We start from the raw sequence: 52,850 nt of genomic DNA, 5'->3' as shown, positions 1-52,850 counted from the left end.
CTGTTGCTCTTTTCGTTCTAGCTAAACCTCAGAGCTACACAATGATAAAGCCTCTTGCAGAGAAAAAAAAAACAACAACAACTGAATGGAGATTTTTCTCAAAAAGCTTGTCCAGAGCCCTCATGAAATATTTCTATCCCTCTGTCCACCTCTCACCCAAATATAGACATTTGCACATATTTTCCCAGGGAGAACACATATATGTATAAAGGACGAAGAATGCAGCAGAACAAACAGGAACTAAAACGTATGTGATCAGCAGATTTTCTCTGTCCATTTGTTAAGTCTCAAAACAGCGGATTGAGCCCCAGACCATTGGTGTTAGAGAAATCAGAGAACCCGTCTGTCCAGTGCTTTACTGAGTGGTGCTGGCGTTCACGGTTGTAAGCAGTTCTGCATTCAGAGCTGCACTTTGGGTATCCTTCCGTTGATGAAAGGATCCCATGTCAGCACAGCTTTTTACTCTATCACATCAAGAGAAAAAAACTTTCAGGAAGCAAATGAAAAGCAAGACACACTGGCTTCTAAAGAATTCCGTATTTATTTGACATAGTTTTACCATACACATCTCATGCCAACACAAGGAGGCACATACAAACCAACGCACCAGTTCCAGAGTCACATGGCAATAAATAAGGGTAGGTGGGTGGATCCTTTTTTTTTTTTCTTTTTCTCTTTTTTTTTTCCCAGGAAATGGAGACTTCATTTCTTTGTAACTGTACAAAATTTACACTGCGAAGGGTGAGGGCAACAATCCAGAGCTTAGGGGATCGGGGGGGATCTGGGGCTTTGAGGTCTGACTGCAAGTTCAGAGCAGCCTCTGGGATCCTGCAGCCCTGAACCTGTGTGTTTGGTTAACACAGTCCTCGAGTGGAGAACGTACAAATGATGCTTGTCTCTAGGTGGGCAGCCGGCGAGCGTGGGGGTGCCCTGCTCTGTCCACCTGTGCTCTGCCTCCCGAAGCAAAGGAATGCTTGGCGCACCTCCCAGACCTGCAGCTGACTCCTCCCCAGAGCTAGCAGCGTGAAACTGTGCTTTCAGTGTGGTCCTACCAAGCAGTGTGTGGATGGGATGACTTTGCTGCACTCTCTCTTTTTGGCTCCGCGAGTCCCCGTGTTAGAGCAGTTGGAGCAACCACGGCAAAAAGGGCCAATTGACCAGTCCAAGAAAGAGAGAGGCAGTGATGTGCTTTTTATTTAGCTTTCAGCATGCCCAGAGCCCTTCAGCAGCAGGCAATAAAACAAAACTCATTTCCGCTTAATTGAATTTGTCTTCATCTCACGGTTTCCAATTTTTAAAGTGCAATGTTTAAAAATGAGCCTCCTCGGTCCTTGCAAGACCCTGCTGGCTGAGGAGGTATGGTCATTATTTCCATGGTTAGAACCAAGTTGTCAGGGTGGCGAGCGGAAGGGGGGCGCGTGGGGGTGACGGTGCCGCCCGTGCCCTGTCGCACAGCACACAGCTTTTGCTAAGCTGAAGCCTCCAAGCCCTCCTGCCAGGAGGTGGTTATTTCAGAAGAACCAGCTCGAGCTTCAGAGACGAAAATGTCTTTTGTTTGTCAGATTTCTTAGCGTGAACTTCACCGTGAACTTCATTGTAAAGATCGAATGGCCCCCAGTGATCTTATCAGATTTCATGTTTTATATTGGCCAAAAAAAAAAACCAAAAACACCTTATTAAAAGACACTGCCAAATACTCTTCTTATGTCTTAATTTTGTCCTCTTTGTCTGGTGTTTCACTGTACTCGTTTGCAGGAATAAGATTATCAATACAGTAGTTGATTTTCATTTTATATTTAAACTGTCAGACAAAGCAAGAAAGAGAACGCACAAGGACAGACAGGAATTGGCCTCAGCATTCGCAGCAAGTGTCTGAAAGGGCCAGGATCCAGCCTCCCCATGGTGCAATTTACCCAGTGGGTCAGCTTTGACCTTGCATTTGGTATTTCCTCCATGGTCTTAGGACTTTTCAGCAAATACAGATTCTTCCATAGCCCTGCAGATCCCATGTTTGCTTATATCAGTTACCACTGGCCACTTAGTTTCTTTTTTTTTTTTTTTTTAATATTAATTTGCTCCTGGATTCGGAAGCCTGCCACCCTCGGGTCTCTCAGCCAGGCACTGCGGCTAACGGTTGCTAGTTAATTGCTTTCCTAGTGCCAAAGACAGGTCCCAATATTGCCAATGCCTCTAGAAGGTCTCATCTCATCTTTGAAATTCATCCCTGTCCTTTCGCAAGGGGGAAAAGAGCTCCCAGGTTACACCTTATACCTTAGTAACAGACTGCTGAGCAATAGAGGAGCCCCTGGACCTCCAGCTGGGGAAGGTGGTGGTCTGTTCCTCCCCATCCCCGAGCCTCAGAAGAGCCAAGGAACCATTTTGGCTTGTGGCTCATTGATGGCATTGTCCATCTGTAATTCTACCCCACCTGCAAGGAGATCACTTAAAATCTGAGACCAATTATGACTGTGCTTCCAAATGTGGCCCCAGGGATGGCTGCTTTCTGGAGAGGTGGCCCTGGGGAAATTAAATTGAACTCTCCAGGCTTTTTCTTTTTTTCTTTTTTTTTTTTTTTTTTTTTGCTTTTTGGGGCCACACTCATGGCGTATGGAGGTTCCCAGACTAGGGGTCTAATTGAAGCTATAGAGCCACAGCAACACCAGATCCAAGCCACATCTGCGACCTACACCATGCCTGATGGCAACGCCGGATCCTTTAACCCACTGAGCAAGGCCAGGGATCAAACCCGCAACCTCATGGCTCCTAGTTGGATTCATTTCCGCTGGGCCACGACGGGAACTCCTCTCCCGGCCTTCTGACCCGTGCTCGCTCGAGAGCTCTCCCAGCTGGCCAACCCCACCCACCGAAACCAAAGACCTGACAGTCATCTGCCCACTCCCTGGGCTCCGAGAGAGCCTCCTGCTGTTGTAGGAACGAGGAAAGCTGCCTGTTCTTGCCTCCCGCCCCACCCCCACCCCCACATCTCCCAGGGAATAGGGAGTGACCTTGATGAACCCATCCACAGAAACAAAAACGGGTCAATCTCACCTGATCGGAAAAAGTCGTGCTACACAGAAGGGGCCACTCCCTTTAAAGAGCCTGCTCTCCCCAAACTGTGCTCACCCCAACACAAAGCGCTCTGGAGGTGCCGTGAAATAACGACGCCAAATCATCGGTTTGGGAGGGACGGTTTTTAACAGCCTTTCTCCTGTGCTTTGTGAGCAGCCTGCCAAGAAGAGTGCACTTAAATTGTCCTCCAAAAGACATTAGCCTTTTTCCTTTTCTTCACATGGCTTGTTCACCTGCTACCTTGCCTTTCTGTCTCCACCCCGACCCCAAATACTCACATGATTGGGGAATTCATAATAGCACAGAATCAGATGGAACACACCGTCATTCCTCACCCAGAGCCTACATTTACAGGCTCCTCAAGCAAAAAGTCAGGACAATCAAGCACATCAAAAAAGAAGGGTACACTACAAAACTGACCAGGGAATGGAGGCCAGAAGGCTGAGCCAGAAATTTACTGACAGCGTACTTTCAAGAAGCTTAACTGACCTGAGTTCAGTCCTGGAAAGGGGTTTATAGAAGATGCGGCATCCCAAAAGGAAGTGTTTATTTCTTCCTTTCATCTGCCTACCATAGCCCTAAATCTTTGTGGTCCTCCAACCCACTCACAGAAGGAAGGGTCCTTGGGGTCCTTGGCCCCATCACTTGCTGCAAAAGAAAGGCAAGGCCTTCTTACCCTTTTCCCACTCTGCTGATCTTGTTTAAGAGAATGGGAGGCTCACAGAAGCAAACCACCATCTCCCCAGGGGACCAAAATCAATTCCTCCTGGCCACATGCCAGGGTGCACATGGAAAGCTTCCTGACCGACAGATGTGTGGCATAAGGGGGGAGCTGCAGCACCATTTACAATGGTATTTCCTGTAGAAGTGCAGTCCGTGGCAGAGACAGCAGCTCAGAAAGCAGGGGCTGGCCTTGCCCTTGCCTCAGTCTCAGTGATGTACCACTGCGAACCCACAAGCTGAGTCTCTGCACAGCCACTGGCCATAGGACTCTGCCTTTCCGGGCTCAGGACTAGAGCAGCACAGGGATATGTTAAGTCTGGCCAGCAACGCAGAGGGATGCAGCCCAAGACCACTTGCAACCCTTTGGACAATGTGAGGGCTGCTCCCTACATGCTTCCTCCCAACCAAGACAGGCCAAAAAGCATTGCTGATACTTGAAAGAGACGAAAGGTGTCCTTCCATCACCTCAGCTAGCACAGAAGAGAGCTCTCATGTTCAAAGGGCTGCCAAGGGTTGGCTGCAGGTAGCGGGGCAGGAGGGACAGTGGGTTGACCCAGCTCATCAAAACCAACTCCCTCACAACAGAAAATCATTTCACCCTACTGGATGAGAACGCTGGGAGCCTGGCATCTGCTGATTTGGCTAAACAGACCGCAGGTTTGGAATCCAAATGTCTACAAATGCTTTCCCTGATTGTCGTTCTGTCCTCTCCATATTTTAGCTTTGATCATTTTGGAACCCACAGCCTGTCTTGTGGATAAATAACACAAGCAAATTAAAAAGGCACATTGTGCACCAGGGAGCTTGTCAGGCAGTCGCTGTGACGGTCCAGGGCCACTCGGCTCCAGCCTCAGAGTCACCTGCAATGAAAACCACTTCTTGCCATCAGGGATTCAGTGCTATGGGTGGGATTTCATAACAACCCAAACTGACAAAGAGTCTCTGGCGTGTACTTCTGGGTAGGGAAGAGGTCATATGTTTCACAGCAAAAAGAAAAAAGAAAAAAAGCAACAGAGAGAAGGGAGAATGTTTTTGATATCAAACGGTGGCCATCAAAGTTTTTCACTGACTTTTAATGAGTGACTTTTCACTCTGAAAGTGGGAGTTCAATAAGGGTGGTCCTGAAATCACTTTTATCAATACTCAAGGGCCATGAGGCCTCTACCTTGGAAATCTCGGTTCTGGTGAGACCAGTGGTTCGGGAGGCATCTCGTGAGACCCTCCAGTCAGAGCCGAGTTCCCAAAGGCCAAGGTGGCCGGCCACAGTCGCCCATCAACCAAGCACTGAGCAGCCAAAGCCTGTAAGCAGGACGGGGAGGAGCCAGCAAGCCAGCACCCTAGCGCTCTGGGCTCTGCGCCCCTGTGCTGTGTTCTGAGAGGAGGCTGCTCTCCCACCGCGTCCCAGGAAAACAAGCCCTAGTGGGGTCCCACAACCTCCCCGGGGATCGGCAGAGGACTTCCATTGAAAATAATGGAAATTCACATTGGCGCACTTTTGATCCTTAAAGGCAAGTCTCTTTTGATCCTTGAAGATACTCTCTCAAGCCAGAAGGACAGGTAGGGTGGGGAGGAGAGGCGCTTAAAAAGGAGGATGATCCATTTCGTCGAGCCAAGAGGCTGGGCTGGTTGGAAAGTCGGGGTAGCCTACACTGCTTCCTGTGGAGATGTCAGAGGTGGGTCCCCCAGCCATGGCTCTCAGCGTCTGGCTTCCTCCCTGCCCTGCGTGCGCAACGATGCCCAAGTTACTGTCCACCGTGTAATCCAGCCCATTGAGCAAAGGGGCGTGGGATGGCAGGGACGATATGGAGGATGGAGACTGGGGGATCCCATAAGGGCTCCCATCCCTCAAGTCCTGATAGGATTGTCCTGTCCCGTCCATGGAGAAGCTCCCATTCATTAACTGTCCGCCTGTAACGTCCCCCACGTTGCCATAAATCCTATTGGTGTGGCCAAGTTCTGAGAGAATCTGATCCTCTGTGGACAAAAGAACGGAGATAGATCGTCAGCCGCCGGGACTCGGGTGGTCCCCTGGTCTTCACAACCTAGGCATACATACGATCAAGAAAGAAGCCCAAGCATGAGCTGGGCACCAACGTGTCAGCCTGGCATTCAGAGACGGACCCACGTCAAGGGGAAACTGGACAAGCACCTGACGAGACTGAATGCCCAGGTCCCAGGAGGCTGGACGAGTGTTTGGTGAGCCTTCCAGTCCCATGTGGCTGCTACACTGAGGAACACGAGTGCCTGAGGTTCCGTGGGTCATGCGTTATCCGCATCACAAATGGAAGAAACTCTGTGCTGACAAGAGTTAAGCTGAAAGCTTTCAAGCTGAGAAAAGCGCTGGGTTCAGTCGGTTGGGAAACAAGCCGACCCATATGGTCAGGGGCGCTGCGGGCCCCCCTAAGATGTGTACCAAAGCCATCTGGTCTACCTGGGAAAGTGGTTCAATACAAAAGGACCTGGTTTCTCTATTACTAAGCTCTTCACTGGGGACAAAACACTGACTTAATTGAGGCAAACGGACCTTCTTGTTTCTCAAAGAATTTCATTAAGGGGATCTAACTCTCCCCCTGGACGGATTCTTCTCTCCAATGGAGGTGAGACGTTTTTAGTCTTAAGAAAAGGGAGAGTATATCATTATAATCTTGTAGAAACCAATGACCTGGAGAAACCAATGATGTGTCAACCTGGGAGTCCACCTGCCCCCAAGAGAAAGGAGCTGGAAAGCCAGACTCAACGGTCCTGTGTGTTCCAACCTTGACTAGCAGCTTAGGGGGAGGTTAAGTAGCTTTCCACACCTCCTCCCCCACCAAGAGGCCTGGAAGGTGAGCAGAAGGCCCTTGAACCCTCCCCAGAGCCACCCCCCCAGCACATATGCAAACCCTGTGCTCCTGGAAGTCAGCTCATGCCATCAGCTACGCCGCAAACCTCCTTTCTACTCCCACCTGGGCCTTTGCTTCAATTCCTACCAAGGCCGCCCCGAGTGGATGGACTGCAACGCCCATCCCTTCAGCACCCCCCCCACTCCACCCATGAAAATGAAGAGAGGGAGGGGTGCCATGCCCTTTAAAGGGGGCAGGAGATGAAAGCTCAGCTGCACCGTAAAATGACCATGAATTGACCTTCTGCCTACACCAGCTGTCCCACATGACCAGGGCTCCCTATGGGAGTCACAGGCTCCCAAAGGGGACGGTCGTGTCTCCCAAGTGTAAGAATGCACTGGGCTTGCCCCAAACACACCCATGGTCAGTTGTGCTCATGGATCCCCACGACAACGCTGTGAGATGGGAAGGGAGGCGGCTATTCCTCATTTACGGAGGAGGACATCGAGGCTCAGGAGAAGGGAATCGAATGACAGAGCCGCCACGGGAACCCAGATATCTGACACCTATGCTCAGGACTCTTCCCTCCCTCACCCCACCACACAAGACCTTCCACATTTGAGGGCTCAGTCCATGAGAACGGCTGTGGCTACATGCAAACAACCTAAGCATCCAGAACACGCAGCCACGTGCAATTTTGCTGATGCACAAATCGCCATAGCGCATGCGGCAAAGCGTATGTGCAGGGGGACAGGATGAGATGAGTGATGGGGACAGGATGAAGTGAGTGGTGGGGACAGGATGAGGTGGGCGGTGGTGACAGGATGAGGTGGGCAGTGGGGACAGGATGAGGTGGGTGGTAGGGAAAGGGATTTCAGAAGGTCAGTCCCCGCCTCATGTGCATGCACAATACTGACTCCTCAGGCAGAGGGCCTGTCCAGGACATCCTCCCACCCCTAGGAGAGCCAGAGCTCACTCTAGAGGATCATGGGAGGGAGCCACTTCCCTTAATGGGGGTGGGGGTGGGGGAGCCAGGAGAGGGCTCAGGGCACAGGCTGGCACACTGCTCTCCTTCCCGGCCACGTGGGCAAGGAGGGGAGGTGTGGGCCCCACGGGCCGGAGAACCCAGCATCCATGCATCGGCAGCAGAGCTCTGGTCTCCGCCGCCTTGTCGCCTCCGGAAGGGCCACCCTCGCTGCCGCCCACCCTTCTCTGCACATGGCAGCGAGGAGCTGGGGAGGCCTGGAGCAAGATCCTGCCTGAGTGTGGGGACCACTGTAGCCCAGGGGCCTGTCCGCCAGCCTCAGCCACGCCCCTCCAGCGGTGCTCACCTCGGAAGCTCAGCTCACTGTCACTGACGCCGCAGTCCTCCGCGGAGCTCTCCTTCTCCTGCTTGCTGCTTCCCCGGCTCCTCTTGACGCTCTTGTAGAACTGCCCCCAGCGGTGCCGGCCCGCGTCCTTTTTCAGCCGCTTCTCCTTGGCCCTCCTGTTCTGAAACCAAACCTGCCACACAAGCACAAGGGACCCGTTCGAGGGCGCCCACCACGAACCCAAAGCCCCCTGGGGTCCCCAAGACAAGAGCCAAAGGCGGAAGCCACAGCAGAGCTCAGGGCCAAGTGTGGGCCGTGAGCCCCAGTCCCCCTGCTGTGCCTTAGACATCTGTCTCCGGATGGACATGGGTGTATATGCACGACCGGGTCACTTTGTTGAACAGCAGAAATGAGGACAGCCTTGTCAATTCATTATACGTCAATAAAACGATTGCCTTTGGAGATCCTGCTGTGTAGCCCTGGAAACTATGGCTGGTCACTTCTGATGGAGCAGGATAATGTGAGAAAAAAGAATGGATACATGGGAGTTCCCATCATGGCGCAGTGGTTAACAAATCCGACTAGGAACCATGAGGGTGCGGGTTCGATCCCTGCCCTTGCTCAGTGGGTTAAGGATCCGGCGCTGCTGTGAGCTGTGGTGTATGTTGCAGATGCGGCTCGGATCCCGCATTGCTGTGGCTGTGGTGTAGACCAGTGGCTACAGCTCTGATTAGACCCCTAGCCTGGGAACCTCCATATGCTGCAGGAGCGGCCCTAGAAAAGGCAAAAAGACAAAAAAAAAAAAAAAAAAATTAAAAAAAAAAACTTAAAAAAAAAAGGAAAGGAAGGAACCAAAAAGAAAGCTGTCTCTGATTCCACAAACTTCCTGGCCCTGAGCCCAACTTCCCAAGGGGATCAGGGACACTGCTGACGCGCTGATGTCATCACTGCCACCCCTGAAGCCTCTCTCTCCTGGAGGGCACAGGTGCAGGGACCGGCAGGACCCCTCCATCCCTGCCCCAGCCAGGGTAGCGCGGAGCCCCGGGTCTCCTCGGGCAAAGGAGCCCTGGGGGCCAGGGGGGCTGGCACCTCACCTGCACGACCCTCATGTCCAGGCCTGTCTCCGAGGACAGCTGCTCCCTCACGTGCCGGGCGGGCTTGGGGGAGTTCTTGTAGGCATTCTTTAACGTCTCTAGCTGCTTCGCTGTGATGGTGGTCCGGGGCCGCTTAGCTCCCGCCTCTGAGTCATCTGCAGTGAAAACCAGGAACCAGTAAGAACCGGGTCCAGCCCATTTGAAGCAGCCAGGTCCCATCCCACCTTCCTCTTCTCCTCACATCATCTTTTATTATTATTATTAAAGTATAGTGGATTGACAGTTTTGTGCCCATTTCTGCTGCACCGCAAAGTGACCCCGTCATGCTTATATAACCTCATGGAATCTTGCCTCCTCTGGGCAAGAGGGGGAGAATGGGGGCCATCCAAGGGGAGTGGTCCCGATGCCCAGGTCACTGAAAAGTGAGGACAAGGTCCTCCTTCCCTCAGCTCCCTGCCTGTCCTGGTCCCCTTTATTCTCAGTCGCAGTCAGGCGCAGGGAGACTCTGGGTGTAACTGGATGGGTCCTCCTCCAGCACTTAGACGCACTCTGCTCTCTGCCCAGCACCCCCGGGCAACTGCGGATCCACCCTCTGGATTCTCTGGGTCCCCCACGTGTGTCCTTTGAAGGGGGTCTGCTCCACACCTATTCTGCTCCCTTTTTTCCATCTAAGAATACCCTCTCTTAGAAACGACAATAGCTACCGTTTATTGAGCATGTACTATGTGCGTGGTGTTGACCTAAGAGCTTTATGGGTGTACAGTCCTCATGACAATTCTCAAAGGTGTCTCTTGGAGTCAGAAGACCTGGGTTCACCATCCTCATCAGCCAGCAGCATGGGCACACTCCCTCACCTCTCTGAGGCCTCGGTGGGTGGCACATCATAGGAATTCAGTCGCTGTGCACCCAGGCTCGCGCTACCATCAATCACGCCCACAGAAGAGGGGGACGAGGCCCCATCCTCTGTCCTTCTCAGGCTATTTTCTTCCCTAGAAGAGCCACAGTCATTCTCACAGTGCGGCCACCCAAGTCTCTCCCTGGGGTCCTGGGAAAGAGGAAGGAATCCAGAGCCACCGAGGCAGATGCTAAAGAAAAACCTCCATAGTTCTTTAAGTTCTGTTGTAAGGAATCTTTCCCTTCAGCCAGTATGTGGAGAGATGACAACACGACGCCATGTGTAATATGAAATAGTGCACTTTAAAAATATCTGTATATTGGAGCTCCCATCATGGCGCAGTGGTTAACGGATTTGACTAGGAACCGTGAGGTCGAGGGTTCGATCCCTGGCCTTGCTCAGTGGGTTAAGCATCCGCTGTTGCTGTGAGCTGTGGTGTAGGTTGCAGACACAGTTTGGGTCCCTCATTGCTGTGGCTGTGGCATAGGCTGGTGGCTACAGCTCCTATTCAACCCCCAGCCTGGGAACCTCCATATGCCGTGGGTGCAGCCCTAAAAAGACAAAAAAAATTTTTAGTAAAAAAATTAAAATATCTGTATAGTCTCTATATGCAAAATTTGGAATAATGAAACCACCCTCAATTTTTTTAATTCATCAAGAATTGCTTAATTTCAAAATAGCTTGGCCTAGTGAATTAGCAATTGTTCTCCCCATGGCCAGATGGCAGTGCCACTGGGACAAACCCCCATCACCCTGGGTTGGTGGCCCCTTGGTTCCACACTGCTGGCTACGTGCACAGAACTTTCTTCTTGTGATTATGGGGACTATTATGCTGTTATTTTAACATTCACTGTTATTATAATTTAAAATCTTTTTTATATCCTATAACAATGTCATCCAAGTATTCATTAAGTAGCGGTAGCAGTGCTCGTGCTGAAAAATGTACCCAAAAATCAATAACTTTGGTACGGAAGTTAAATGTGATAAAATGCTATAAGGGAGGCCAAGCGAGACCATGATACCCTAGGCTGTTAATTTAGTAGAGAGCATCTGGGAGGGATTGGAGAGAGTGCTGAGAAAATAAAAAGTAGCATTAAGGCAGAGATACACTTCGCTGGTTATGGATTTATGTGCTCCCAGAATACACCCCCTCCCACGTTTTACATTAATTCCTATGGGAAACTTAGTCTTAAAAGACGTTAGTTTTGAATTATGCAGGGTCTCTTAGCACTGGTACCTGGCATAAAAGGCAACCTCATTATATTGAAAATGCAAATATCCAATGAGACGTCACACATGAACAAAATCATTCCCACCAAGGTACAAATAGCTGATGCTCCATCCTTTGTGGAGCGCAAGGGCGGGAACCCAAAGCCTGAATAACAGCTTAGACGAGCAAGGAGGACGTAAACATGAAAAGAGAAAGTCACATGTCCCCCAGCAGATCAAGGTCCCCTGCTGCACTAAGGGTCACCTACATTCCACAGCGGGAGAGAGGCCCCTGCCTTGCAGGTGGCTGGGGGCAGGAAGAACACACCAGAAACACTCTGTAACCCTCAGCTGCTGGAAAACCTACAGCAGATCTCACCTCCCTGTTTGCATTTCTCCTCCACGCTGGTCTTGCCCTCACGTCGCGTCCCATTCCACAGCCTGTCTAAACTTCAGGAGACAGGCCTCTGTGGTATGTCCTCGTCTCCCCCACATCGAGCTAAGAAGCCAAGGCTCAACCAGGTATACAACTTGCCGGGGGACATCCCGAGTTCGTCTATGACCAAGCAGAGATGCCCACCAGACTCTGAGGCCAAATCCAGTGTCTTTTCACTGTTCTACAGAGATCTGCTGTGGGGCAAACCGTCCACTGGGTCATTCTTTTTTTTGGCCACCCTGTGGCATATGGAGTTCCTAAGCCAGGGATCAGACCCAAGCCATAGCTGCGAACTAAGCTGCTGCTGCAGCATCACGGGATCCTTAACCCACTGTGTTGGGCCGGGGATCGAACTTGAGTTCCAGCGCTCCCAAGATGCTGCTGATCCCCCTGGATCCTTCTTGCTGGTGGTCTCCCCTTTCTCTTGAACCATCCACAGCAGCAGAGGACGCCAGGCTGCAGGCGCTCAGGGTCTAAACGGAGCATCCGACAGCAAGAAGCCTACACCCTTCGTGTCTCTGGTGAAGGGCAGCAAAGGTTCAAAGGCAGCTGGAGCACTCTGGGTCCATGTGCAATGATGGTGTATCCCTGACAAGATGCCCTGATCTTCTGTGACATCATAACTGACTCCAAAGCAACAGCACCGAGTGAGTTTTAAGGGACCCGAGCAGATTCATGCACTAAGGCAAAGAGCTGGGAATAGACTTGCAGAGGCCCCAGAGTGAGGAGGAGAGACAGAAGGGCTGTCCAGCAAGAAGGCCAGAGTTACAGGGCAGAAAGGAAGGCCCTGCAGTGTCATTCCTTCCACCTCCATCAAAGCCCAGCTTGGCTCCAACGGCCTCACAAAACAGTCTCCTCACCACCACAAACCCTTTATTTTATTTTATTTTATTTTTTGTCTTTTTTTTTTCCCCCTCCCTTTTCTAGGGCCGCTTCCCGCAGCATATGGAGGTTCCCAGGCTAGGGGTCTAATCGGAGCTGTAGCCACTGGCCTACGCCAGAGCCACAGCAACGCAGGATCCGAGCCGCATCTGCAACATACACCACAGCTCACGGCAACGCCAGATCCTTAACGCACTGAGCAAGGCCAGGGATCAAACCCACAACCTCACGGTTCCAAGTCGGATTTGTTTCTGCTGCATCACGATGGACACTCCCAAACCCTTTATTTTAACTGCACTTATTAAGGGAAAAGCTGATTTCTCCTTGTATCGATCACACCTATACAATGTTTACATGGGGACCCGGGAAAGATCTGGAAGGAGATACATGAAATTGCTGCCGGTTTTTTTTTTTTTTTTTTCATCAGGCCCAGAGCTGTCAACAAGAGCTTTCTCCGGTAACACCCTGAGTTGATAAAAATTCTAATCTAAGGCAAACGACCTTGATGTGTCATGAGCTTGTGCATCTGAGAGTCCCAGGTTGAGTTTGGCCAAATGGCACATGTGGAGCTGAGGTTGGGGGCACAGCCATAAGTCAGGAGCCTGAGGTGGGGCTGCAGGAGGCGGGGAGGAAGGCTAGGCCTTTCTGAGGCGAGCTCTGGAGAATGCAGAGTGGGGGTTGGGATGGGGCTGAGCCCTTTCCAGGCCCTAGAAAGGCTAGTGAAAGATCCAGGGCTGGGCAAGAACATGGCCTTGGAAGGCAGAAGCAGCTGTGGCCCAGGCTGCCCCTATGAAGGGAGGCCTTCCAGGGGTGGCCGCTACCTCCTGGGGCCTGGCATCAGCTTCAGCCTGTCTGTGAGCTTCCGCACAGACCACTGCCATGGCCTTGAGGCAACCGGGGAAGGTGGTGGGGTGGGTGGGAACAGGTGGCTAAGATGATTGAGTCTCCTTGAATGTGGGACCTGGCTGAGCATCTGCTCCCCTGGGAAGGGCTTTGGGAGACACAGGAGGCGTCCCCCCAAGTCCTTGCCCTGGAGAAGCCTGTAGGCTGAGAGGGGAGACAGAACACAATTAACTGAAATATGCGCTGACCTGTTCCAAGGGTGTCTTGGGCCAATGTGGGGGCTCTTGCTGACTGAAGCCTATGAGCTGTGGGGGTGCTAAGGTACATGTGCACCCCCATATGTAAACTAAGGAGCAGCCCCAGTGTCCACTATAGATGGAGCATCCTCCCCGCCCCGCCCCAGAGAACGAGCCTCCAAGATGCTGAGCACAAGGTCCCTGGCTGCTCCTGAGCCAACACACTGGCACGGGAGACAGGCCCGCTCTCTGCAGCTGTAACCTGACTGATGGAAGCTTCAGTGGAGCTGCAAGTGCTAAGACTGAGAGGGCGGCAGTCTAAGATCCTCTGGGAAGAGGTGGGGTGTGAGCCGGGCTCTGAGGGGCGAGCAGCCCGGACCTGGGGCAGGGCCGCACCGGGGTCGGGGAGGGTCTGTGCCATGGGCTGGGGCGGGCTGATTACCGTTCTGCTTGGCCGTCTCGTAGTCCTCCTTGCACACCAGCCGCCCGTCCTCCATGAGGTAGAACTCGTCCCCCGTGGCCAGCTGCCGGTTGCAGATGATGCAGGCGAAGCAGGGCAGGTGGTAGACGAAGTCCTGTGCCTTGCGGACCACCTGGGTCGGAGGGATGCCCTGCTGGCAGGCTGTGCATTTTGTGCCGAAGCGCCTGTCAGGGCAGCGAGGAAGGATGAGAGCATCGGGAGGGGGGATCGGGCTCCCCCCCGCCCCGCCACCTGCCTTCATTGGCCCCTCCGCCACCCTATCACCCTGAGGTTCTGCGGGCCTCCACCCCTGGGCCACCCAGAGCTTACATCTGGTCCCCTCGGCCTCCAACCAGCCTCACGGCTTTGTGCCCTGGGGTCCGAATTGCCCCATGCCCACCCCTTCACTTCCCGGGGCTGGAGGAGTTTCCCAGGCCCACAGAGCGGGCTTCTTCACCTTTAAGGGGAGGCCCAGAGGACCAGCCCCCCCGGGGCACCTGCGCATGCCCATGGCTGGTATGCACAAGGCCCTGGGCAAAAAACTGCTTCATGTGCTCCCCACAGGAGGAGCCTGTGCGGCCGGGACGCTGCACACACAGGGTCCACACGGGAGCTCTGGAATCAGTGCACTTTGGCAGCTGAGCAGGGGTAACCTGCCGGTTGCCCCCTCATGCCTCTCCCCTCCATCCTGCACACAGCAAAGCCCCCTGGGCCCGCCTCCATCCCCGTCCCCGCACAGCCCCTGAGATGGGGGCCTGGGAACCTGCAGTTTCCTGCCCCCACCACCATTTGGGGCAGGGCGTCTGCAGACTTCGGGAGGCAAAATGCTGCCTCGGGTCTCTCCCCGTCTACACCTTTCTGGAGGGGCACTGAGGCATCGGGAAGGGGCCCACCGCCACCCTGGCCCAGGGAGACTCATTGAAAATAGAGTGCGGTTGGGTTATCCCATTCCGGCCATTCACACAGAGCCACGCCAGTGGTCGCAGAAGCTAGAGGGGAACTGGAGGCCAGTGTGTACAGGGCGAGGAAGGGGGTGCTCCTGCAGGTGAGCCTTCTCTGCTTCAGGATGGAGGCGGGAGGGCTTGGGGAGGAAGGGGCAGAGTTTAAAACAGCAATCAACCTAATTATTCATGACATTTCACACAGCAGAACTTTATCTTCTTCAGAATGAAAGACTTCGCCTAATGGATCTGGGGAAGGTTTGATTTTAATGGTCCTTTTAACTAATGCTTATAGGCAGCCTGATTTCCCCTGAAAGGACAGTACATATTTCATCCACATTAATACCAAATAAATTAATTATGGTCATGGCTATCATGATGAATCCCAGATTAATGCAGAATGATGGGTCTCTTGTGCAGTAATGATACCTCCTGGGGGGCTGCAGGGCCCTGGAGCTGCAGCTTCAGCCCACCTCCCAGAGATGTGGTATCACCAAGAGAAATGGGGGGGGGTCTCTATGTCTAGATGGAAAACCCCAAAAGAGCCAAGAGGGTGGCCCCTGGGGACCACTCTGCTGAGACGAGATCTGAGGAGGGTGTCCGAGTGTGAGGGGCTGAGGCATCTGGCTTGGAAGGACTCCAGACTTCTGAACTCCTGGAATCTCTCTCGGTTTGTGGCAGGGAGGGTGGTGTGCCTGGGAGCAGGCCTCTTTAGAGCAGGGGTTCTCAGCCCTGGGCTCAGAATGGGCTCTAGAGACCACCCCAAGATTGTTCAAAATTGTGCATGGGGGGTGGCTAGGCTTTCATCAGATTTCAAGTCCAGGATCCAGAATAGAAGCGGGAATGTTGAATAAATAAATCAGTGAATAATCAACCATGCTTTTAGAGGATGTGCGCCAAGATGGAGAAATCTGGGGATAAAGAACCAAGTCTGCTGTCAATTCTAGATGGTTCTGTCCCTCCCCGAGTACAGGTGAGACCAACAGCTGCTGTCTCGCCAGAGTGCTTGTATCAGAGAGGAAGGCAGGCACTCAGCTCTACTGCGTGTGTGTGTGTGTGTGTGTGTGTGTGTGTGTGACAGAGAATGAGAGCCTGCATGTGTGTTACTAGACTGTGTTTTCACATTGCCTGTGGTTTTTCTATTCAATGCAGGCCAATTCACAAAGCAGGTGTTCAAAACAAAACAATGCCTTCATCCTCCTCCCTGCAAACCCACCCAGATAAATCACCAAAACCCCAGGGTGTGCAAAGCCTTGGCTGCAGAGGCTGGAAAAGAAGCAGCTCCAGGGAAAAACTCAAATTGTCCAAAAAGCAAGTCCTATCTTGTGGCCGAATCAAGCAGGGTGGAGACTGGAGGGGGAGGGGGGCTGGGCGGAGGAGAGCGAAGCCCTCCCAGCCACCCCCTAAAAAGCAGGCAGTGGCTTTCAGTAACCAGAAACCCAGTTGACACCAGAGCCCCAGAGACATGAAAGATAACGGGGGTATAAATTTAATCTACATACCGACAGTGATTCATGCAGGAGGGTGGCAAGTGCACAAGAAAAATGAAAAATAAATGGACTTTCCCACCAGCGTTTTTTAGCAATTGAAGCAATTTTCCTGATTGTGGGATTTATACCGATGGTAAGTGGAACTTGCTCCTTATTACCTTTCTCCCCTGGAGCACAGCCAACGGGACCCTCACAGAGGGGATGGCGTGCACCCCTGGGGCCCACAGGGCTCCTGCAGCCCCGAGGGTCACCCCCTCCCCGCTTCTGGTCAGAGCCAGCAGACCCAGAATAGGGTGCTGTGCTCTTGGGGTGCAAATGCAATGAAGTCAGTGTCCCGGGTTTCCAGATCTTAGAGCAGCCGGAATCACAGGTGAGATAGCCACGGCCTGCGAGGCTACTTGCCTTGTTCTGTGATAGGCAATAATGAGAAGGCCAAGGTTAAAAGTTCCTGGTCCAAAAAAAAAAAAAAAGAGTCTGTGGTCCAAAATGAGGCAAAACTGTGAACTTGGCTGCTACACAGAGATCCAAGAGTCTAACCAAACTGACCAAACTGGAAGGCTGCTGGGGGTGGGGGCAGAGCAGGGTATTGGTGAAAGAAGAGGCTTCCAAGGAATTTTCTAGTTGGTACCCACCTCATCCTATCACTGAGCCCCTAAAGTGTCCAGGACCCTGTCCATTCGGGTGCCAAATGCCCTGGCCTCACTTGCCAGAAGGACAAGCTCTCTGGTCAGTCCTCCCTGGCCAGGCCTCTGGGGACAGTTGGTCTCCCCAGGGAAAGCAGCTGGCACTGATCAAAATGACACACGAAATGCCAGGAAGGACTTGCCAATGGCTCACGTCACTTTCCTCCTCGACCACTGCCCCTGGCAATTAATTCTCTTACCCTTGCCCATCACGCAGCGGGCAAGCAACAAAACCCACCAAACAGTGGGTGCCTACAGGCCTGAAGGAACGAATGCACAGACTGCACCATCCAGCATCTGCCTGAAGCAGTCAGGAAAGGGTTAGCGCTCAACATGGTCATGGAAGCTCCAATCAAAAGCTTTTCTAACATAGAACTACCATATGACCCAGCAGTCCCACTCTTGGGCATATATCCGGACAAAACTTTCCTTAAAAAAGACACCTGCACCCACATGTTCATTGCAGCACTATTCGCAATAGCCAAGACATGGAAACAACCCAAATGTCCATCGACAGACAATTGGATTAGGAAGATGTGGCATGTATACACAATGGAATACTACTCAGCCATAAAAAAGAACATGATGCCATTTGCAGCAACGTGGATGGAACTAGAGACTCTCATACTGAGTGAACTAAGTCAGAAAGAGAAAGACAAATACCATATGATATCACTTATACCTGGAATCTAATATACAGCACAAATGAACGTTTCCACCAAAAAGAAAATCATAGACTTGGAGAATAGACTTGTGGCTGCCCAGGGGGAGAGGGAGGGAGTGGGAGGGATCGGGAGCTTGGGGTTACCGGATGCAAACTTTTGCTCTTGGAATGGATTTACAATGAGATCCTGCTTTGAGACCTATGTCTAGATACTTACATTGCAACACGACAATGGAAGGAAAAAGTATGTATGTGTAACTTGGTCCCCATGCTGTACAGTGGGAAAAAAATAAATAAATAAAAAAGCTTTTCTAAGGGAACTGAATCCCCTGCTGAAATGAGGTTTCATTTCATTACTAAAGAAACTTTCTACTCTACTTTGCTCTCCTCGTCAACTCATCCCGCGTGTCTCCCGAGTGCCCAGCCTGAAAGGCGGGGATCGTGGTCTCTTCTGACAAATGAGAAACGGAGGCTCGGGTGGGTGAGGTGCTGGCCGCAGCTCACACAGGTAACTGCGTGAACAGGCGAGGATTTGAACTCGGCGCTTCTGACAGCGCAACAGGCACAGGCGGGCATCCAAGGTGGCAAATGTCACTGAGAAGCCAGCTGTGGACAGGAACTGGGATGGAGGAACCCTGTCCCCTTCAGGGATCCCCAGCTGCTCTGAGCCACTGAGTGTGCAGCTCCCATCCCTGCGCTGTAGGGGCTGCCCCGGGAACCGTCCCCCTCAAGCTGTCACCCCAACACATGATGGTCCCTCTCACCATCTACCTGCACCTACAGGTCAGGCATGAGGGACCAGACCTGCTGGCTGGGGACATGCACCAGATGTCCCAGGGGCTGCCCCCGACCCTGGGAAGGGGACCAGGCCTGTGTCCTCGGTCTCACCCTCTGCTCCCGTGCTCAGCCCGCATCCCCTCTGCCCGTTTATCTGCCCGCCCACCCCTGCTGCTCTTAATGGGCCTAGCTGGCCCACTCTCCACTGCCGGGTGTCTGGATCCCGCAAAAAGGGCAACAGGCAGGCCTGGCAGGCATCACACCTTCTAGAAACAGGTGCATATAAATCCTATACTGCAGATGTTCCAGCATATTCCTAATTTTAAGTTCTGTCCTACAATCAGGCCAGGCACCATATTCTAGTCACCATCATGACGAAACAGCAGCTCCCATTTACCAAGCACCTGCTGTGTGCCCTGCGCTAGGTAACCTCACCTAACCTGCACCACCAGCCCCTCAGGCCGCACCTGCTACCTCCCTGCAGCAGTCACTGCCACCCACTGCCCCAGGCAGGTTTTGCTCTTGTTACTCTCACTGTCCCTGCTGCCATAATTCTCAGTGACATTGATGTCCCCTCAGCAGTCCCTCCAGCCCCCGCGCTCTCAATCCTTTGACCTCTTCTCCTGAAGGTCATGGCCTCCATCCTTCCTCAGCCACTCGCTCCCACGGTCCACCCCAGACCTTGCTACCAGGAACTGCAGCGCCTCCGGAAATAACTTTCATCTATCACCCGACCGGCCCCTACTCCCCCCATCCTCCCAGCTCAGCCCACAGCACCCTGACCCCCAGGACCCTACAGCCCACCAAGGGGCTGATCAGTGTTGAGGGAAACACACCACCTCGCTGGCTGGGCTCCCTTTAATTTTGGGGTCTGGACCTCAGGAGGGCCTGGGAAAGCGCTGCCCTTCCCGGGGCCACGACCCCTCCCGTAACGTCTCACGCTTAAGCCCCCCACCCTCAGCTGGTGGCCTGGCTTCCTACTTCCAAGAGGAAAGAGGAGCGCTCAGCAAAAGCCTGCCAGGCAGTCCCACCATCCCGTCCAGCCACCCACCTGCCCATGACGCTCCACTTCCTACGGCTGAACCATCCGTGCTCCTGATCAAGGCCAACCACCCAGCTGGGCACAGAGTCCACCCCTTCCTGCCTAATAAGATCATTCTTCCGTGGAGCTGCCGTTGTGGCTCAGCGGTTAACGAATCCGACTATGAACCATGACGTTGCAGGTTCAATCCCTGGCCTTGCTCAGTGGGTTAAGGATCTGGCATTGCCGTGAGCTGTGGTGTAGGTCACAGACACGGCTCAGATCCAGCATTGCTGTGGCTGTGGCTGTGGCGTAGGCCAGCGGCTACAGCTCTGATTTGACCCCTAGCCTGGGAACCTCCATATGCTGTGGGAGCAGCCCAAGAAATGGCAAAAAGACAGAGAAAAAAAAAAAAAAAAAAAGATCATTCTTCCAACAACTGCCCCTCTGGCTTCCCACATCACTCATTTCCCCTCTGCCCACATCCCACCCGGCAGCTTACAGCACGCTATTATTTCTCCTCCTTAAACAACAACGACGATGACAGCTTCTCAACCCCACACCTCCTTCCATCACCACCCTTTGCTCGACTCCCTTCGAGCAAAACTCCTCCAAAGAGGCGTCTATATGCACTATTGCTAATGCCCCTTCCCTCACTCTTCTCTAATATCCGCATGGTACATGTCATGTCCCAATTGACTGCGACGTGGCTACCCAGATATTCGGTCAAACACGTTTCTGGGTGCATGGGAGTGGTTCTGGATAGAGTAACATCTGAACCAGTAGACAGTAACGCAGATCGCTCCCCACCCCCGCCTCCATGTGATGGGCCTCGTCCAATCAGGTGAAGGCTGAAGAGACCAAAAAAGCTGAGCCTCCCAAGAGTGAGAGGGAAGTCCTCCTGCCTGACCGCCTGGAGCTGGGACATCCCTCTTCTCCTGCTTTTGGACTTGAACTGAAACAATGGCTCTTCCTGGGTCTCAAGCCTGCCAGCTTTTGGACTGGAACTTGCACCATCCGTGGTCCTGGTTCTCCACCCTGTTGACTATAGACCTTAGTCTTACTGGCTACTCAGTTTCCAGTATCATATCCGCTCATCCTTAAATTAAATCTCTTTACACACACACACACACACACACACACACACACACACTATTGGTTATTTTTCCGTGGAGGACCTTCGCTAATACACACTTCAATCGGGGTGTCACCCACCAATCAATCCCAACTGCACTGGACCAGGTCACTGTTGACCCCGGCGCTGCTGAGTCCAGTGGTCCGGTCTCATCTTCCCTGACCGTCCACCACCTCGGCCATCCCTTCTCCCTAGAATGCTACGCTGACACAGCCTCAGGGCTCAGCTCTCCTGGTTCTGCTCCTTCCTCTGGTGGCCACTCCTCCGCCTCCACCAAACTGGGATTCCATTGCCTCTCCAGCCCAGACCTCCCCTTAACTCCAGAGGCGTTCCCCCCACAGCCTGCTCAGCATCTCGACCTGGATGCCCAAGACCAAACTCTCGATCTTCCCCCAGCATCTGCTCCTCGGGTGACGGTCCCCATCTCTGAGAAGGGTGATTTCATTCTTCCGCTGCTCGGGTCGACCGCCTTGGACACCCCGTCCAATCCATCGGCACAACCCATTGGCTCTACCCAAAATTATATCAAGAACTGGACCCCTCCTCACCATCTCCCCATCGCACCCCACTTCAGGCCACCATCTCCCCTTGCCCACAGCTGCCCCCCAATGGGTATCCTGGCTTTAGCCCTTGCCCCACAGCCCTTCCTCTGCACAGGAGCCACAGCAATCCTGGCTCAGACTGTCTCACTTCCCTGCTTGCAACCTTCCAGCAGCCGCCTTCACACGCTGAGGAAAAGCCAAAGTCCCCTCACTGGCGTCCAAGGCCCTACGCCATCCAGTCTTGTTACCCTCTAGCCTCAATCCTACCACTCGGCCTGATGGCTCACCCCAGGCACTGACTCCTCAGGCCCCGTGCTGCTTCCTGGGCTTGGAGCCCTCTCCCCAGACATCTGTGTGGCTCAAAGCCGCATTTTCTACAGGTCTCCATCCCATGCTGCCTTCAGAGGGGGCATCTACCGGCCCACACCAGCTCATCTCATCCCTTCTCTAAAGCGCTCACAGCCTGTGCAGGTACCGCTCAGTTTTTGTTTGTTTATCATGCTCTTTCCCCTTCTCTGGAAGGTGAGCTCCATGACAGCAGGGCTGTACCTGGCTCACAACTGATCCCAGCGCCTAGAGCAGTGCCTGGCCCAGGAGAGGTGTTGAGTGAATATTTGGCACGGCCGAGTGAAGGACCCACTCCCGTGGTATGCACTGATGCATGCCCTCCATTTGCAGATGAGGAAACAAGTTCAGAGAGGGTAAGACAGATACCAGAGGCTGCACAGCCATGGATGGTGGAGCTGGGATTTGAACCCAATGCTCTTCCTGTCTCTGGGTCGTGGGCAGCTGTCACTGGGGATCAGCCCAGGCCCCTGGCCACCTCCTCTGTGCGGGAGCTGCCCCAGTGCAGTGCACCAGCCCGAGGAAACAAAATACCACACAACTTAATTTTATGCTTTAATTGCTTGGTGGTGATTTACAGCCGGCCATATATTTTTTTCAGGGTGACACTTCCCTCCATGTATTTCTTTTATCTATCACCACACTTGACAAGTAAGTCGCTGATATTTACTGTTTCTGTATGTACCAATATTTCCAACATATATCACCACCAAAGCCATGTCACGGCACACGGGGTTCCGCCCACGAATAGTCAGCCTCCTCCAGAGGTAGGCGGGCCATAATTGGAGAAGCCCAAGGAACACTAGAGCCTTACAGAATGGGGGGCACAGCTCCCCCCACCCCAGCCCCCATGCACATACTCACACATATACCTCCCAGGCCCACCAGAAGCGTCCCGCAGGCTCTGCCTTTTATTTGCAGGGTTTTGTTTTGTCTTTTTAGGGCTATATCCACTTCACATGGAGGTTCCCAGGCTAGGGGTCTAATCCGAGCTACAGCTGCCAGCCTACACCAGAGCCACAGCCATGCAAGAGCCACAGCAACACCAGATCCAAGCCATGTCTGTGTCCCACGCCACAGGTCACGGCAACACCGGATCCTTAACCCACTGAGCAAGGCCAGGGATGGAACCTGCATCCCCAAGGATGCTGGTCAGATTCGTTTCCTCTGAGCCACCACGGGAACTCCTTATTTGCAGTTTTTAATATGATGTTTTCCTTTTCAACAAGCATTCAATATTACTCTGAGATGAATGCAAGTGGAAAAGCTTTAGATCCAGGGATCTAGTCCAACCCTCTCATTTCACACAGAAGGAAACGGGGGCCAAAGAGGATCAGGGACTTGACCAAGACCACACAGCCCTGCCAGTGACAAAAAAAAAAAAAAAAAAAGGTCTACAGGGGTTCCCGTCGTGGCTCAGTGGTTAACGAACCCAACTGACATCCGTGAGGGATCTGACCCTCTTCCGCAAGAGACCAGCCCACCTCTCTTAATTTTGGGGAACACGCATCAAGCATGAGGTACGCACCTGGGGATTTCATGTGAGCTACCTCTTTGAAAGCGCACAATGGCGCTTATCCCTTTTCACAGATGTGGACAGGCTGCCACCTGCCAGCACTCTCCCTCCGTTCTGCTCCTTTCCTCTAGGCACTTAATCCGCCCTCCTTACTCCAGGCTAATTCTTCTCTGCCGAGGTGTTAGCTCAGCTGCTACCAAATTACCCTGTGCAGAAGGGCCACCTGGGATGTTTGCTTAAAAGCAGAAAAGCTATCGCTGACTCCTAATTCCAGAATTCATACTCTGAACAAGCCTCCCCACGAAGGAGCCCGGTGCAGCTCCTGCATGGACCATTCTTTGAGAAGCCCTGGGTAACGGGCACTCTTGGTCCTCCTGCAGCATCTGCAGGTTGCTTAGTGATTCCTGAGCCCTTCACGACCTAAGGACTCCTTCTTAATGGTGGTCCAGCGGGCACTGGGACAGGCAGTGGCACAGACAGGGCCAGAGGCCCCATCCCATGCCCCTCACACCACCCCCCAGGACAGCCTGCAGCACTGACCCATGACAGTCTGTGGGTCTGACCCAAAGCTGGTCTGTGGCTTCGCTTGAGTGGGGTTTCCAGGGGCACAGACAGATCCCAGGCGCCAAAGCAACAAGCCAGAGACTGGCTCTCACTGGCCTCTTGTATGACCTGGGCCAGAGAATCAGCAGGAAACGTGGTGGAGCTCTGGGCTCAGGAGTCTTGGGAGCCCTGGGGGCACCGTGGCCAAAGATGAGCCTGCAGCAAGTGGGCCTGTGCTGGCTGCAAGGTGGAGGGGCAGGCAAGGACAGTCAACTGGAAAAGCTTCCAGCACACAACGGTGGGGGTGGCAGGGGCCTGAGAGAGGACAGAGGCAGCAGGAATGGAAAGAGAGGGTATTTTGGAGGTGGGACCCCATGTCTTGATATCTGAATGGGCGAGGGTGGGAGGAAAAGGAGGGGGGAGGTTGAGCCCCAGTGCTCTGGTTTGTTTGTTCATTTTCTTTTTTGGCCACCCCACGGTTTCTGGAATTCCCAGGCCAAGGATCAGATCCGAGCCACAGTCGCAACCTCAGCCGCAGATGTGGCAATGCTGGATCCTTAACCCACTGTGCATGGCCGGGAATCGAACCTGTGACCCAGCACTTCCAAGATGCCGCCGCCACCAATCCCACTGTTCACAGCGGGAACTTCAGGCTGGTGTGTTTTAAAAGAAGCTGCCCCCATCTCCCACTCCCGCATCACCCCCATCCCTCTTTGCCTGGGGACTGTGATTCCACAGGCCAGATGCCATCTGACTCCCAGGCTGATTTGCAACTATTTGGTTCCAAACAGATTCCCCCCAAGGCAGAAAGGCCTCCAGGATGCAGGTTCTGCAGATGTCAGGAGGTCTTCACCACGAGGCTGGACTCTGGGAGGGTGGGCGGGCGCAGCTGACGGGAGCACTCCGGGCCGGCAGACAGATAATCCGTAGACTCATCAGCGCCTGATATACGGCCTCAGGTCCCAGGGGGAGCTGCTCGGCTAAGTAATTGCTTCTGCCTTGATTACAGGCCTTTGCAAATGACTGTGGGCCTGGGCCCACAGTGTGTTTGAATCTTACAAATGTCCACGCGCATAGCTCCTATCTGGACCATCTGATCGTTACCTTAAAAGGTTTAATTTGCTTAGCGAGGGAATTAGACTATAAACTATTCAGAAATTATGGAAAGTCACACGTCAAAGAAACCCACCCCTTCTGAGTTCCTCAAGCGCATTTTGCCAGAGCATGTGCTTGTGTGTGAGTGTGTGCGTGTGTGTGTGTGGACTAGCAGGTGTGTAGTTATCCAAAATAACAAGTGGCTCAGCAAGAACCTGGGCCCAGATTGGACCCACAACCAACCCCAGAACTGGAGTGGCCTCTTCTTGGGGCAACGGGGCACAAGCTAGCCAGAGGCAGCCACACAAGCTCGGGCTGGACTCCGGCCAGAGCTGGGAACCCTGCTTTGGGAAGTGAAGGCTGAGGGCTGCAGTTGCTGCCACGGAGCCCTGGACCACACGGGAGGGACAGCATCCTTTGGGGAAAACTCATGGCAGGTCTGCACACCACCCTGATGCCAAGAGGTGGACAGCTCTCCCAGTCTGCCATTGCCACTGACACAAGCCCCACCTCCCTGCCCAGGACCCTGTCGGCCCCAGGCCTTTCATACCCAGTCTTTTCTCTGTCTCTCTCTCTTTTTTTTTTTTTGGTCTTTTCTAGGGTGGTACTCACAGCATGTGGAGGCTCCCAGGCTAGGGGTCTAATCAGAGCCGTAGCCACTGGCCTACGCCAGAGCCACAGCAACGCCAGATCCAAGCTGCGTCTGTGACCTACACCATGGCTCATGGCAATGCCAGATCCTCAACCCACTGAGCGAGGCCAGGGATCAAACCCGCAACCTCATGGTTCCTAGCCAGATTCGTTATCCACTGAGCCACGATGGGAACTCCTTTTTCTCTTTCCTATATAGATAAGCCGGCATGCCCTTAACAAGAATAGCTACCAATCATGATGGATCCTAAGCAGTTCCTTTGACTCGGTTCTCACAGTAACTTAGCAAAGTACACATTTGTATTTCCACCCCTTTTTCCTGATGGGAGAGTGAGACCCAGAGAGGGCCAATGCCCCAAATTCACACTGAGTCTGGATTCAAACCCAGCGCCTGTTGCCCCTCCGACGTCCACCGCAGAGAGAGGTTGAACGGGCCTTTCCCCATATCACCCAATGTCCTGTGGGCATCTGCCCAGCTGAGGGATGGAGGCCCTGGCCTCTGGAGTGACTGGGTCAAGGTCACTAACGAAGACCTGGCCAGAGCCAGTGAAACCACCCTGCAGCCACGCCAGATGCAGAGCCTGCTGGAGCTAAAACAGGCTGTTCTGAACTGCAGGGATAAATCAGCAGCTCCCAGGCTCCCAAGGACGGCGCTTACCTGTCCTTGGCTGACAGCCCGCTCACTGCTGGGAGACTGGCTGGCTGGGGGAGGGGACACAGCTCCCCACCGAGAAGCAGCTCAGAGGCTCTCCATCCCCCGGGTCCCCACAGTGCCAAGGCAGGTGAGACTCAGGTGCAGGGGGCCACCCCCAGAGAAGCATGACATTTTAGACAGGAACCCCCTGGAGTGGGTGTCACCACTAGAACACCTCCGACTCTTTCCCAGGGTCCCCTCTGGCAGGCAGGTGTGAGAACACGTACATGGGAGCCAGGGCACAGCTTGAAGCTCCCCCCTAAGCCTGGAATGTTCTGCCTTTTTTTTTTAATCTTTTTAGGGCCACACCTGAGGCATATGAAGGTTCCCAGGCTATGGGTCCAATCAGAGCTACAGCTGCCAGCCTACACCACAGCCACAGCAATGGGGATTCCAAGCCATCTCTGCACCCAACACCACAGCTCACAGCAACACGGGATCCTTAACCCACTGCGTGAGGCCAGGGATCGAACCTCAACCTCATGGTTCCTAGTCGGATTCGTTAACCACTGAGCCACGATGGGAACTCCTGGAATGTTCCTCAAGGCTGCACTTTACCTTAAAAATTTGTATGGACGTTGCCCTCGCTTTGATTCTATAGCTGTTGGTTTTCATATTAGAATAATCGTTGGTTTGTTTCGCAAGTCTTCATGTAAATCCACACGGCATCTTTACCCTGTGGTTTATCCCTGGCACGCTGCCGTGTGCCCTCTCCACTTGCCAGGCCGTCCCCACCTCCATCTGAGGAGTTCTAGACCTTTAAAAGTCATTTCAGGGGGAAGGTCTCAGGGCTGGAGGGAGCAGGGGGCAGGAAAAGCCGGCGTAGGCCCAGCCCTGGGAGCGGGGGGACTCTGACAGCTAGTCCTCCAGGACCGCAGGTCAAGTGAACACACCAGGGCCACACACGAGAGATACGGCACTAACGTGAAGCACCCAGGGCAGTTTACAAACCCTCTTCTTTCCATTGCACAGCAACTCAGTGGGTTCCACTGAGCCTCTTACCAGATAAGGGAATAAGCTTCAGGAAAGGCCCCGTCACAGTCTTTTGTTTGCTGACAAACAGCTGGTAAAAGGCAGGAACTCAAACAAGCTGTGTTTGGGTCCACCAGACCCACTCTGCTCATAAAACCACTCCCTTCTGCGAAATACTCCTGTGAACCAGATCTTCTCAAGCAGCCCCCATGAGCATCCCCATTGTCCCTGCAGAGGATGCTGGAGCTCAGCAGTAGTAAGGAACTTGCCTAAGGACCCCCAGCACCTGAACCAGTTCCTGGAGCAGAAAACACACCTGTCCTGATTTCACGATTTTTCAGAGTAAGGCTGCTTCCAGGCCTGTCCCAGGACCCAGGCAGTGATGAGGAGGGGACCCACAAGCCCAAATCCCAGAGCCCTGCTCTCCCCAGACCCGGGTCCTTTTGCAAGGAGCTAGCGACCCTCCACATGCTGGAGGCACAGACCAGAAAGGACCTGCTTAGCAAATGCAACCCAAAGAGGTTTCGGCTCCCTGGATTGTGATTCAACTTCTAACAGCCTTGGAAGTACACTGAATGAGTCAACATACTGCCTCTCGTCTCAGGCTTCAAAACCTTATTTCCTTTGGAGAAGGGGACCCAAGGACACAACAGGCAAAAACAACAAACAATAGCAAACATCAGCCAATGTTACTGAGCAAGACAGAGTCCAACAGCTCCCCCCACCAAAACCAAAACCCAAACCCACAACAACCACAGAGTACAACCTTGCAACAGTACTTCTTTCTTTGTCTGTGTACACACCAACATCGCCCTCTGCTGCCAGTCACAAGTACTGCTACATCTCACAGGCTGGAGGCTGGTGGATGCCAGCTTTACCTCTGGGGTATCACACACCTCCAGCGGGGCACTGCTCACGGTACAGTCCTGATCCACAAAACTTCACACAGAATAAAAGATGCCCCTGGTATTGTGCAAAGCAGTGGCCCTGCCCCTTGTTATAGGCAAAGAGATTTAAAAATATTGATCTTGGAACTTAGAACCACAATAATGATGGGAGAGGTCCATGAATCCTGTCCTCTGCTTTTGAGCAGGGCTTTGGGGGCAGATATCATAAAAGGATAATGCTTTTTCTTTTTTCTTTTTCTCTTTTACTTCAAGGAGCATAGAGAAGATGCCTCTGACCAGGCATCTTCCAAGGGCCACAGCTGCAAGCATTCTGAGGTCTGACAGGCAGGGCAAATTCAAGTGCGTGGTTCCTGCGACCCCTCTCTGGAGGCTGCCAGGGGTGGCTCCTGCAGCCTAGTGTGAGATGAGGGAGGGCTCTGGGGTTCCTGGGACGGCCCTCTACTCCTGCCCTGCCTCATGTCCCTCTGCCCATGTGCCATCTGAAAGCAAGTGCTTGGTGACCTTTATTTTATTTTATTATTTTGCTGCACCCATGATGTATGGAAGTTCCTGGGCCAGGGACTGGATCCATGCCACAGCAATGACCCCAGCCACAGCAGTGACAATGCTGGATTGTTAACTCAGGGATTCCCCTGGTGACCCTTAACTAGCTCTAAGGAGAAGCAGACCTCCAGGTTCTGTGGCCCAGTCACAGCCTGAGCCCCAAGTGGGCAACAGCTCCCAAGTCCCCTGGGGATGGGAGGTAAAGCTGCAAGGACCCAAGGCAATTCTCCCTCCTTGTCCTCGGCTAGGCCCGGGACTTGCTATATACCAAGCTGTACCTGCAGCTGTGCCTTCCTGCACTGACAGCCGTGATCCCCAAAAGCTGAGTGAGGACCCGACTGTCTGTAAATCCAAGCGTCCTGCCTGAGGCTTCAGAGCTGTCCAGGCTTCAGGTCTGACTGCCCCTCCAATGGCAAAAGGATTCTCTCTTTGCTTTCCATTTCTTTCCACACCGCAAACCCCATCACAGAGTTAATGACCCGGATTCAGCACAGAATGGGCAGCCAGCTCCCCTGCTTCCCCAGAGGAGCCAGCCCTGGGGACCTGCCACTTTAGGAAGCAGAGCAGTTCCATGACACAGGGGGAATGACTGTGGCCCGTGCATTTCGCCGGTGGCCTGGGCCTCCATGCCTCACAGGATGCTGAGCCAGGTACAGAAGAAATTAGTCCCCGCAGAGCATTATAAAGTCACTATGTAATCTCCTTTTTTTTTTTTTTTTTTTTTTTTTTTTTGTCTTTTTGACTTTTCTAGGGCTGCTTCCAGCGGCGTATGGAGATTCCCAGGCCAGGGGTCTAATCAGAGCTGCAGCCGCTGGCCCAGGCCACAGCCACAGCAATGCGGGATCCAAGCCTCGTCTGCAACCTACACCACAGCTCAGGGCAACGCCAGATCCTTAACCCACTGAGCGAGGCCAGGGATCAAACCCGCAACCACATGGTTCCTAGTTGGATTCATTAACCACTGCGCCACGACGGGAACTCCACCTCCTCCTTTTTTGTATCAAACCCAGGGACAGCCTATGGGCAAGGCTCGGGGCAGGTGTATGCTGGGAATGATAAAGACAGAGAAGTGAATGATGAATAAGCCTCTCCTCAGGCCCACAGGGAGGACCAAACAGGTGCATGAGGGCTGAGCAATACAGTCACCAGGAGAGAGAAGGGGCAAGGTGCCAGGCCTCCACATGGCTCCCTCCTCCGAGGAGCGGGACTTAGTGCCGTGGAGGGCAGGGGAGACCTTAAGAGGGTGGATGTCACCCCTGGATGATGAAAGAGCCTGTGCCGGAGTGTGGAGATGGGACATGCAGAGCATGCCTAGGAAAGAAGGCATCCTGCTGAAGGGTGTTGGATACCCCAGGAAAGCACTGAGCTAGGACCAGATGGGAGGCTCGGCCCATGGTGGCACAATACTTCTGGAACATTCTGTAGGCAGAGGGGGCCCTGCCGAAGGAGCTGGAGGACCTGGGTGGTGAGGGAGGATGCCGGTCTGCTGGGGAGGCATGTGGGCAGCAGGGGTGGGGACGTCAGTGGGGAGCTGACTGCTGAGCAAGGCCAGGGAGGCAGGGGGTCAGGGCAACGGCCCGGGGGAGTAACTGTCATTGTCATTTCTGATCTCAGGCTTCTGGTTCAGAGGCCAGTGCTAATCCTGCACCCTGGGCTCCTCCTGCATCTAGGGTGGCCTCTCTCATTATCAGTCCTTCTCCCAAACCCAAACATACACTCCAGCCCCTGACACCTCCCTTTCCCAAACCTGGAGCCAGCCGGGCAATGCCGGGGCTCAAAGGACCTTCTCTGGTGACAGAGCCCTACGTCTGTGGTCCTGGCAGGCCTGGCCTGCTCCCCCGCCAGAGCTCTGAGCCAGGGACATCTCAGCACCCATCCTGTCCCCAGATGGGTAAGAAGGCCACGTGGCTTCTTGCTCCCCACCCTGGAGCTCACTGAGGGCTTCCAAAGGTACAGGGACAAACGGGAGGTGATGCCCTGGCCCTGGAAGCAGGGATGGCTCCCCCAACCCCCAAGGCCAGGCTCGCCCTCCTCCTGCCTCCTGCCCTCCTCCTGCCACGCACGTGAAGTTTGCTCCCTCCAGGGGCACTAAGAGCTGTCGGGGGGCCTGGCCAGCACATCCACGAGGGAGGAAGGTAGAGGCAAACTCTTGTGGCTGAGAAAGGATATGGATGAGAGCACGGGACTGCATAAGTGTCAGAAGAAAGGAGACAGGCGAGGGTCAGAGGTCAGGAAAGCAAAAGGCAGGTGGAGAGGAAGGAGAGCAGGCCCCAGAAAAGACAGAGGAGCAACCCAGTGCCTGTCCCCCAACTGGAAGTTCCAAGGATTTGGTAGGTGTGCCGGCACAAGTTACTGCCCCGCCCTAGGAAGCTCGAATGCAGACACATGCACGCACACGCTCACGTGTTCATGCATGCGCGCGCACATGCGCCCATGTTCCAAGGGGAGAGCAGTGCATATTTCACCCAAATGTGATGGTGACAACGAGTGCTGCCCTCCCAGCAGTTGCCAAGTTCATCTTTTATGTGCTTTTCAACTCAGGTTAGACTAACAAAATCCGAGAATCCTGGGAGAGGGGGATGGACTGGGAATGTGGGGTGAATAGATGCAAACTATTGCCTTTGTAATGGACAAGCCATGAGATCCTGCTGAATAGCCCTGGGAACTGCATCTAGTCGCTTACGATGGCGCAGGATAATGTGAGACCAAAAGATGTATGCATGTATGTGTGACTGGGTCACCTTGCCCTATAGTAGAAAATTGACAGATCACTGTAAACCAGCTCTAAGGGGAAAAATAAACGTCATTATTTTAAAAATAATAAAATAAAATAAATGCAAAAAAAGGGGGGGAATCCTCAGAAAGGCAGATCACTTATTTTGCATGGTTAACCCTCAGGGAGGATTTGTGAGCAAGGGTGATGTGTATCCAGGGCTGGCACTTCTGCCTTCTCCTCCTCCCTGTCTCCAGGACTCACTCTTCTGAAGGATACACGCCGTCTCTCTGGGGCTTCTCATTTGTGCCCAGTGATTCTGGACCTTGGCAGCCTCCCAGCAGGCCCACCGCACTCCACACACCCCGTGGGCCACCCACCATGGGCTCCGTGTCACCGACAGTCCCTCCCCCACCCCCCACCTCCTGTTCTTGGCTTTGCTGTTACCAGCGGGTCCACGTAGCTTAAGGCATCAGCCTGAGTGCCTCAGGTAACAAATTCTGGGAGAGAAGTCCCAGACTAAATGCCCCGGAAAATGAATTCTAGGAGATCCCCTCACTTTGACCTAAAGCTCCAACAGGATGCTTTTCTGATGGACCGAACCCCAGAATGAAAAATTGAAGACAGTCTTAAGAGCTAAGACTCGTGTATTAATATCACTGCCCTAAGGACTTTACAAATGTTGACTCATTCAAAACTAATAACAACCCTATTATCAACACTCCATTTTACAGATAAGTGGACTGAGGCGCAGAGAAGTTAAATAACTGCCCCAGAGCACACAGCTAATACGTGGGTTCAAACCTTGGCAGTGTCTGGGCTCTAAACCATCCCACAAAACTGTCTCTGTCATATTTCCACTGAGGTCAATGACACTGTCTGAGCCTGCCCCCCCCCCATCAGGAGCAATTCTTCTCTGGGGTCCTTGAAGCAGCCATGGAGATGCCTTTAGATTTGAGGCACAGAATTCAAAGCACCACTCGGAAAGCTGCAGGAAGGATATAGCCAAGTGACCAGAGGCATCGATGCACCAGACAGAAAGGCAACTCCTTTTAAGATGTGCTGGGATCCCGTGTCAGCCACCCTGGAGAGTCTGGCTGCTACCTTCTGCCAGCTCCCCACCCCTACCCTTTGCAAAGCTCAAGTGAGACCAAGATTCTGGATCTCAAGGAGTGATGGGGCCAGTGGTCAGAAGGGGGACCTCGGGGAAGAACAGCCTCTCTCCACTAGGATTCGGCCACCGCACCTGCCTCACTGCAAGCTCCCTCTTCACCACATGGGGAGAGGCCGTCAGGTCAGGGCAAGGAGAGTGAGGTCCTTTCCACCCCAGGTCCAACTTACTTGAAGAAGTCCTCTTTGCAGTAGACACTCCCGGCCCTGGAGAAGCACCTGTCAGCCAGCTGCATCTGGCAGTCGGCACACTTGAGGCAGGAGCTGTGCCAGTGTCTGTCCAGGACCTTCAGGATGAACTTGTCCAGGATGTGCTGGTTGCAGCCAGCACACTGGGGGATCTCTGTGGAGAGAGGTGAGAGAGGCAGCGTGAGCCTTCTGCACAGCATTGCTAATTAGACCAGGCACTGTGTGGATGCCTTCCCATGCTGCCCAGTTAGGGAAAGAACACAACCCAAACTCCCAGGAATGCCACATACAGTTGTGCAGGTTGTACACTGCACAAAGGTGCCTGGTCAAAGGAGTAGGTTGGGACTGACACCCAATCCAGGCTTTGCTGGCCAGTTTTGGTGGCTGTGGCCTAAAGAGGTTGCCTATTTCTAAGAGCACCACAAGGCTAGAAGCATCAGCTAGCCCCACTTAGGCCAGCTGCAATTCCACAGCTAATGGCCAAGAAGACCCAAGACCGTTCACTTCAATTTCGATGACATTTTCACTCCTGGGTGGACTCTGTGCTAAAAACCTCAGTCTCTAAAGTGAGCCCTGCCTAGGCATGGACTCTGAGGCCATCTGGCCTAAAAAGCAAATGATATGTGGTGGGGGGTGGGGGGGTCGTGATCCAGGTCTAGGCCTGAAGGTGTTCTTAGAGAGAGACTCAGTATTTTGAGAGAATCTCCTGAGAGAGAATCTTAGCATTTTAATGAACTGCACACAATACCACGGACTGACTCTATCAACATCCCCAACTAATATGTACTACAGACGAGAAAACCAGAAACTGCTCTTCCAGGCTCCCTTGCAGCTTGGGGTCCGAGTGCAATTTAAAGTAGGTAGGCCAATCAGATGCACTAGGACAGCCAAATTCAGAACTGCGCTGAATGGAGGCACAGCCAAGAGGCAGGCTCCCACTATGCTGGCGTGGAGCACAGCCTAGGCTGTGAGGTTCTGTGGTTTTCATGTCCTAATCAATCATAGCAGAAACAACAGCATCCTAGGGGCTGGGAGTTATTCCCAGAAGCTCAACCCAGAGCTGGCTGCACAGAGTTAAAAGTCATCAAATACATACCCGGTAACTGATCACTTTCCACTTAAATAGTGAAAATGGATTCTGTTGTCTGCAACTGAACCCTAATCACGGCCCCACCCCGTTCCTGTGCAGGAGGTGTGGGGGGGGGTGCCTTCCTATTAAAGGTCTATTTCTTTGCCATCTCATCCCTGCCAAGGGATTGCTTAGGGAGTTGATAATATTTTGAGTCACTGAATTAGTTTCCAAGTGTATAAAATGGTCCGGCTTCCATGGTTGAATGCATAAATAGTGCTAGCATCCCTAGCCATTTTCTCTTGTCCTTTTCCTCAAAAAAAAAAAAAAAGAGGAAGGTAACAAACAAGAACATAAAAGTGCAAGCATTTGGCCTCCTATAGTAGCCTCCTGACATAGCACATGAAGCTGGTAACCCTGGGGTTTCTCACCTATTATAAATAGTATTTTTGCTAACTGTTTGATTATATACCATCTTTCCCATTAGAAGGTGGGCTTCTCAAGAAGCAGGAACATGTTTCTTTCTCAGCGTTGCATCCTCCCTGCCTAGCACAGGGCCTGGCACACAAGAGTAACTCCACAGATATTTATCACCGAAAAAAGACCAGAGCAAATCCTATCTAAGAAGCTTACCTCGAAAGGGTTCTTCACTCGTTTCTCCTAAACACTCCAAAATGTTAATGACAGCAGTAAAACCAGAGCTCTCATGAATCATACGTGTTTCTTGATTCCTATCATGTTTGGTGGTTGTGATATAATGTAAATTGCTAACATAAGGGAATTAGCCTCAAAGCACCAGGGGAAAATTTTGAACACATCTATGTCTAGAGAGTTGAGAGAGAAAGTTGTCTCAAGTATTAAGTCACTTGTATCTAAAACTTAGAGACAGGCTATTGAGACAGTCCCTAACCAGCATCATTAGCCCTGTACACACAAGTGTCAATCTTGGGTCCAATTAAACCCCAGCACAGCCTATTCTCTTCACGGCCTTGGCAGCCACCACCATTCACCTGAAAGGCAGATTTACTAGATGTCTTGACCTTTGACCTGATTCTCGGATCAAAATGCCCCATGAAAACTACTAGATACGTGTAGGCTTGACATTTGCTACCTGTCTCAGGTCACATGGGATTTTTTTTTTCTTTTTTTGTCTTTTTGCCTTTTCTAGGGCCACTCCTGTGGCATATGGAGGTTCCCAGGCTAGGGGTCAAATCAGAGCTGTAGCCACTGGCCTACACCAGAGCCACAGCAACGCCAGATCCAAGCCGCAGCTGCAACCTACACCACAGCTCACAGCAACGCTGGATCCTCGACCCACTGAGCGAGGCCAGGGATCAAACCCAAAACCTCATGGTTCCTAGTTGGATTCAGATTAGCTTCTGCTATGCCATGATGGGAACTCCGAGATTTTTTTTTTTTTTTTTAATTTCAAAAGGTTTCCGCCTTGACAAAGAAATTGTTCAACCAATAAATACTAAGGAGTCCCAGCAAAGTACTAAGCACATGAGAGCCGCAGCAATTTCCATCAAATAAGAGGGGGTGGGTAGGACACAGGATTCTAGAGCCAGATTGCCAAATTTTGAATCCTGGCTCTGCTTTCTAACCTTGAACAAATTGCTTTGCTTCTCTCTGCCTCATTTCTGTCACCTGTAAAGTGGCATGACGATGACAAACAGTACCTGGTAGAATTGTTATGAAGATAAAGGAATCAATACCCCCCGGAGGACAGGACAGAGTATACAGTAGGCACTCAATCAAGTGTCACCATTATTGGGAGATAACTGCAGTAACCAAGGATTGGCCGTGGTGCCCCTGTGGCTGAGGGAAAAGAAAGCTAGGTGCCCACGTTTATGGGCTTGATCTCATTGGACTCCCACCAAGAATCCCCACATAAATGGCAAGACACTGGTGCCGAGGTTCAGATACTGCCCACCTCACACAGTGACTATGCTCAGTGCACCTGGCGCCTCCAGGAGGGTGGCCCTGAATCACACACCTGCCTCTCTCTAGAGACCATCAGGGACCAGCATCCTTGGAGCAGCTGGGGAGAGTTCCGACAGCAGGGGCTTTACCAGCTGAGAGGATTGGATGAGAAGAGGCAAGACAACAGGGGAATGAGAGGCAGATTGCCTGGAACTCCTGTAGGGTGACAAGTCCAGCCTGGGCAAGGGGTGGGGACAACTCAGGTAAATAGGGCCACTAAGGGGAGTTCATCTGTGGCTTAACAGGTTAAGGACCCAACGTCATCGCTGCTGCAGCTCAGGTGGCTGCTGTGGCCCTGGAACTTTCGCATGCCATGGGCGCAGCCAAAAAGGAAAAAAAAAAAAAAAAAGAGAGAGAAAGAGAGAGCCTTTAAGGGGGAAAGGGTGCGACCTCCCCTGCATGGTTTGAAGCCATGGCAGCTGCTGAACCAGGGGCTTGAGGAAGGAGGGAGGTGTGGAGATGCTCAGGCATCTTCTTGCAAGGGAGGGGAAGGAAGGAAGCCCTAAGCCAGAAGCCCTCCCGCTCAAGGAAGAGGGGGCGCGGGTACAGAGCCACTGGAACCATGCCCACCCTGCCCCCAGCCGCATGTGCCCAGCTTGACCCGTGTGTCCCTGTGAGGCCTGGGGACACAGCCCACTAGGCGCCCCACTAGGGACCTCTTTGTCCCAGAAGCCAGGTGCCAGGGCAGCAGAGGCAAATTAACCCTTAGAGAACCCCGACGGGGAATGGCCCTCTGAGCGGGGAGCCAGCTCCCTCCCTGCACCCCGCCCTGCGCTGGGGCCAGAGGGCCACCGATTCCCACCTAATTGTTGTTTGGCCTCCGAGGAGAGATATGGCTATATTTCTCCTCCCGGCCACAAATGCATGGGGATGAGGGCGAGGATGCATGCCCATAAAATTTATTTCGAGCAAGGAATCTACCGGGAGCCTTAATATGATGAGTATTCAAGAGAGAATACATTAAGGCTAATGTATGCAGGAAGGGTGGGCGGGAGAGTTTTAGAGGCTTGGAAGCTGAGACAACATCGGGTTTAGAAACAACACTAAAAGCAGACGGATGAGCCATTTTCAGCTTGCAGGGGAGGCTTCTTGCAGGGCCAGGCTGGGCTGCCCAAACTAGGGGTTCTCAGAGAGGCCGGGGAACCCAACTGGGGTCCTCGAGTTTGGCAAAAATATAAGGGACATACTACAGTTGCTTTTTAAGTTCAAAGGAAAGAAAGCCTTTCAACTTGATAAGGAAGGTGTCATTAGCCCCAGTCTACAGATGAGGAAACTGAGCCTGGAAGAGCTCAAGCCAAGAGTCCAAGGTCCCACAACGGTGGAGTGGGGATTCGAACCAAGCCTGGGCATGAGGAAGGCTCACCCGATTTGAGAGCTGGAGGGTCTGAGACATCCCCTCACCTGTGTGGCTCTGCCCTGTCACTTTATGGAGGGGAAGGGCTAGTCTCAGAGCTGCTCTGTGTACAGTGACAAAGAGCAGATGAGCCACTGGCCTTTGAGGCTCCCTAACAACTGGGCCAATGGAACCCAATGTCTGAGACATAGATTTTCATCCTTTGGAGAATGCATGTGTCATAGGGGACAGAAACCTGATCCCCAAGGAGGCCTGGGAGTGGGGACTCCTGTCCGGCTAACCTCCTCCACCCAGTTGCAAGGTGCCAGCTGGGTGATGGCACCTGTCAAGTTCAGATTCATAGGGGCCTGTGAGGGGGTGGATATCTGTGAAAGCAGACCCCACATTCAGGTAACAGCGCTCTGTGCAATCATTTAAATTAGAATGAAATGTGAGCTATCCAGAAAATTTTTTAAAAAGCAACACAAGTTTTTTAACCTACAATATAGTTTTTAAAAAACAATTTGGAGACTCTGAAGAGGACAGAGGNTATATAGGTCTCCTAGAAGAAACAAAGTTCGAACTGAAATTTCCAGGGAGAGGATTTTCAAATCCCTAGTAAACTCAACTTATTCCTGCAGTATTTGATATCACAGAATTTTAAAGTCTGGAATTTAAGCAGACCCTTGCCGTCACTAAGACAGAATTTGATCCGCTCAGTTCCCTGATGGGAGGAGTTATTTCATTGAGAATGAAAATTTTTATCTTATCTGTAGGAAAGTGTTATGTGATGATGCGCTTTGCTGGGGCGCTGCAAAGGGTAACCCCAAGCATGAGAAGACAGCAACACCCCTGCAACAGCCAAGGATTCCTTGGAGATGCTGGGCCACAGAGCACAAGCAGTCTCATTAGTAGGGTCCCTCCATCAAAGTCTTCTGTATCCAGCAGAGACACGGCTCAAGGCACAGCCCCTAGCCCCCGGGAGAACATCTGCCTGTACACAGCTCTACAGGTGCACACCTTCACACACACTCACACAGACACATGCACACATACTTACGATACAGACAAAGACACATGTAGCACAGACACACTCATAAATACTCAGAGACACACAGGAACAGGATGACAAATAAAGATGTGTGAAACATACACACTCGTACATAGACAAAGCCCCCCCACCCCCATTCACTTAGACACACACACAAATTCACATACGCTCAGACATGCATATTTATATTTAGCACACACACACATACTACAGAGACTAACACCCACACACATACAAACACACGCACACACACTTCTTCATACAATAGCTGAGGCTTTGCGATTCTGGCAAAATGCCAATTCTTCTGAAGTCAAGCCCTGTCTACAGAAAGGAAGCCATCTCTGAATGAGGGAGCTGGCTGTCCCACCCTGGAGCAGTGGGGACCATGGGCAGTGAGTGAAATAGAAAGCCAGGGGGAAGTAGAGACATTTCGCTCAAATACCGTTCTGAAAAAGGATTGGGTGAATTTGAAAATTCACAGCTCTGTTTTAAAGTTCAGATCTTTGCATCTCTAGGTCTGCCAAGTCAAGTACAATAAAACCCAGATCAGAGTCTGAGATCCTGATTCAATCCTGAATGTGATCTTGCACAAACTGCTTAACCTCTTTGAGTCTCAATTTTCTTACCTGTAAAATGGAGCTAATAACACCAGGCTCTCAGGCTTGTGGCATGATCACAGCAGTTTAATGAGCGTAAAACACTTAGCCCCATAATACCTTAGTCCAAGCTCAATGGTCAGCTCCCTTTTCCATTCCATCATGGCCAATCACCAACAAGACGGATTTATAGATTTTAAGTGGATCGAAATTATTTCTTGCTTCATTATTTCCCAATAGAATTTTCCCTGTCCCCACTGCCAAAACACTTAAAACTCTCCTCCATCCCTCTAGTTCTAAAGCATCTGGAAAATGTACAACACTTTCTAATCAACATAATCCCAGAGTATGAAGAGCAGATAAGGCAACGTTACAAGATGCAGTCTTTGGGGAATAAAGAAATGGGTCAGATTCTTTCCTTCACAGAATGAGGGCAAATTTGCCAGGTCTCACTTGGGCCCCCTCCCCACATGTGAATGGTGAGAATGGTGGGGTTGGGGCCACCGACTGCCTACCTCACTTCACTTTGGCTGGAATGTATTCAAGTAAAAGTGGATTGAGTTCAAATTAACATTTGAGGTGTCCCGTATTTTTCTTGGAGACCACTAAATGCCCAATGGCAAAGTGATTGTTTCTTATTTGATAAGACATAGCTAAAAATCCCTTGCCTGTAGCCAGAACCTACTTCTTCAACAAGGAAGCTGATAAAGCCCAGTCCTCAAATCACCTGAAGTGCCGTAGTGAGGGCAGGCAGGGTTTATTTTTCACAGTGGCCCATCTAGTAATGGATTCCATTTTAAATCTCCCAATCCATCCATCAGTAAAGTTTCAGAAAGCTGGGACGTGGAAGAGATGGAAAGGTCTGAAGTGGTCTATGGTAAACGAAAGTGCCTACACCCCTCTGGTGATTAGTATTGGGCGTGTTCTTTCCCCATTCACCTTTCTTCATTTCCAAGAAACCGCCCTCAACGAACCAAGGGCCACCATGAAACATTTCAGAGATGGTTTGTGTGTCTTTGATCGATTTTAATTCTTTGAAAAATTGCGTCTTCTATCTCTTTGGTCACAGAAGACCCACAAGGTGAGGGAAAACATTTTTTTTTTTCCCCCACGAAAGAGACTAAAACGTGAATCAATACACTTGATAATGACTTCTAAAATGTCTTTAAGAAAGTGAAACTTTTTGGGGAAATGATTTAGAATTTCAGATAGTTCCACGGGACTCCTAATGCAGGTGAATAACCTTTTAAAGACCGTTATTTCGTGCTGGTAGGAATAATTTTTATTTAACCATGGTCCCAGAGCACATTAATATTTTGTAAAATTTGGACTTTTGATGGGCCACTTTGAAGTTCTGAAGGCACTGCTTTTTCACTACCTTTTTGGACGAATAGAATTCCTCTTTTTGTTTCCCAAACAATTTGACATTTCAGCCTAATGCCCAGGAAAAGGTTTTCCTTACTTCTTTCAGGATGGGGAGCCAGTCCAAGGGAGAGGCTTCCACGGTTCCCTATTTGCAGACCCCACAATACTCCCTGTGGGCTTGGCCATCCTCTTGGGACACCCAGGAGCACCCAGGATACTCCAGCCCACTTAGGGCGACTCAATGCACAAAATGGGACCTGTGGTCTTTAAGACTGCCAGCACTTTGAACTTGGTTAAGTACTTGCAAACCTGCAAGCTTGTTTACTCCTCCTGGAGGTCCTGAGAAAAGTGAATTTCTGTATCTCAAAGAGCTTCCCTAAGGGGACACAGTTGGGGGCCAAACTAGGGCGAGAAACTTCTTTTTTCTCTGGGATAGATTCCGGGGCTGACTGAAGACCGAGACTTCCGACAGTGCTCATCAAAGCCATTATTTACCTGGTAGGTTTCACCCCAAATCCTTCTGCTGGTGATTTCATACCAGTAAGTCGTTTTATGAGCTCTGTCTTAAATAACACTGGGCTGATGTATGTTTCCAAAAATATGTAGTTTTATTTATTGAAGTTTCTTTACTGACTACAAACTGAAAGGAGAAACCAAAGAGGGCTTTAAGGAAACACATACATAATTGAAATATATGCAAAGGTGTTTCTTGGAATTCTCCATTCCTTTCCCACATATAAGGGGGAGAAAATAATAGTTAACAGCAGCTAATGCTGCTCCTTGACGAAAGGTTCTCTGAGTAAGTAAGAAAGAAGGAAGACGGTTTTGAAAAGGTGAATTAGGGAAATACTCTCTGCAAGGGCTTATCAGTTTAGACCAGGAATGACTAATTCTAAAGTGTATCAGCATAAGTTCACAGAACATATCAGGTATGTCACCAGACCTGTCTAAGCTCATACCTAAGTTCTGGAATACACAAGTCTAAGAATTATAACAGAGGTACAGTTAAATTAATTAAAAGTCCTGTTATTCAATATAGATTTTAAAAACAAAACTTTCCAATTCAAAGTCACTGCCGTCATCACTGGCAAAAAAAATCCTGTTTTCCGGTCACAACTCTCCTCTTAAACCACCTGATAATTGTGACCAAAGAAACAGAGGACCGAGACCCAGGATGAAGTTTAATATGACAAATCCTAACTAGACGTGTCTGCTTTTTCCCCTCCTGGCTCTTTATTTGCTATTTCCCTATTAAAGATAATTTATTTTTTATTGAACAATTTATAGCTTCTTTATTTACATGTTCCCTTAATCTAAACCAAGGTATCTTGCAAAGGCCATAATGTAATTTTCCAAAATGGTTTTTATAAACTTCTTCTTAAGGGATCTTCATAATCTAGGAAGAATTATCTCATCAGCAACATAGCTGAGGCACAGAATTCCTGTATTAATTCTTTAAAACTTAAGGATCAAAGGTTTGTCAAACGTTGTGGTCTTTTGTAATGCTGATGACAGCATTGCATAGAGGAGTGATCTGGGCTAGCCACAAAAATACTGGGGAAAGTCACATTAAAAAAGCCAAAAGCTGGCATCACATGTAAGGTAAATTACAGTCTCTGTTTATAATTCTATGCACTTACGTACTTAAAAAAATACATCCATCTAGATGTCTTATCTAATTTCTAAGTTTTTTCCCAGTTTGCCTTGACAAATGACTAACAACTAGAAAAAAAGTCAGAACACCCTTTTCACATCAGAAATGATCACACCTAACTTTGCCTTTTCCGTCCACTTCTCCTCCAGAATCCTTCCCATCACAGGTCCTATTTGTTTCATTTGGGGGTTTGAGGTCCCTTTGACAATTTCCTTTGTTCTTTTTCTGTTTAGCTCAAAAACGGTAGCCTCTTCAATACAAGATCAAATTCAAAAAGTATCCTGGCGACAATGTCGATGTTACCATTTTAAGGCTGAATTTGGATAATATTTTAATAGAAGGAGTCCCAGGGTAAATAAAATTAAGAAAGGTGAACATGTATTTACGGGTATAGAATTATCTTCTAGATCATATATTGGCATGACATTAGCAATCGTCAGTAGGCTATCGAATAGTCTCAGTAATTGCAAATAAAACAGAAAATCCCATTAAACAAATCCGAAACAGTCTATGGACATGCTGTAGACCTATCTACGTTCCCCTCCACTTTTCACATTTAATCACTGCTACATCTCCACAATGTATTTTTCTGATGTCTCATTCCGTGGCAATAGTCCATATGTTTGGCCACATCTCCCCCATAAGAAAAAACTTTCAATTAATTTGGCTGCAAGTTTTGTCTCTATTAAGTTCTTCCCAGACCCAAGCCTTTAACCCCCTAACATTATAATTAAAGCAAATTATGCTTTAAAGGCATATGGGGGTGAGATATCACAGTAATACATCTGTGAGTAGCCTCAGACTGACAGAGGGAAGGGGAGCGGGGACATCTGAGAAAAGAAACCCACCAAAATCACAACAGGAGTTAAGAGTTGCCTCCCAAGATGATTTTCCAGGCTGCCACTAACACAGTTAACCCAAAGTACATTTTCCCAGGGAGCATCCTTTTCGATTTTGCCAGTTAAACCCAACCTGTCCACCTACCCCCAACTGCAGTGCCTTGAGACGGTTGATTTGTGCTCCATTTGGATCAGGGTTCCTATAAAACTGAGGACTAAGAAAGGGAAGCCTGTACAGCGGCGGCATCTTTTTTTGTTTAGCTGATTTCTTCCTACCACTAAGGACAATAGCCCACCTCTAGGGCTACTTCTGTCTTGGACCCAGAAACTGCTCTTCCCTCGCAGGCCTCCTGGAAACAGAATGAGTGATGAACCCTCCCCCTCCCCACCCAGCAGCCCGCTGGGCACTCAACCCCCGACAAGGAGAGGCTAATGCTCAGAATTCTTGCACAATTCCATGCTCCTCCCTGCAAAGACCTCACAAAGGGAAGAAGGCAGGAAGGAAGAGCTAGAAGAAGGAAGAGAGAAAGGAAGGAGAGAGAACGAAGGCAGACAGACATTCCAGCCACAATGGAATTCTACTGAAAGCAGCAGACCCTGTTTGCTCCCATCTGTGTTATGGGCATTGTGTTAATAACACTCATCCCAGGAAGGGGGGAAAGACAGAGAATAATTACACAAGTAAACCCCCACCTCCCCAGCCATCCCCAAAGCCAGCAATCTATAGAGTAATGCTGCCACAGCAAAGTGCTGTTTCCGTCTGTCTCCAACCCTGGGTTTCCCAAAGGGGAGAAGATTACTCCTTTCCGTCCTCTCAGCAGCTAAACGGGTTCCAAGTCGCTGCATTCCTAAGCTTCTCATCTCGAATCCTGATAAATTTCCCTAATTGAAAGAAAGGGCACAAGGTCTTTCCATCCAACTCCAGCAACATCCGTGCACACACACACACCCCTCCCCCCATTTGTAGAAGACTAGTTTCCCAGGGAAACTCACAAAATATCCACCAGTATGGACTAAGTCAAGAGGCTCAAAGGAGATTTCTTAACAACGCGATGGGAAGAAAGGTTAGTCCCTGTTAACTAATTTCCCATCTTTGCAGGTGCGCCCTCCCACCCCTCCCTCCCCTGCAGCCCTCCCAGCACCTGTGTCTCTCTGGGTTGTGTCTGCTAATGCGGTGCTAAGTAATCACTAATTGACTGTAGCACAGACTGAAAGGACAGTAAAATCCGAGGCAAAGGGGAAGTGTTAGGACAATGGAAATATTTAGGATTTAAGACTGTCTACACCTGGTCAGCGGGGTCATCAGGTCACGGTTCAAAATCCAAGACGCCCCTGTGGGCTGTTTTTGTCTACTCAATGGAAAGATATTGCTTTGCCGTTTTCCCGCCGGCCGCGACCCCCACCTCACCTCCAGGAGGACTCGATTTTTCAAGTCCTGGTATTATTAGGTCGTGGCGGTTTCCAAGACGTCTTGAGGACTCACGCTGTTCTAATCCCAGAGCGTTCAGCCTACATTCTTGCCTTAACCCCGCTTTGTTTTTTTGGCGGGTCAAGAGAGGGGTACACCTAGCTTTGGTATTCCTTCAACTTCCTGCCGCACCGTTTCATCCTGCCCCGGCTTTGCTAGTAATTCTTCTTCCTCCTGATTCGTTTCACCCTCCAGAGTCCTTTAAAAGACACCACCTTGCCTACTTAAAAAAACCCCAGCCTTGATGAAACCAGCCCGAGGCCCAAGAAGAGAAGCCGGCGCTGAGTCGCAGGCCAGCCGGGGCTTCCTCTGGAGCTTGGTGTGTGCAATCCATACCCGCTCCATTTCGCCTTCCCTGGCGCACTGTGTTACCACCCCACCCCTCTCCCCCAGGTCTTTAATTACAAGAACGGCTGCCCAGGTAGAAACCTCATCTCTCTTGAACCCACCACGTTTTAAGCGCTCTTCTAAGTCCGCTAAGCGCGGGAAGCAAGGTCGGGGGCCCAGGTGAGAACATCGACAGGGCGCGCACAGCGCGGGGACCCGTCGACTGCCTCCAGGCTCTGTGCAGAATCCGCTCTCAACATGGGAGAAGCGCTTTCTAAGGGTTAAAAAGTCACCGAAAGGTTTGTGCCGCCAGCATAGGGGGGTTAATTTTGCCTTCCCAAATTCTTGGCGCGACATGGGTAGGCGGAGGACGAGGGCTTACAGCCTCTGCTCTTAGGGCGCACCGTCCGCGCTCCCACCTGCCGAGCCTCTCCCGGCGGAGAAAGTATGCCCCGCTCCAAAGAGGTAGAAACCTGCATCCAGGCTTGGCCAATCCCAGACCGCTCAGAATAACAAACTAGCAAGAAGAACGGGCAAGGTGGATGGAGGAAAAAGGCCAAGGAGCAGGAAAGCTGAATGCGCCGCGTGGTGGCCGTCCCTCTTTTGCCCACTTCGCAGCTGCGACCTCCACTCGGGGCTACTAGACGCGCTGCGCGCAAAGCCGGCTCCCCGCAAAGGGCCGCCGGGTCAGCATCCCCCTCCCCTGGCGAGCCCTCTAAAACCCAGGGTACGCGGCGGGCTCGCTCAGGACCATGCGTCGCCCGCAGGTGCGCAGCATATGCTTTTAGAAGCAATTCACCGTCAGTCTCCCGGGCCACCCAGGCCGGAGCCTGCCCTCGGGACAGAGGAGTTCTGCCTTGGTGGCGGCGAGGTCACGCAGGTCGCGCTCCCAGACCCGAGGACGCCGCTCCCGCCCGGCCTCGCCTGGCTCTGGTTTTCCGCGAGGACCGACCGCGACCAAGCCAGGAAACCAATGGAGTTAAGTCCTGCCTCCTCTTCCAGTCCCGATTTTTCTTCTCCTTTGGACACCCGCACGGGTCCGCTCAATGCAGACCCGCGCCCCTCCACACCTGCCTGCTCCCTGTCCGGTTAAATCGTTGATTCTGCTCCCTGGGTGCCCTGAGACTGCGGCTTCCCACGAGGGCTCCCCTCCGCCCCCTCCGATCCAAGCAGGGGAACCCAGAGCCCGCAGCCCGCGGCCCCCAGTCGCCCCAAGCGAGGCACGGCCGCGGTCGCCCGGGTTTCTCCAAATTCCCGCCGGCTGGTGCGCAGCTCTGGCCAGACGCTGGGATCGGATGCTCGCGGTTAGAGAATCCGAATCCCCAACCCGCGAAGCTCGAATCTGGCGGTGGGAACAGGCAGTCTGACCTTTAAAAGTAGGTCCGCGCCTGACGATATTTCTGTGATGCGGGGAAGGAGGTTTGTGGTGTCCGGGGTGCTGTTTGAATTTCTGTATCGGAATCTGATGGAATTTCAGTGTCAATATTGCCCCACCACCAGCGCACCACGAGAAAAGGCAGGAATAGAAAGACGACTAAATTGCTGCTCCAGAGTTTGAGTGAACTCCTGGCCGGGAAGCGAATCCACTCCATCCTTGTTAAGAAATGGCCTGCAAGAGGATGAGGTCGGGGCAAAGACTCTGACGCAAACCGTGCTGGCACAGTCACCCCACACAGGAGCGCCAGGAAGGAAAGAAAGAGTAGCCAGGCGTCCTGAGAAGTCCTGGACCCAGATCCTACCAAAGACAAAATGAAATGCCCTTTCCCCACAGCTTCGGGATTCACTAGAGCTGCAAGATAGATCTTTCTGGAGACAAGGAAAGGATGGGTGACCACCAGGTGTGCTCCCCATTTACCACCCCCAGCCTGGGCCCGAGGAATCATCCTTCCTCCTGCCGGTTGGCCGGCTCTCCAACCAGCATTCCGGTTTGTTTGCTGTCCTTTCCTCGGTGCCCTAGGAGACTAGCGGTGTGATGGGCAAAAAGAGGGGGAAAGGGGCGGATAAAATGCCCACCTCTCTGTATGTCCTGCACTGTTCCCCAAAGTCTTGGCAAGCATGAGGGGCCAGCAAGATCCAGATGCGTGGCAGAACCGCTGGACTCGGGGAGAAGTTCGAAGGAGGCTAGAGGCCAATGCACCCAGCGCTGCCCAGAGTCCAGCGCCTCGAGGACTCGGACTTTGGCATCTCAACTGCCCTGATGCAGGCAGCCAAGACCACCCTGGAGAGAGAAACTAGCCGCCCTAAATCGTGGGCCAGGTCGCCGGAACCTACAAGAATGAAGTCATTTTCTGAACCTATCCACCGGCCCCCACAAACCACTGAACTCTGCCCGTGCTAAGGGACCCCGAGGATGCCACCTCCAGCTAACAGAGCGCTCCCCACCACCCAGAGCAAGGAGTCTGGGTTGAGTTCCTTAAAAAGCACTGACTTGAGGTGGGAGGAAGGCCGTCCCGCTTAGCAAGCTGAGATTTAAGGGGGGCATGTGTGCTCTATTTCTCTACCCCAAGTTGCTCTGGGATCAATCCCAGCCTCCTGTCCGACGCTTCTGAGCTTCTGGCTCAGGTGCACGCCTCTCAAACAGATAAAGCGCCCCGAGCTTGTCCCTAGAAGCCCGAGCTGGGCACGGGGATCAGACCCAGGGGCTGTCAGAGCAGTGAGGCTGACCAGATCCAAAACCTCCACTTGGTGAAGCAGGAAGAGGGCGCGTGCACTAACCACCAGACTGCCCAGGTGCAAGCAGTGCAGGAGGTGGAGGTGGGGGTAGGGGACAAGATGTCAGAAAGAGGGCCACCCACCGAAATGACTGCATACATTACTTGGTAACGTCTTCCGGAAGGGAAGCCACTTCGGCCATCCTCCCAAAGCAAAAGAGTATTCTGACTGCAGCGGAAGCAAACTGGATTCTGACTCCTAAACTGCCCCTAAAGGCTAGGGCACCAGAGATGCTGAGGGGGGAGCCCTAGACCTGTGCCCCAATGCTCCATCTGCAGTGGCTCAGAGTGAAGAAGCAGAACAGGGTTGGGGGAGCAGGTCTTCCAGTTGGCTGGTTGGAGGGACCCCTGTTTAAACCCCCCAAGATTTAAATACCCACAGCCTGGGAGCACCCCCTCTTCCTCCCTGAGGCCCAGGGGCGTGTCACCCCCACATAGAATTATTACGCCACTGGAGCCCATGTCCCAGGGAAGAGAATAGGCATATGTGGAGAGGGAACCAGCCCCAGAGACCCCAGCACCAGCAGCTTAATAGGCAGAAGCCAGATCTGCTGCAAGGGGGGAGGGGTCCAATCTACACGTGTCCCCCAAAAGGAAAAAAAAACAAACTGGATCCCACAGCCCTTCGGGGATTGGTTCCCTCAACTGTGGCCAGTGTTTCCTTCAACCCAGGCCAAAGACCCAGGACAAGACAGAAGGAAAGACAAATCACCCCGTCTGGGATCAGCCTTGCGTCAATAGGCTGCCCTGAGGTGAGAGGCCCCTTCTCTACCTGATGGGCTTCCACAGTTCAAACCCAGACTCAGAGCCCTGATGAACTGTAGCTCTGAAGGCTATTTCTAGGCATTTTAGGAAATCCAGTTTCTGAGGTCAAAATCAAAGTTGTCTCTGAGTAAGAGAAATAAAAAGTGAGCCCATCTGAGAGTGTGTGTGGCACATCCAAACAAACACTGTCAGAGCAAAACCCATCCTCTTTCATTGTGGTTCTAACACACGGGCCACCTATGGACCACAACTTTTTTTTTTTTTTTTTTTTTTTGTCTTTTCTAGGGCTGCTCCTGCAGCATATGGAGGTTCCCAGTCTAGAGGTTGAATCCGAGCTGTAGCCACCGGCCTACACCAGAGCCACAGCAACACAGAATCTAAGCATGTCTGTGACCTACACCACAGCTGACGGCAACACCGGATCGTTAACCCACTGAGCAAGGCCAGGTATCGAACCCACAACCTCATGGTTCCTAGTCGGATTCGTTAACCACTGAGCCACGACGGGAACTCCCTGGACCACAACAATTAAAGCACAGCTGTACTGAATCACAAGGACACGAGTCACACATGCCTTCACATTCACACACTCCGCTCATTCCCTGCAGAATTACAGTCAGCTGAAGGACCTGGAGCACCTCTGCCAGGGTTTGTGTTTCTGTTTGTGCAGGAGCTGACAGCGCACTCGCTCCCTTCCCTTGGTGGGGTCGCGGCAGGAAGCAGGCAGTGAACCCCCAACCCTTCTGCAGACACATCTCAGTCAGCAGTAAACTCCTTACGGCATAATGCAGACGTGGAACTATTTGCTAAGACTTGACAGAAAAAGACACAAAGGATGACTGTAGGATATAATCAAGCAACAATCTATATAGGTTTGAACGAAGCTAGCCTCTTCTAGTCCCTTCTCACAAACTTGCCAGGAAGTTGGGTTTGGGGGCACACGCTCCTCAGCCTGCCCTTGAAGGTGTTGCGGGGGCAGAAACCTTGCCATGGAGAGCCAGGGCGCAGGAGGGCGCGCTCGTGCGTCCTAGTTTGTAGGTAGGCACCATCCTTGGCTGGAGCGGTTCCTGGCCTAAACCTCGAGGATGTAGCGACCGCTCCGCTGAAGAAGACGCGGGCGGAAGCACAGCCCCTTTGGCAAGCGGAGTGAGGAAGCCCTTGGTTTCTGCACCTTTGCCCAGGGGCGTTCCGCAGCCTGGGCAGGGCTCACACGGCGCCTGCCACGCGCGCCACGCCACTGGACCTGCTCTGGCCTCCGCACGGATTCTCCATAGAAGACTCTCCGTTCGAGAGTGAGGAACAGAAACAGATTCCCATCGGGAAAATCCTTGCGTGTGCTGCGCGCGCGCGCGCACACGCACACACACACACACCACACCTGAGGATAAACAGGCCCTGAGCTCCCGCTGCCTTGCTAATTTCGGGCGCAGGAAAGAAAGCGGGCTGGAGAGCAAGGCGCCTGCACACCCGAGCCTCTCCTCTTCGGAGTCTGAGCCCTCCGGAGAGAGCCTGCCCTCCCGTGCGCCAAGGCTGTACCCCGAGTTCATAACTTCGTCCTAGCGCTTCTCCCTCCCCCCGTGCCTTCCTTCCTCCGCTAGCTGGAATACGGCGAGTGGACTTCCTCGCTAGGAGCCGGCAGTCCCCCGCGGCGCAGGCGGCTAGCGCCGCGGGCAGCAGCGGCTAGGGACGCACCAGGCGCGCACGCCCTGCGCGGGGGCGGGGTGGTGGGGGACACAGAGCTTGTGGCCTGGGCTTCTGCGCCGCCAGCCCCGGGGGCGGGAGACGCGCGCTCCAACTTCCCGCCAGCTGGGGTGAAGTTGCACTAATGGTACTGCGAGCTTGGACCGCAGACCCCCAGGGAGAGAGGAGGATTTGGGGGGACCACGGCAGCCCTCAGGCCTGGCCTGCAGCTCGCTCCCCTGGTATCCCCAAACAGCACTCTTCCCAACACTCCTAGAAAAGCCATGAGCTGGGGATGCGGGATTTGGTACCCTCGGTTCGCCTCGAGCATGATCCGGGAGGCTTTCACTTTCGACCCCAAAAGCCAAGGGCCAGGCCCTTCGAACGCACTCTGGCTGGTACCCCTGCCCTGTGACCGCCCCTAAGCCCCGGCCGCCGGCCCCTCGCCCCGCCCGGCCCCTCCGGTCCAGGCTACGCGCAGCGTTTGGCCCGCCCCAAACCGGCCAAGGTTGCTGGCCGTCTTGTTATCAAATTAAATCAGCGAGAAAGGGGGGTGTCTTACGCTGCATCGGCACACCAAGCATCTCCGAGAGCCCCTTGACAGCCCCCTCCGCGGGGACAGCTGCGCTCTGCATCATCTCCGAGCGAGAGCCAGGGAGTCGCAGTCTACGGAGATCTCTCGCTCTCTCGCTCAAGCTGTATTCAGAAATTTGAAAATAATAAAAAACCCAACCAGACCGCCGAAGTCACTGTGGAAGCCGGACCCTCCGCCTCTCCGGGAGGATTCCACAGGCTGCCTGGCCCCCTCCCCCCGCCAGTCCTCAGTCTGTTTCAAATCCCTTTGATCTCGCTCTCCCGGGTTGGTGCACATCCCGGGTTGAGGAGACGCTGTTGCTGCAGCTCTGGCTTTTTTCCCCTCCTCCCTCCCCCGCCCGCTTCTCTCCCCCTCCCCCTCCACCCTTCGCGTGCCGGCCGCCCGGGAGGCCGCGGTCACCCAGGCATTTTGATTCATTCACACTGCAGGAACGGCCGTGACGTCGCTTTCCGCAGGGAGGCCCGCCCTTCAGCCAAGCCCCCCACCCGGCCGCTAGCCGCCGACCCAGGCCGGAGTGGGGGGTCCAAGCGCCCCAAGAGAGGACAGCTGGGCAGGAGGGCGGGACCGCATGGAGCGGGGCGGGGCCTCACGGGCCTTCCCCCCCACCCCCGCCCACCCCCGCCCCAGCTCCCCGCGGTGCGGGCTCGCGCCCGGGGTATAAATATTGCGGCCGGCTCTGCAGCAGGTGGTGCCGGACCGCGGCGTCCGGGGCTCGCAGGTTTCCGTGGTGCATCCAGGGCTTCCGACCCCGGCCGGAGGCTCGAGTCCTCTCCGCCCCTCCATTAGGACCAAGGGGCGGGGAAGGGCGGGGCAGGCCCTCCGGAGGCTGGAGCCGCACGGCGATGTCTTCCCGTAGCGCGCGCTCTCGGTCCTGGGCTTATCTTGGCCGGACCGAGCGCGTTCCGTAACTAGAGGATTCCATTCTTCTTCTCCTCCGGCCAATTCCTTTCCCGCCGGCGCTTCCCAGCCCTTGCTCTCTCTCCCCCGCGTCTGGCTGAGGCCGAGCCAGGGACAGCCGGTACTCAGCCCGGAACGCGCGAGTCACGCAGCGGGCGGCGGCGGCGGCGGGCTGGGGAGGGCGGCCAGGGGCTGCGCGCAGAGGTGGCGGGGCGCGGGCCCCCACTTGCGCGCCCCCGCACGCCTCGGCCTGCAGCCCTGAGTCCGCTCTTCCCGTCTCCTCTGCTGAGTCCCGGCCGCTCGGCCGGCGTCCGCTCAGCTAGGTCCTGAGAGACCGCTCCGCCTTGTCCGCTGCGATCGCGGGCGCTTTGAACAATTCTCCACCTCGTGCGTGCGGGGCAGCAGCGCGCATACTCACCCTCGGGGCTCACCAGCGAAGGCGCAGGTGTAGCTTACGGTATTTACAAGACACACATAAACACAAATTCTCAATGCAAGTTTCTGGAGGAAATAAAACAGAAGGTCCATCGCTGGGACTGGTTTCATCGAGGTTCCCTCTTACTTCCTCGGATACTCGACGCTGCCTGACTGCAGGCGCGGGAAGCCCATCCCCCCTGCAACAGGACCCGACGGCTCTCCGGATCCCAGCCTTCGAGACTCCCCCATTCTGAATTTCGTTCCACAGATGTGTCCTCCCAGCCTCGAGGGGTCCAGTTCGGGTGGGAAGGGCGACCATGTGCCCTCTCCAACCTTTCAGCGCGTTCCCTGCTTTTTCTTCTGGCGTTGTCCCCAAACAAGGGACACCAGGGTTGGTGAGGGACAAGCAGAAGAGTGGGGGAGGATGGCGTGGCTGTCAACGCTTAGAATTTGTTTTCAATGAAGTCACAATGACTTCTATGTGTCCTGGTATGGGTTGGCATCATCTCTGCCCTGTTTACCTGCGAAGTAACTCCAGCGCGCAAGAAAAAAAGCCAAGAACGCAGTGACATTTTCAGAGTTTACCAAAGTGTTTTCTATACAAATTTAGCTAGTAAACAAACACAAAGAAATGTAGCCTCATTAACAAAGACACACAAAACAAAAACAAACATCGTAGCACATACTTTTTTTTTTTTTTTTTTTTTTTGTCTAATGAAAAACTGGGGTGGAGTGGGAAATCGTAGAATTCAGTGCTGGTAAATGTATTTGGAAACTGGTACTCTCACAAATACTGCTGTGAGGCTTGTAAACGCTTAAATTCGTTTGGAAAGCAATTGGGCAATATGGATCAAACCCATACATTTTTCATACCGTGGAGTTCATGCAATTCCACCCTTGAGTGTCTGTTCCACGGAAATAATAAAATTTGAAAAATTTTCACACATGAAGATGTGCATTACAGAATTACATTTCGGAGAAAATCTAAATACCCCACAAAAGAAAAGTAATATGTTATACAATGATTGAAACTAATTATGAAACCCAGCAACACAGGAATGCTTGTGAAAGACTAAAGAAAAAGCAGGATGCAGTAGTGTATGATTATAAGTATGTAAATATGTCAGCCAGAGATAAAAGCAGTGATTATACCCATCATTGGCCGGAAATTAGAAAACAATTTCCTGGGGAGTATGCAGAGAGCAACGATGTCCTCTGAGGGCATTTTGGCAACATCTTTTATAGCCTAACAGTGTGATAGATTTGACTTAATCCATATAGAAATTTATCCACAGAAAATAATCAAGAGTATTTGCAGTGATAAAGTTGCAAGGATGTTTATAACACTTAAAAAAGAGAATAACCTACATATCCAACAATAGGGGATTATTAAATAGATCATATAAAAGGGAATGTTATAGTCACTGGAAAATACAACATAAGGATATTTAATAATGTAGGAAACTGTTTGAGATTTATTAGGAAATGAGGGGAAAAGAGAATATGAAGCAGTATGACCTTTAGGATTT

At 52.3% G+C, this 52,850-nt stretch overlaps 1 protein-coding gene across 1 annotated transcript; it reads right to left on the bottom strand.

The window, feature by feature from the left end:
• Positions 2,960-50,585, bottom strand: LHX4 (LIM homeobox 4). The gene is made up of 6 exons (XM_021063752.1): positions 49,975-50,585; positions 32,554-32,725; positions 13,962-14,164; positions 9,019-9,173; positions 7,946-8,117; positions 2,960-5,766 (listed from the first exon to the last, which is right to left on the bottom strand). The coding sequence occupies exons 1-6, from the start codon at positions 50,048-50,050 to the stop codon at positions 5,372-5,374; spliced, it is 1,173 nt and encodes a 390-aa protein (XP_020919411.1). The 5' UTR covers positions 50,051-50,585; the 3' UTR covers positions 2,960-5,371.

The sequence above is a fragment of the Sus scrofa genome, chromosome 9 (genome assembly GCF_000003025.6).
Source record: "Sus scrofa isolate TJ Tabasco breed Duroc chromosome 9, Sscrofa11.1, whole genome shotgun sequence".
Lineage (NCBI taxonomy): Eukaryota > Metazoa > Chordata > Mammalia > Artiodactyla > Suidae > Sus > Sus scrofa.
The sequence above is the reverse complement of the archived record's forward strand: the minus strand, read 5'-3'. Positions and strand labels throughout refer to the sequence as shown.

What these genes read in the sequence shown, in the direction of transcription:
- LHX4 (XM_021063752.1), bottom strand. Translation starts at nt 50,050, where the DNA reads ATGATGCAGAGCGCAGCTGTCCCCGCGGAGGGGGCTGTCAAGGGGCTC. An exon ending in GCTTGGTGTGCCGATGCAGC is followed by an intron (nt 32,726 to 49,974) that starts GTAAGACACCCC and finishes CTCTCTCCACAG; the next exon opens with AGATCCCCCAGTGTGCTGGC. An exon ending in TGGACATGAGGGTCGTGCAG is followed by an intron (nt 8,118 to 9,018) that starts GTGAGGTGCCAG and finishes CTTGTGTGGCAG; the next exon opens with GTTTGGTTTCAGAACAGGAG.